Source organism: Barbus barbus, assembly GCF_936440315.1.
Source record: "Barbus barbus genome assembly, chromosome: 24".
NCBI lineage: Eukaryota > Metazoa > Chordata > Actinopteri > Cypriniformes > Cyprinidae > Barbus > Barbus barbus.
The window spans coordinates 6,940,176-7,012,264 of record NC_136752.1 but is presented as its reverse complement, the minus strand read 5'-3'; the positions used below and the strand labels follow the sequence as shown (position 1 = coordinate 7,012,264).

The 72,089-nt window shown below is 36.6% G+C and overlaps 3 protein-coding genes across 3 annotated transcripts; 2 read left to right on the top strand and 1 right to left on the bottom strand.

Moving 5' to 3' along the window:
• Positions 1–38,364: 38,364 nt before the first annotated feature.
• Positions 38,365–63,940, bottom strand: gnpat (glyceronephosphate O-acyltransferase). Its single transcript, XM_079375329.1, has 16 exons — positions 63,855–63,940; positions 62,602–62,793; positions 62,230–62,406; positions 60,543–60,672; positions 53,602–53,729; positions 50,932–51,007; positions 50,289–50,440; positions 48,289–48,419; positions 47,466–47,689; positions 45,863–46,114; positions 45,696–45,775; positions 44,566–44,706; positions 42,281–42,380; positions 41,954–42,047; positions 41,797–41,858; positions 38,365–39,775 (listed from the first exon to the last, which is right to left on the bottom strand). Exons 1-16 carry the CDS (start codon positions 63,876–63,878, stop codon positions 39,732–39,734), a joined length of 2,007 nt encoding a protein of 668 aa, XP_079231455.1. The 5' UTR covers positions 63,879–63,940; the 3' UTR covers positions 38,365–39,731.
• On the top strand, positions 53,855–55,896 carry LOC306843700 (uncharacterized protein). Its single transcript, XM_079375330.1, has 2 exons — positions 53,855–54,056; positions 54,354–55,896. The coding sequence occupies exons 1-2, from the start codon at positions 53,879–53,881 to the stop codon at positions 55,649–55,651; spliced, it is 1,476 nt and encodes a 491-aa protein (XP_079231456.1). The 5' UTR covers positions 53,855–53,878; the 3' UTR covers positions 55,652–55,896.
• Positions 63,941–64,324: 384 nt separating the features above from the next.
• Positions 64,325–71,169, top strand: fsaf1 (40S small subunit processome assembly factor 1). Its single transcript, XM_079375538.1, has 8 exons — positions 64,325–64,985; positions 65,442–65,671; positions 65,901–65,960; positions 66,865–66,960; positions 68,172–68,258; positions 68,351–68,388; positions 68,778–68,999; positions 70,737–71,169. The coding sequence occupies exons 1-7, from the start codon at positions 64,910–64,912 to the stop codon at positions 68,899–68,901; spliced, it is 711 nt and encodes a 236-aa protein (XP_079231664.1). The 5' UTR covers positions 64,325–64,909; the 3' UTR covers positions 68,902–68,999; positions 70,737–71,169.
• The last annotated feature ends 920 nt before the right edge of the window (positions 71,170–72,089 follow it).

Sequence of the window (72,089 nt, the reverse complement as noted above, 5' to 3'; positions counted from 1 at the left end):
AGTCCACATGAAATCAAAATTGACTCTTTGTTAGCACAATAGTCTTGTGGTGAACAATTAATACATTCTTCATTAAATCCACAGAAAATAATAAAAATTTGACAATTTTACTTCAATTATACTGATGTGGTGCAGTGTAACACGTCTTTGTGTTTATCATATATTTTACCTTTATTCTACACTGCTGTCTCTATTGTCATTTGAACGGCCGGATGATTACCATTCCCTCCTAAATATGCAATGGCCAGGGGCGGACTGGGGCTAAAAAGTGCCCTGGACTTTCTGGCACAGAGCAGCTCACTACAGCCGATCCACAAAAACCCCACCAGCTCATTATGCACAGAGCATTTTTTAACACCACTCTTACTAATATAAAATATAACACAATACAGAAATAAAAAATGGCATCTATTTTTTATTGAAATTCTTATATCATTAACATTAATGAATGACTGGCATACTTTACATTATAATTTGTCTTTCCTTGTGTATATGACCAATAGTAAATCATTTTTAATAAAGATACTAATAAAGAATTTTTACACTGGAATGTAGTGCAGAATGTGCACTGGTTTAATGGTGCCTTTCTATTGGTCCTTCAGAAATCATTCAAATATGCTGATTTGCTGCTCAAGAAACATTTATGATTATTATCAATGCTGAAAACAGTTGTGCTGCTCAATATTTTTGTGGAAAATATGATACATTACCATTCAGTCTAGGGTAAGATTAAAAAAATAGCCTATATAAATTAATACTTGTATTTAACAAGGTTGCATTAAATTAATTTAAGTGACAGTAAAGATATTTATACTTATCACAAATTATTTATATTTCAAATAAATGCTGAATTCTTTCCACAAAAATATTAAGCAAAAATATTTTATAGTAATATTTCATAGTATTAATATTTAGGGGTTCGTGCACGTAGTGCAGAAACCCTATTGTATTTGTTAGGATTTTTAGGGGTTCGTGCACGTAGTGCAGAAACCCTATTGTATTTGTTAAGATTTTTATTATTATTATTATTATTATTATTATTATTATTATTCTGCCTTAAAACGAATCGTGCAGCCCAAACCGTAAGGGCTAGAGAGCTGAAACTTGGTCAGAAGGTAGTAGTCTTGCTCGCTACTCAGATACAAAGAATCGGCCAAATCGGCCAAACGGGGGCGCTACAGCGCAAAAACCTAAAATTTCAGACATTTTTGGCCCACAGTCGTAAACCGTGTGTCGTAGACTCAAAAACTTTACATCGTTGCAATCCTTGGGTTAGCCCGAACAAAAGTGGAGTCCGAAATTTTTGAGCTGCGACGCTTCCTTCTTGCCCTAAAATTGACCTATATCCCAGACCTACTTTTGCGAACTAGTCCTAGGTTTTTCGCCTGATCGGAACCAAACCAGTGCAGAAATATTCTGTGGACACTGAATATCAATAATTATCAAAAAAAAGTTGCAATTTTGATTTTCGGGCGATACAGTACTCCAATTAGCGTCTATGCTAACGTTAGCCAAATGTTGTTGGAAGTATAGCTCTGGAACGGAATGAGCTATATTCACCAAACTCGGTACAAGTATGTACGAGCTCAATCTTTGGTCAAATAAAAAAAATTGCGAAGCTCTGCCACTTAGGGGCGCTATAAGACAGAAAAAACATATAAATGGTTATAACTAGGCAACCGTTGGTCCGATCGGCTTCAAAATTGGTATGCAGCGTCTTGGTCCAAAGGGGCACAAGTGTATATGAGGACATTCACGTATCTCAAAAAACATGGCCGCCATTGGCCAAAACAATTTAAGCACCAATTTGACAAGGTTAACGGAGGTCGATCGGAACGAAACTCGGTGGGCATGTTCGACTCATGGCCCTAAAGGTCTGTAAGAATTTTGAAAGAAATCGGCCACAAGTTGGCGCTAACGAGATTTTTGGCCTAGTGATCACGTGGTGTTTTACATATCCACACATAATGCATATCATATGATAGAGCTCCTCATTCTGAACAACTTTGCCTCTTGGACCAAAGATGTCAATCAAATCGTTCATTAATTATTCAGAAATATGTCTAAAACCTACTTTTGCGAACTAGTCTCTGGTTTTTCACTCAATTTCGATCAAACCAATGCAGTAATAATCTCTGGACTCTCTAGATCAATAATTATCGAAAACATGTTGAATTTTGTCCTTTGGTTAGCCATAATTGGCTAATTTCAAAAAAGAGGCGTGGCCACACATACCCAACAGCCTATAAAACCTAAACGAAAACTTGAAACTTTACGAAAGTTGGTGAAAACATGTGTCACATGACTGTGAACAAGCAAGAAAAGTTTCATCAAAATCGGACCATAGGTGGCGCTATAACAGTCAGAAAAGCCATCAAAAATACAATATTTCAACTGTACATGAAATTAACTGTAAAAAAAACATCTTAGATATTCACAAATACATAAGTCATTCATATCACATGATAGATCTCATCATTCTGAACAACTTTGTCTCTAGAATCATTTCTGTCAATCAAACTGTTATTTAACTATTCGCAATTAGGTTTAAAACCTACTTTGGTGAACTAGTCGTAGGTTTTTCACCCAATCGCAACCAAACTACTGCCGAAATGTTCTCTGTCCAGGGCTTATTAATAATTATCAAAAAAATCTTTGAAATGTCCACTCATTTTTGTAATGGGGCCCAAAAACGTTTAAAAGTCGAGGACCTATTTTACGAAAAATGCTATAACTCGTGAGCGAAATGGGATATCTTCACCAAACTTGGTACATATATATAGCAGTAGGAACTTTGGTCAAAAAACAAAAAATACCACTGATCTGCCACTTGGTGGCGCTATAAGATCGAAAAAACTGTAACTGGGTAACCATTGGTCCGATCGACTTGAAACTTGGTATGCAGTGTCTTTGTCCGACGTGGCTGAAATATCTATGAGGACATTGGCGTATCTCAAAAAACATGGCCGCCATCGGCCATTAAAATTTGAGCACTTATTAGACAAGGTTAACGGAGGTCGATCGGAACGAAACTCGGTGGACATGTTCGACTCATGGCCCTAAAGGTCTGTAAGAATTTTGAAAGAAATCGGCCACAAGTTGGCGCTAACGACATTTTTGGCCTAGTGATCACGTGGTGTTTTACATATCCACACATAATGCATATCATATGATAGAGCTCCTCATTCTGAACAACTTTGCCTCTTGGACCAAAGCTTTCAATCAAATCGTTCATTAATTATTCAGAAATATGTCTAAAACCTACTTTTGCGAACTAGTCTCTGGTTTTTTGGTCAATCTCGATGAAACCACTGCAGTAATAATCTCTGGACTGTCTAGATCAATAGTTATCGAAAAAATGTTGAATTTTGTCCTTTGGTTAGCTTTAATTGGATCATTTAAAAATGGACGCGTGGCCACACATACCTGACAGCCTATAAAACGTAAACAAAAACTTGAAACTTTACAAATGTTGGTGAAAACATGTGACACATGACCGTTAACAAGCATGAAAAGTTTCATGGAGATCGGACCATAGGTGGTGCTTTAACAGTGAAAAAGGGCTTCTGAAACAGTATTTCTAAGGGAAATGACCTCAAATTGCAATAAAATATTAATAACATTCACTTATACACTACATCTTCATATCATCTGATAGATCTCCTCATTCTGAACAACTTTACCTCTTGGACTAATGCTGTCAATAAAATCGTTCATTAATTATTTACAAATGTGTTAAAAACCTACTTTTGCTAACTAGTCTCTGTTTTTTTGCTCAATCTCGATCAAACCACAGCAGTGATGTTCTCTGGAGTCTCTAGATCAATAATTATCAAAAAAATGTTGATTATTTAAGAGAGATTGGGCAAGAAATAAAACTATTATAGTAAAAAGCTTAAAAACAGTGTTGTATGAGAAATTGGCTTTTATAACCACTAGATGGCAGCGGAAGACCACTAATGGCCTTATTAAGCTGTAAAACAGCACTGTTCAATGGTTACTGAATGATTCAAGATAAAACATTATAAAATCACTGTTATAACCTTTTAAACCTCATTGAGTCAAAGTTTACCATTTTGTTCATACAGACATATCAGCTTTTATAATTTTGCCAGATTATGATTACAGTGAAACCTGAAAATGACATCTAAACTCTTAAAAACTGAATAGGTGCAATAAGGTTTGTTACCTATCACTTATTTTAATTCTCATTCTGATATACTTTGCCTCTAGGATCAGTGCTGTCAATCAAACTGTTAAGTATTTAAGATTACTTAAAAAACATGCTTTTGTCAACTAGCCTTCAGTTTTTAACTCAAAATGAATCAAATCATTGCAGTACTGTTCTCTAGACTCCCTGGGTCAATGATTATCAATTTTTTTTTATAATTTAATAGAGATTGGGCAATAAATAAAACTATTATAGGTAAAAAGCTTAAAAACACAGTGTTGTATGAAAAATTGGCTTTTATAACCACTAGATGGCAGCGGAAGACCACTAATGGCCTTATTAAGCTGTAAAACAGCACTGTTCAATGGTTACTGAAGAATTCAAGATAAAACATTATAAAATCACTGTTATAACATTTCATTGAGTCAAAGTTTACCATTTTGTTCATACAGACATATCAGTTTTTATAATTTTGCGAGATTATGATTACAGTGGAACCTGAAAATGACATCTAAACTCTTAAAAAGCCAATAAGTGCAATAGGCTTTGTTACCTATCACTTATTTCAAATATCTGCATCTGCAACAAAATGTGTGTGCATGTATGCCCGTGTATGAGTGTTTCTGTGTGTGTGTGTATACAAGTGTGTTTGTGTGTGTGTGTGTGTGTGTGTGTGTATGTGTGTGTATGCGTGTAAGCAGGCTTTATGATTGTTATTGTGATGGTTTGACCATTTAATTTCTATGTGTGTGTGCATGTGTGTTTTTGTGTGTATGTAAATATGCTTATAGAGTATTAATAGGCTAGTTTAATAATTTTGAGATTGATATTATTTTGAAAAACATGCTTTTGTCAACTAGCTTTCAGTTTTTAACTCAAAATCAATCAAATCATTGCAGTACTGTTCTTTAGACTCTCTAGGTCAATAATTATCAAAATTTTTTGATAATTTAACAGAGACTGGGCAAAAAATAACACTATTACAGTTAAAAAGCTCAAAAACACAGTGTTGTATGAGAAATAGGCATTTATAACCACTAGATGGCAGCGTAAGACCATTAATGGGCTTATTAAACTCTTAAACAGTACTGTTCATATGTTGCTTATGGAGATGCTATAAAATCACTGTTATAACATTTTAAACCTCATTGAGTCAAAGTTTACCATTTTGTTCATACAGACATATCAGTTTTTATAATTTTGCCAGATTATGATTACAGTGGAACCTGAAAATGACATCTAAACTCTTAAAAAGTGAATATGTGCAATAATCTTTCTTACCTATCACTTATTTTAAATATCAAACAACTGTGTTTGTGTGTGTGTGTTAGCAGGCTTAATGATTATTACTGTGATAGTCTGACCATTTCATTTATGTGTGTGTGCATGTGTGTTTCTGTGTGTGTGTGAATATGCTTATAGAGCATTAATAGGCCAGTTTAATCGTTTAATTTCACTGTGTGTGCATGAGTGTTGTGTGTCTGTGAGCCTGCTCTCCATTTTGGATGTTTTTAACTGTCAGCCATACATCCAGGTTGGCCAACCTTAAAGGGCGTCAATTTCACGAACCCCGGTTAATCGCTGCTTGCAGCTATATTTATTATTATTATTATTATTATTATTATTATTATTATTCTGCCTTAAAACGAATCGTGCAGCCCAAACCGTAAGGGCTAGAGAGCTGAAACTTGGTCAGAAGGTAGTAGTCTTGCTCGCTACTCAGATACAAAGAATCGGCCAAATCGGCCAAACGGGGGCGCTACAGCGCAAAAACCTAAAATTTCAGACATTTTTGGCCCACAGTCGTAAACCGTGTGTCGTAGACTCAAAAACTTTACATCGTTGCAATCCTTGGGTTAGCCCGAACAAAAGTGGAGCCCGAAATTTTTGAGCTACGACGCTTCCTTCTTGCCCTAAAATTGACCTATATCCCAGACCTACTTTTGCGAACTAGTCCTAGGTTTTTCGCCCGATCGGAACCAAACCAGTGCAGAAATATTCTGTGGACACTGAATATCAATAATTATCAAAAAAAAGTTGAAATTTTGATTTTCGGGCGATACAGTACTCCAATTAGCGTCTATGCTAACGTTAGCCAAATGTTGTTGGAAGTATAGCTCTGGAACGGAATGAGCTATATTCACCAAACTCGGTACAAGTATGTACGAGCTCAATCTTTGGTCAAATAAAAAAAATTGCGAAGCTCTGCCACTTAGGGGCGCTATAAGACAGAAAAAACATATAAATGGTTATAACTAGGCAACCGTTGGTCCGATCGGCTTCAAAATTGGTATGCAGCATCTTGGTCCAAAGGGGCACAAGTGTATATGAGGACATTCACGTATCTCAAAAAACATGGCCGCCATTGGCCAAAACATTTCAAGCACCAATTAGACAAGGTTAACGGAGGTCGATCGGAACAAAACTCGGTGGGCATGTTCGACTCATGGCCCTAAAGGTCTGTAAGAATTTAGAAAGAAATCGGCCACAAGTTGGCGCTAACGAGATTTTTGGCTCTGTAATCACGTGGTGTTTTACATATCCACACATAATGCATATCATCTGATAGATCTCCTCATAATGAACAACATTTCCTCTTGGACCAAAGCTGTCAATCAAATCGTTCATTAAGTATTCAGAAATATGTCTAAAACCTACTTTTGCGAACTAGTCTCTGGTTTTTCACTCAATTTCGATCAAACCACTGCAGTAATAATCTCTGGACTCTCTAGATCAATAATTATCGAAAAAATGTTGAATTTTGTCCTTTGGTTAGCCATAATTGGCTCATTTCAAAAAGGAGGCGTGGCCACACATACCCAACAGCCTATAAAACCTAAACGAAAACTTGAAACTTTACGAAAGTTGGTGAAAACATGTGTCACATGACTGTGAACAAGCAAGAAAAGTTTCATCAAGATCGGACCATAGGTGGCGCTATAACAGTCAGAAAAGCTATCAAAAACACAATATTTCAACTGTACATGAAATTAACTGTAAAAAAAACATCTTAGATATTCACAAATACATAAGTCATTCATATCACATGATAGATCTCATCATTCTGAACAACTTTGTCTCTAGGAGCATTTCTGTCAATCAAACCGTTATTTAACTATTCGCAATTAGGTTTAAAACCTACTTTGGTGAACTAGTCGTAGGTTTTTCACCCAATCGCAACCAATCTACTGCCGAAATTTTCTCTGTCTAGGGCTTATTAATAATTATCAAAAAAATCTTTGAAACATCCACTCACTTTTGTAATGGGGCCCAAAAACGTTTAAAAGTCGAGGACCTATTTTACGAAAAATCCTATAACTCGTGAACGAAATGAGATATCTTCACCAAACTTGGTACATATATATAGCAGTAGGAACTTTGGTCAAACAACAAAAAATACCACTGATCTGCCACTTGGTGGCGCTATAAGATCGAAAAAACTGTAACTGGGTAACCGTTAGTCCGATCGACTTGAAACTTGGTATGCTGTGTCTTTGTCCGACGTGGCTGAAAAATCTATGAGGACATTCGCGTATCTAAAAAAACATGGCCGCCATCGGCCATTAAAATTTGAGCACTTATTAGACAAGGTTAACGGAGGTCGATCGGAACGAAACTCAGTGGCCATGTTTGACTCAAGGCCCCAAAGGTCTGTAAGAATTTTGAAAGAAATCGGCCACAAGTTGGCGCTAACGAGATTTTTGGCCTAGTGATCACGTGGTGTTTTACATATCCACAAATAATGCATATCATATGATAGATCTCCTCATTCTGAACAACTTTGCCTCTTGGACCAAAGATGTCAATCAAATCGTTCATTAATTATTCAGAAATATGTCTAAAACCTACTTTTGCGAACTAGTCTCTGGTTTTTTGGTCAATCTCAAACAAACAACTGCAGTAATAATCTCTGGACTCTCTAGATCAATAGTTATCGAAAAAATGTTGAATTTTGTCCTTTGGTTAGCTATAATTGGCTCATTTAAAAAAGGACACGTGGCCACAAAAACCCAACAGCCTATAAAATGTAAACAAAAACTTGAAACTTTACGAATGTTGGTGAAAACATGTGACACATGACCGTTAACAAGCATGAAAAGTTTCATGGAGATCGGACCATAGGTGGTGCTTTAACAGTGAAAAAGGGCTTCTGAAACAGTATTTCTAAGGGAAATGACCTCAAATTGCAATAAAATATTAATAACATTCACTTATACACTACATCTTCATATCATCTGATAGATCCCCTCATTCTGAACAACTTTGCCTCTTGGACTAATGCTGTCAATCAAATCGTTCATTAATTATTTACAAATGTGTTAGAAACCTACTTTTGCTAACTTGTCTCTGTTTTTTTGCTCAATCTCGATCAAACCACAGCAGTGATGTTCTCTGGAGTCTCTGGATCAATAATTATCAAAAAAATTTTATAATTTAAGAGAGACTGGGCCAAAAATAACACTATAATAGTTATAAAGCTTAAAAACACAGTGTTGTATGAGAAATTGGCATTTATAACCACTAGATGGCAGCGGAAGACCACTAATGGCCTTATTAAGCTGTAAAACAGCACTGTTCAATGGCTACTGAAGGATTCAAGTTAAAACATTATAAAATCACTGTTATAACATTTTAAACCTCATTGAGTCAAAGTTTACCATTTTGTTCATACAGACATATCAGCTTTTATAATTTTGCCAGATTATGATTACAGTGAAACCTAAAAATGACATCTAAACTCTTAAAAACTGAATAAGTGCAATAGGCTTTGTTACCTATCACTTATTTGAAATATCTGCATCTGCAACAAAATGTGTGTGCATGTATGTCTGTGTATGAGTGTTTCTGTGTGTGTGTGTGTGTGTGTGTGTGTGTATACAAGTGTTTTTCTGTGTGTGTGTGTGTATACAAGTGTGTTTGTGTGTGTGTGTGTGTGTGTGTGTATGTGTGTAAGCAGGCTTTATGATTGTTATTGTGATGGTTTGACCATTTCATTTCTATGTGTGTGTGCATGTGTGTTTTTGTGTGTATGTAAATATGCTTATAGAGTATTAATAGGCTAGTTTAATAATTTTGAGATTGATATTATTTTGAAAAACATGCTTTTGTCAACTAGCTTTCAGTTTTTAACTCAAAATCAATCAAATCATTGCAGTGCTGTTCTTTAGACTCTCTAGGTCAATAATTATCAAAAAAATGTGATAATTTAACAGAGACTGGGCAAAAAATAACACTATTACAGTTAAAAAGCTCAAAAACACAGTGTTGTATGAGAAATAGGCATTTATAACCACTAGATGGCAGCGTAAGACCACTAATGGGCTTATTAAACTCTTAAACAGTACTGTTCATAAGTTGCTTATGGAGATGCTATAAAATCACTGTTATAACATTTTAAACCTCATTGAGTCAAAGTTTACCATTTTGTTCATACAGACATATCAGTTTTTATAATTTTGCCAGATTATGATTACAGTGGAACCTGAAAATGACATCTAAACTCTTAAAAAGCGAATAGGTGCAATAGGCTTTGTTACCTATCACTTATTTCAAATATCTGCAACAAAATGTGTGTGCATGTATGTCCGTGTATGAGTGTTTCTGTGTGTGTTTGTATGTGTGAGTGTGTGTGTAAGCAGGCTTAATAATTATTACTGTGACCGTTTGACCATTTCATTTAAATGTGTGTGTGTGTGTGTGTGAATATGTTCATAGAGTATTAATAGGCCAGTTTAATCATTTAATTTCACTGTGTGTGCATGAGTGTTGTGTGTCTGTGAGCCTGCTCTCCATTCTGGATGTTTTTAACTGTCAGCCGTACATCCAGGTTGACCAAGACCACCTTAAAGGGTGTCAATTTCACGAACCCCGGTTAATCGCTGCTTGCAGCTATATTTAGGGGTTCGTGCACGTAGTGCAGAAACCCTATTGTATTTGTTAAGATTTTTAGGGGTTCGTGCACGTAGTGCAGAAACCCTATTGTATTTGTTAAGATTTTTATTATTATTATTATTATTATTCTGCCTTAAAACGAATCGTGCAGCCCAAACCGTAAGGGCTAGAGAGCTGAAACTTGGTCAGAAGGTAGTAGTCTTGCTCGCTACTCAGATACAAAGAATCGGCCAAATCGGCCAAACGGGGGCGCTACAGCGCAAAAACCTAAAATTTCAGACATTTTTGGCCCACAGTCGTAAACCGTGTGTCGTAGACTCAAAAACTTTACATCGTTGCAATCCTTGGGTTAGCCCGAACAAAAGTGGAGTCCGAAATTTTTGAGCTGCGACGCTTCCTTCTTGCCCTAAAATTGACCTATATCCCAGACCTACTTTTGCGAACTAGTCCTAGGTTTTTCGCCCGATCGGAACCAAACCAGTGCAGAAATATTCTGTGGACACTGAATATCAATAATTATCAAAAAAAAGTTGCAATTTTGATTTTCGGGCGATACAGTACTCCAATTAGCGTCTATGCTAACGTTAGCCAAATGTTGTTGGAAGTATAGCTCTGGAACGGAATGAGCTATATTCACCAAACTCGGTACAAGTATGTACGAGCTCAATCTTTGGTCAAATAAAAAAAATTGCGAAGCTCTGCCACTTAGGGGCGCTATAAGACAGAAAAAACATATAAATGGTTATAACTAGGCAACCGTTGGTCCGATCGGCTTCAAAATTGGTATGCAGCATCTTGGTCCAAAGGGGCACAAGTGTATATGAGGACATTCACGTATCTCAAAAAACATGGCCGCCATTGGCCAAAACATTTCAAGCACCAATTAGACAAGGTTAACGGAGGTCGATCGGAACAAAACTCGGTGGGCATGTTCGACTCATGGCCCTAAAGGTCTGTAAGAATTTTGAAAGAAATCGGCCACAAGTTGGCGCTAACGAGATTTTTGGCTCTGTAATCACGTGGTGTTTTACATATCCACACATAATGCATATCATCTGATAGATCTCCTCATAATGAACAACTTTTCCTCTTGGACCAAAGCTGTCAATCAAATCGTTCATTAATTATTCAGAAATATGTCTAAAACCTACTTTTGCGAACTAGTCTCTGGTTTTTCACTCAATTTCGATCAAACCACTGCAGTAATAATCTCTGGACTCTCTAGATCAATAGTTATCGAAAAAATGTTGAATTTTGTCCTTTGGTTAGCCATAATTGGCTAATTTCAAAAAAGAGGTGTGGCCACACATACCCAACAGCCTATAAAACCTAAACGAAAACTTGAAACTTTACGAAAGTTGGTGAAAACATGTGTCACATGACTGTGAACAAGCAAGAAAAGTTTCATCAAGATCGGACCATAGGTGGCGCTATAACAGTCAGAAAAGCCATCAAAAACACAATATTTCAACTGTACATGAAATTAACTGTAAAAAAAACATCTTAGATATTCACAAATACACAAGTCATTCATATCACATGATAGATCTCATCATTCTGAACAACTTTGTCTCTAGGAGCATTTCTGTCAATCAAACCGTTATTTAACTATTCGCAATTAGGTTTAAAACCTACTTTGGTGAACTAGTCGTAGGTTTTTCACCCAATCGCAACCAATCTACTGCCGAAATGTTCTCTGTCTAGGGCTTATTAATAATTATCAAAAAAATCTTTGAAACATCCACTCACTTTTGTAATGGGGCCCAAAAACGTTTAAAAGTCGAGGGCCTATTTTACGAAAAATCCTATAACTCGTGAACGAAATGAGATATCTTCACCAAACTTGGTACATATATATAGCAGTAGGAACTTTGGTCAAACAACAAAAAATACCACGGATCTGCCACTTGGTGGCGCTATAAGATCGAAAAAACTGTAACTGGGTAAGCGTTAGTCCGATCGACTTGAAACTTGGTATGCTGTGTCTTTGTCCGACGTGGCTGAAAAATCTATGAGGACATTCGCGTATCTAAAAAAACATGGCCGCCATCGGCCATTAAAATTTGAGCACTTATTAGACAAGGTTAACGGAGGTCGATCGGAATGAAACTCGGTGGGCATGTTTGACTCATGACTCCAAAGGTCTGTAAGAATTTTGAAAGAAATCGGCCACAAGTTAGCGCTAACGAGATTTTTGGCCTAGTGATCACGTGGTGTTTTACATATCCACAAATAATGCATATCATATGATAGATCTCCTCATTCTGAACAACTTTGCCTCTTGGACCAAAGATGTCAATCAAATCGTTCATTAATTATTCAGAAATATGTCTAAAACCTACTTTTGCGAACTAGTCTCTGGTTTTTTGGTCAATCTCGATCAAACCACTGCTGTAATAATCTCTGGACTCTCTAGATCAATAGTTATCGAAAACATGTTGAATTTTGTCCTTTGGTTAGCTATAATTGGCTCATTTAAAAAAGGACACGTGGCCACAAAAACCCAACAGCCTATAAAATGTAAACAAAAACTTTAAACTTTACGAATGTTGGTGAAAACATGTGACACATGACTGTTAACAAGCATGAAAAGTTTCATTAAGATCGGACCATAGGTGGTGCTTTAACAGTGAAAAGGGGCTTCTGAAACAGTATTTCTAAGGGAAATGACCTCAAATTGCAATAAAATATTAATAACATTCACTTATACACTACATCTTCATATCATCTGATAGATCCCCTCATTCTGAACAACTTTGCCTCTTGGACTAATGCTGTCAATCAAATCGTTCATTAATTATTTACAAATGTGTTAGAAACCTACTTTTGCTAACTTGTCTCTGTTTTTTTGCTCAATCTCGATCAAACCACAGCAGTGATGTTCTCTGGAGTCTCTGGATCAATAATTATCAAAAAATGTTTATAATTTAAGAGAGACTGGGCCAAAAATAACACTATAATAGTTATAAAGCTTAAAAACACAGTGTTGTATGAGAAATTGGCATTTATAACCACTAGATGGCAGCGGAAGACCACTAATGGCCTTATTAAGCTGTAAAACAGCACTGTTCTATGGCTACTGAAGGATTCAAGTTAAAACATTATAAAATCACTGTTATAACATTTTAAACCTCATTGAGTCAAAGTTTACCATTTTGTTCATACAGACATATCAGTTTTTATAATTTTGCCAGATTATGATTACAGTGGAACCTGAAAATGACATCTAAACTCTTAAAAAGCGAATAGGTGCAATAGGCTTTGTTACCTATCACTTATTTCAAATATCTGCAACAAAATGTGTGTGCATGTATGTCCGTGTATGAGTGTTTCTGTGTGTGTTTGTATGTGTGAGTGTGTGTGTAAGCAGGCTTAATAATTATTACTGTGACCGTTTGACCATTTCATTTAAATGTGTGTGTGTGTGTGTGTGTGAATATGTTCATAGAGTATTAATAGGCCAGTTTAATCATTTAATTTCAGTGTGTGTGCATGAGTGTTGTGTGTCTGTGAGCCTGCTCTCCATTCTGGATGTTTTTAACTGTCAGCCATACATCCAGGTTGGCCAACCTTAAAGGGTGTCAATTTCACGAACCCCGGTTAATCGCTGCTTGCAGCTATATTTATTATTATTATTATTATTATTATTATTCTGCCTTAAAACGAATCGTGCAGCCCAAACCGTAAGGGCTAGAGAGCTGAAACTTGGTCAGAAGGTAGTAGTCTTGCTCGCTACTCAGATACAAAGAATCGGCCAAATCGGCCAAACGGGGGCGCTACAGCGCAAAAACCTAAAATTTCAGACATTTTTGGCCCACAGTCGTAAACCGTGTGTCGTAGACTCAAAAACTTTACATCGTTGCAATCCTTGGGTTAGCCCGAACAAAAGTGGAGTCCGAAATTTTTGAGCTGCGACGCTTCCTTCTTGCCCTAAAATTGACCTATATCCCAGACCTACTTTTGCGAACTAGTCCTAGGTTTTTCGCCTGATCGGAACCAAACCAGTGCAGAAATATTCTGTGGACACTGAATATCAATAATTATCAAAAAAAAGTTGCAATTTTGATTTTCGGGCGATACAGTACTCCAATTAGCGTCTATGCTAACGTTAGCCAAATGTTGTTGGAAGTATAGCTCTGGAACGGAATGAGCTATATTCACCAAACTCGGTACAAGTATGTACGAGCTCAATCTTTGGTCAAATAAAAAAAATTGCGAAGCTCTGCCACTTAGGGGCGCTATAAGACAGAAAAAACATATAAATGGTTATAACTAGGCAACCGTTGGTCCGATCGGCTTCAAAATTGGTATGCAGCATCTTGGTCCAAAGGGGCACAAGTGTATATGAGGACATTCACGTATCTCAAAAAACATGGCCGCCATTGGCCAAAACATTTCAAGCACCAATTAGACAAGGTTAACGGAGGTCGATCGGAACAAAACTCGGTGGGCATGTTCGACTCATGGCCCTAAAGGTCTGTAAGAATTTTGAAAGAAATCGGCCACAAGTTGGCGCTAACGAGATTTTTGGCTCTGTAATCACGTGGTGTTTTACATATCCACACATAATGCATATCATCTGATAGATCTCCTCATAATGAACAACATTTCCTCTTGGACCAAAGCTGTCAATCAAATCGTTCATTAATTATTCAGAAATATGTCTAAAACCTACTTTTGCGAACTAGTCTCTGGTTTTTCACTCAATTTCGATCAAACCACTGCAGTAATAATCTCTGGACTCTCTAGATCAATAGTTATCGAAAAAATGTTGAATTTTGTCCTTTGGTTAGCCATAATTGGCTAATTTCAAAAAAGAGGTGTGGCCACACATACCCAACAGCCTATAAAACCTAAACGAAAACTTGAAACTTTACGAAAGTTGGTGAAAACATGTGTCACATGACTGTGAACAAGCAAGAAAAGTTTCATCAAGATCGGACCATAGGTGGCGCTATAACAGTCAGAAAAGCCATCAAAAACACAATATTTCAACTGTACATGAAATTAACTGTAAAAAAAACATCTTAGATATTCACAAATACATAAGTCATTCATATCACATGATAGATCTCATCATTCTGAACAACTTTGTCTCTAGGATCATTTCTGTCAATCAAACTGTTATTTAATTATTTGCAATTAGGTTTAAAACCTACTTTGGTGAACTAGTCGTAGGTTTTTCACCCAATCGCAACCAAACTACTGCCGAAATGTTCTCTGTCTAGGGCTTATTAATAATTATCAAAAAAATCTTTGAAACGTCCACTCATTTTTGTAATGGGGCCCAAAAACATTTAAAAGTCGAGGACCTATTTTACGAAAAATGCTATAACTCGTGAACGAAATGGGATATCTTCACCAAACTTGGTACATATATATAACAGTAGGAACGTTGGTCAAAAAACAAAAAATACCACTGATCTGCCACTTGGTGGCGCTATAAGATCGAAAAAACTGTAACTGGGTAACCGTTGGTCCGATCGACTTGAAACTTGGTACGCAGTGTCTTTGTCCGACGTGGCTGAAATATCTATGAGGACATTCGCGTATCTCAAAAAACATGGCCGCCATCGGCCATTAAAATTTGAGCACTTATTAGACAAGGTTAACGGAGGTCGATCGGAACGAAACTCGGTGGGCATGTTTGACTCATGACCCCAAAGGTCTGTAAGAATTTTGAAAGAAATCGGCCACAAGTTGGCGCTAACGAGATTTTTGGCCTAGTGATCACGTGGTGTTTTACATATCCACAAATAATGCATATCATATGATAGATCTCCTCATTCCGAACAACTTTGCCTCTTGGACCAAAGATGTCAATCAAATCGTTCATTAATTATTCAGAAATATGTCTAAAACCTACTTTTGCGAACTCTCTGGTTTTTTGGTCAATCTCGATCAAACCACTGCAGTAATAATCTCTGGACTCTCTAGATCAATAGTTATCGAACAAATGTTGAATTTTGTCCTTTGGTTAGCTATAATTGGCTCATTTAAAAAAGGACACGTGGCCACAAAAACCCAACAGCCTATAAAACTTAAACAAAAACTTGAAACTTTACGAAAGTAGGTGAAAACATGTGACACATGACCGTTAACAAGCATGAAAAGTTTCATGGAGATCGGACCATAGGTGGTGCTTTAACAGTGAAGAAGGGCTTCTGAAACAGCATTTCTAAGGGAAATGACCTCAAATTGCAATAAAATATTAATAACATTCACTTATACACTAGATCTTCATATCATCTGATAGATCTCCTCATTCTGAACAACTTTGCCTCTTGGACTAATGCTGTCAATCAAATCGTTCATTAATTATTTACAAATGTGTTAAAAACCTACTTTTGCTAACTTGTCTCTGTTTTTTTGCTCAATCTCGATCAAACCACAACAGTGATGTTCTCTGGAGTCTCTAGATCAATAATTATCACAAAATTTATAAGTTAAGAGAGACTGGGCCAAAAATAACACTATAATAGTTATAAAGCTTAAAAACACAGTGTTGTATGAAAAATTGGCTTTTATAACCACTAGATGGCAGCGTAAGACCACTAATGGCCTTATTAAGCTGTAAAACAGCACTGTTCTATGGCTACTGAAGAATTCATGATAAAACATTATAAAATCACTGTTATAACATTTTAAACCTCATTGAGTCAAAGTTTACCATTTTGTTCATACAGACATATCAGTTTTTATAATTTTGCCAGGTTTTTATTACAGTGAAACCTGAAAATGAGATCTAAACTCTTAAAAAGTGAATAAGTGCAATAGGCTTTGTTACCTATCACTTATTTTAATTCTCATTCTGATATACTTTGCCTCTAGGATCAGTGCTGTCAATCAAACTGTTAAGTATTTAAGATTACTTAAAAAACATGCTTTTGTCAACTAGCCTTCAGGTTTTAACTCAAAATTAATCAAATCATTGCAGTACTGTTCTCTAGACTCCCTGGGTCAATGATTATCAATTTTTTTTATAATTTAATAGAGATTGGGCAATAAATAAAACTATTATAGGTAAAAAGCTTAAAAACACAGTGTTGTATGAAAAATTGGCTTTTCTAACCACTAGATGGCAGCGTAAGACCACTAATGGCCTGATTAAGCTGTAAAACAGTACTGTTCAATGGTTGCTGAAGAATTCAAGATAAAACATTATAAAATCACAGTTATAACATTTTAAACCTCATTGAGTCAAAGTTTACCATTTTGTTCATACAGACATATCAGTTTTTATAATTTTGCCAGGTTATTATTACAGTGAAACCTGAAAATGACATCTAAACTCTTAAAAAGCGAATAGGTGCAATAATCTTTGTTACCTATCACTTATTTCAAATATCTGCATCTCCAACAAACTGTGTGTGCATGTATGTCCGTGTATGAGTGTTTGTGTGTGTTTGTGTATGTGTGTGTATGTGTGTGTGTGTGTGTGTGTCTGTGTGTGTAACAAGGCTTAATTATTATTACTGTGATAGTTTAAACATTTAATTTCTATGTGTGTGTGCATGTCTGTGTACAAGAGTGGTTTTGTGTGTGTGTGTGTGTGTAAGCAGGCTTAATGATTATTATTGTGATAGTTTGACCATTTCATTTAAATGTGTGTGCATGTGTGTGCATGTGTGTGTGTGTGTGTGTGTGTGTGTGTGTGTGTGTGTGTGTGTGTGTGTGAATATGCTTAAAGAGCATTAATAGGCCAGTTTAATCATTTAATTTCAATGTGTGTGCATGAGTGTTGTGTGTCTGTGAGCCTGCTCTCCATTCTGGATGTTTTTAACTGTCAGCCATACATCCAGGTTGGCCAACCTTAAAGGGTGTCAATTTCACGAACCCCGGTTAATCGCTGCTTGCAGCTATATTTAGGGGTTCGTGCACGTAGTGCAGAAACCCTATTGTATTTGTTAAGATTTTTATTATTATTATTATTATTATTCTGCCTTAAAACGAATCGTGCAGCCCAAACCGTAAGGGCTAGAGAGCTGAAACTTGGTCAGAAGGTAGTAGTCTTGCTCGCTACTCAGATACAAAGAATCGGCCAAATCGGCCAAACGGGGGCGCTACAGCGCAAAAACCTAAAATTTCAGACATTTTTGGCCCACAGTCGTAAACCGTGTGTCGTAGACTCAAAAACTTTACATCGTTGCAATCCTTGGGTTAGCCCGAACAAAAGTGGAGTCCGAAATTTTTGAGCTACGACGCTTCCTTCTTGCCCTAAAATTGACCTATATCCCAGACCTACTTTTGCGAACTAGTCCTAGGTTTTTCGCCCGATCGGAACCAAACCAGTGCAGAAATATTCTGTGGACACTGAATATCAATAATTATCAAAAAAAAGTTGAAATTTTGATTTTCGGGCGATACAGTACTCCAATTAGCGTCTATGCTAACGTTAGCCAAATGTTGTTGGAAGTATAGCTCTGGAACGGAATGAGCTATATTCACCAAACTCGGTACAAGTATGTACGAGCTCAATCTTTGGTCAAATAAAAAAAATTGCGAAGCTCTGCCACTTAGGGGCGCTATAAGACAGAAAAAACATATAAATGGTTATAACTAGGCAACCGTTGGTCCGATCGGCTTCAAAATTGGTATGCAGCATCTTGGTCCAAAGGGGCACAAGTGTATATGAGGACATTCACGTATCTCAAAAAACATGGCCGCCATTGGCCAAAACATTTCAAGCACCAATTAGACAAGGTTAACGGAGGTCGATCGGAACAAAACTCGGTGGGCATGTTCGACTCATGGCCCTAAAGGTCTGTAAGAATTTAGAAAGAAATCGGCCACAAGTTGGCGCTAACGAGATTTTTGGCTCTGTAATCACGTGGTGTTTTACATATCCACACATAATGCATATCATCTGATAGATCTCCTCATAATGAACAACTTTTCCTCTTGGACCAAAGCTGTCAATCAAATCGTTAATTAATTATTCAGAAATATGTCTAAAACCTACTTTTGCGAACTAGTCTCTGGTTTTTCACTCAATTTCGATCAAACCACTGCAGTAATAATCTCTGGACTCTCTAGATCAATAATTATCGAAAAAATGTTGAATTTTGTCCTTTGGTTAGCCATAATTGGCTCATTTCAAAAAGGAGGCGTGGCCACACATACCCAACAGCCTATAAAACCTAAACGAAAACTTGAAACTTTACGAAAGTTGGTGAAAACATGTGTCACATGACTGTGAACAAGCAAGAAAAGTTTCATCAAGATCGGACCATAGGTGGCGCTATAACAGTCAGAAAAGCTATCAAAAACACAATATTTCAACTGTACATGAAATTAACTGTAAAAAAAACATCTTAGATATTCACAAATACATAAGTCATTCATATCACATGATAGATCTCATCATTCTGAACAACTTTGTCTCTAGGAGCATTTCTGTCAATCAAACCGTTATTTAACTATTCGCAATTAGGTTTAAAACCTACTTTGGTGAACTAGTCGTAGGTTTTTCACCCAATCGCAACCAATCTACTGCCGAAATGTTCTCTGTCTAGGGCTTATTAATAATTATCAAAAAAATCTTTGAAACATCCACTCACTTTTGTAATGGGGCCCAAAAACGTTTAAAAGTCGAGGACCTATTTTACGAAAAATCCTATAACTCGTGAACGAAATGAGATATCTTCACCAAACTTGGTACATATATATAGCAATAGGAACTTTGGTCAAACAACAAGAAATACCACTGATCTGCCACTTGGTGGCGCTATAAGATCGAAAAAACTGTAAATGGGTAACCGTTAGTCCGATCGACTTGAAACTTGGTATGCTGTGTCTTTGTCCGACGTGGCTGAAAAATCTATGAGGACATTCGCGTATCTAAAAAAACATGGCCGCCATCGGCCATTAAAATTTGAGCACTTATTAGACAAGGTTAACGGAGGTCGATCGGAACGAAACTCAGTGGCCATGTTTGACTCAAGGCCCCAAAGGTCTGTAAGAATTTTGAAAGAAATCGGCCACAAGTTGGCGCTAACGAGATTTTTGGCCTAGTGATCACGTGGTGTTTTACATATCCACAAATAATGCATATCATATGATAGATCTCCTCATTCTGAACAACTTTGCCTCTTGGACCAAAGATGTCAATCAAATCGTTCATTAATTATTCAGAAATATGTCTAAAACCTACTTTTGCGAACTAGTCTCTGGTTTTTTGGTCAATCTCAAACAAACAACTGCAGTAATAATCTCTGGACTCTCTAGATCAATAGTTATCGAAAAAATGTTGAATTTTGTCCTTTGGTTAGCTATAATTGGCTCATTTAAAAAAGGACACGTGGCCACAAAAACCCAACAGCCTATAAAATGTAAACAAAAACTTGAAACTTTACGAATGTTGGTGAAAACATGTGACACATGACCGTTAACAAGCATGAAAAGTTTCATGGAGATCGGACCATAGGTGGTGCTTTAACAGTGAAAAAGGGCTTCTGAAACAGTATTTCTAAGGGAAATGACCTCAAATTGCAATAAAATATTAATAACATTCACTTATACACTACATCTTCATATCATCTGATAGATCCCCTCATTCTGAACAACTTTGCCTCTTGGACTAATGCTGTCAATCAAATCGTTCATTAATTATTTACAAATGTGTTACAAACCTACTTTTGCTAACTTGTCTCTGTTTTTTTTGCTCAATCTCGATCAAACCACAGCAGTGATGTTCTCTGGAGTCTCTGGATCAATAATTATCAAAAAAATTTTATAATTTAAGAGAGACTGGGCCAAAAATAACACTATAATAGTTATAAAGCTTAAAAACACAGTGTTGTATGAGAAATTGGCATTTATAACCACTAGATGGCAGCGGAAGACCACTAATGGCCTTATTAAGCTGTAAAACAGCACTGTTCAATGGCTACTGAAGGATTCAAGTTAAAACATTATAAAATCACTGTTATAACATTTTAAACCTCATTGAGTCAAAGTTTACCATTTTGTTCATACAGACATATCAGCTTTTATAATTTTGCCAGATTATGATTACAGTGAAACCTAAAAATGACATCTAAACTCTTAAAAACTGAATAAGTGCAATAGGCTTTGTTACCTATCACTTATTTGAAATATCTGCATCTGCAACAAAATGTGTGTGCTTGTATGTCTGTGTATGAGTGTTTCTGTGTGTGTGTGTGTGTGTGTGTGTATACAAGTGTTTTTCTGTGTGTGTGTGTGTATACAAGTGTGTTTGTGTGTAAGCAGGCTTTATGATTGTTATTGTGATGGTTTGACCATTTCATTTCTATGTGTGTGTGCATGTGTGTTTTTGTGTGTATGTAAATATGCTTATAGAGTATTAATAGGCTAGTTTAATAATTTTGAGATTGATATTATTTTGAAAAACATGCTTTTGTCAACTAGCTTTCAGTTTTTAACTCAAAATCAATCAAATCATTGCAGTGCTGTTCTTTAGACTCTCTAGGTCAATAATTATCAAAAAAATGTGATAATTTAACAGAGACTGGGCAAAAAAATAACACTATTACAGTTAAAAAGCTCAAAAACACAGTGTTGTATGAGAAATAGGCATTTATAACCACTAGATGGCAGCGTAAGACCACTAATGGGCTTATTAAACTCTTAAACAGTACTGTTCATAAGTTGCTTATGGAGATGCTATAAAATCACTGTTATAACATTTTAAACCTCATTGAGTCAAAGTTTACCATTTTGTTCATACAGACATATCAGTTTTTATAATTTTGCCAGATTATGATTACAGTGGAACCTGAAAATGACATCTAAACTCTTAAAAAGCGAATAGGTGCAATAGGCTTTGTTACCTATCACTTATTTCAAATATCTGCAACAAAATGTGTGTGCATGTATGTCCGTGTATGAGTGTTTCTGTGTGTGTTTGTATGTGTGAGTGTGTGTGTAAGCAGGCTTAATAATTATTACTGTGACCGTTTGACCATTTCATTTAAATGTGTGTGTGTGTGTGTGTGTGAATATGTTCATAGAGTATTAATAGGCCAGTTTAATCATTTAATTTCACTGTGTGTGTGCATGAGTGTTGTGTGTCTGTGAGCCTGCTCTCCATTCTGGATGTTTTTAACTGTCAGCCGTACATCCAGGTTGACCAAGACCACCTTAAAGGGTGTCAATTTCACGAACCCCGGTTAATCGCTGCTTGCAGCTATATTGGTAATTATAATTGCCCATTTTTTTTTTTTTCTGCCCTAAAACGAATCGTGCAGCCCAAACCGTAAGGCCTAGAGACTTGAAACTCGGACAGATCGTAGAGCTCAATTTGGGGAGAACGTATCAAAGTCTCAACCCAATCGGCCAAACGGGGGCGCTACAGCGCAAAAACATAAAATGTCAGACATTTTTGGGCCACAGTCGTAAACCGTGTGTCGTAGACTCAAAAAATTTACATCGTTGCAATCCTTGGGATAGCCCGAACAAAAGTGGAGTCTAAAATTTTTGAGCTACGACGCTTCCTTCTTGCCCTAAAATTGACCTATATCCCAGACCTACTTTTGCGAACTAGTCCTAGGTTTTTCGCCCGATCGGAACCAAACCAGTGCAGAAATATTCTGTGGACACTGAATATCAATAATTATCAAAAAAAAGTTGAAATTTTGATTGTCGGCTGATACAGTACTCCAATTAGCGTCTATGCTAACGTTAGCCAAATGTTGTTGGAAGTATTACTCTGGAACGGAATGAGCTATATTCACCACACTCGGTACAAGTATGTACGAGCTCAATCTTTGGTCAAATAAAAAAAATTGCGAAGCTCTGCCACTTAGGGGCGCTATAAGACAGAAAAAACATATAAATGGTTATAACTAGGCAACCGTTGGTCCGATCGGCTTCAAAATTGGTATGCAGCATCTTGGTCCAAAGGGGCACAAGTGCATATGAGGACATTCACGTATCTCAAAAAACATGGCCGCCATTGGCCAAAACAATTTAAGCACCAATTTGACAAGGTTAACGGAGGTCAATCGGAACGAGACTCGGTAGGCATGTTTGACTCAGAGCCCTAAAGGTCTGTAAGAATTTTGAAAGAAATCGGCCACTAGTTGGCGCTAACGACATTTTTTGGCTCTGTAATCACGTGGTGTTTTACATATCCACACAATATGCACATAGTTTGATAGATCTCCTCACAATGAGCAACTTTGCCTCTAAAACCATTGCTGTCAATCAAATCGTTCATTAATTATTTACAAATATCTTAAAAACCTACTTTTGCGAACTAGTCCCTGGTTTTTCACTCAATCTCGATAAAACCACTGCGGTAATAATCTCTGGACTCTCCAGACCAATAATTATCGAAAAAAAGTTTAATTTTGTCTTTTGGTTAGCTATAAATGGCTCATTTAAAAAGGAGGCATGCCCACACATACCCAAACGCCTATAAAACCTAAACGAAAACTTGAAACTTTACGAAAGTTGGTGAAAACATGTCTCATATGACTCTTAACAAACATTAAAAGTTTCATGGAGATCGGACCATAGGTGGTGCTATAACAGTGAGAAAGGGGCTTCTGAAACACAGTATTTCTAAGGGAAATGACCTCAAATTGCAATAAAATGTTAATAATATTCACCTATGCACTACATTTTCATATTATATGATAGATCTCCCCATTCTGAACAACTTTGCCTCTTGGACTAATGCTGTCAATCAAATTGTTCATTAATAATTCATACATGTGTTAAAAACCTACTTTTGCGAACTAGTCTCTGTTTTTTTGCTCAATCTCCATCAAACCACAGCAGTGATATTCTCTGGAGTCTCTAGATCTATAATTATCAAAAAATGTTGAATTTTGTCCTCTGGTTAGCTATAATGGGTCATTTAGAAAAGGGGCTTTGCCACATATCCCCAAAAACTTATGAAGCCTAAACGAAAACTCAAAATATGTTGATAACGTATGTCAGATGACTCTTAACAAGCAGTGTTTCAGTGTGTGTGCATGAGTGTTGTGTGTCTGTGAGCCTGCTCTCCATTCTGGATGTTTTTAACTGTCAGCCATACATCCACGTTGGCCAACCTTAAAGGGCGTCAATTTCACGAACCCCGGTTAATCGCTGCTTGCAGCTATATTGGTAATTATAATTGCCCATTTTTTTTTTTTTCTGCCCTAAAACGAATCGTGCAGCCCAAACCGTAAGGCCTAGAGACTTGAAACTTGGACAGATCGTAGAGCTCAATTTGGGGAGAACGTATCAAAGTCTCAGCCCAATCGGCCAAACGGGGGCACTACAGCGCAAAAACCTAAAATTTCAGACATTTTTGGCCCACAGTCGTAAACCGTGTGTCGTAGACTCAAAAACTTTACATCGTTGCAATCCTTGGGTTAGCCCGAACAAAAGTGGAGCCCAAAATTTTTGAGCTACGACGCTTCCTTCTTGCCCTAAAATTGACCTAAATCCCAGACCTACTTTTGCGAACTAGTCCTAGATTTTTCGCCCGATCGGAACCAAACCAGTGCAGAAATATTCTGTGGACACTGAATATCAATAATTATCAAAAAAAAGTTGAAATTTTGATTGTCGGCCGATACAGTACTCCAATTAGCGTCTATGCTAACGTTAGCCAAATGTTGTTGGAAGTATTACTCTGGAACGGAATGAGCTATATTCACCAAACTCGGTACAAGTATGTACGAGCTCAATCTTTGGTCAAATAAAAAAAATTGCGAAGCTTTGCCACTTAGGGGCGCTATAAGACAGAAAAAACATATAAATGGTTATAACTTGGCAACCGTTGGTCCGATCGACTTCAAAATTGGTATGCAGCGTCTTGGTCCAAAGGGGCACAAGTGTGTATGAGGACATTCACGTATCTCAAAAAACATGGCCGCCATTGGCCAAAACATTTTAAGCACCAACTTGACAAGGTTAACGGAGGTCGGTCGGAACGAAACTCGGTGGGCATGTTCGACTCATGGCCCTAAAGGTCTGTAAGAATTTAGAAAGAAATCGGCCACAAGTTGGCGCTAACGAGGTTTTTGGCTCTGTAATCACGTGGTGTTTTACATATCCACACATAATGCATATCATCTGATAGATCTCCTCATTCTGAACAACTTTGCCTCTTGGACCAAAGCTGTCAATCAAATCGTTCATTAATTATTCAGAAATATGTCTAAAACATACTTTTGCGAACTAGTCTCTGGTTTTTCACTCAATTTCGATCAAACCACTGCAGTAATAATCTCTGGACTCTCTAGATCAATAATTATCGAAAAAATGTTGAATTTTGTCCTTTGGTTAGCCATAATTGGCTAATTTCAAAAAAGAGGCGTGGCCACACATACCCAACAGCCTATAAAACCTAAACGAAAACTTGAAACTTTACGAAAGTTGGTGAAAACATGTGTCACATGACTGTGAACAAGCAAGAAAAGTTTCATCAAGATCGGACCATAGGTGGCGCTATAACAGTCAGAAAAGCCATCAAAAACACAATATTTCAACTGTACATGAAATTAACTGTAAAAAAAACATCTTAGATATTCACAAATACACAAGTCATTCATATCACATGATAGACCTCATCATTCTGAACAACTTTGTCTCTAGGAGCATTTCTGTCAATCAAACCGTTATTTAACTATTCGCAATTAGGTTTAAAACCTACTTTGGTGAACTAGTCGTAGGTTTTTCACCCAATCGCAACCAAACTACGGCCGAAATGTTCTCTGTCCAGGGCTTATTAATAATTATCAAAAAAATCTTTGAAATGTCCACTCAATTTTGTAATGGGGCCCAAAAACGTTTAAAAGTCGAGGACCTATTTTACGAAAAATGCTATAACTCGTGAGCGAAATGGGATATCTTCACCAAACTTGGTACATATATATAGCAGTAGGAACTTTGGTCAAAAAACAAAAAATACCACTGATCTGCCACTGGGTGGCGCTATAAGATCGAAAAAACTGTAACTGGGTAACCGTTAGTCCGATCGACTTGAAACTTGGTATGCAATGTCTTTGTCCGACGTGGCTGAAATATCTATGAGGACATTGGCGTATCTCAAAAAACATGGCCACCATTGGCCAAAAAACTTGAACCACCGATTAGGCACCTAGTAGACGAGGTTAACGGAGGTCGATCGGAATGAAACTCGGTGGGCATGTTCAACTCATGGCCCTGAAGGTCTGTAAGAATTTTGAAAGAAATCGGCCTCTAGGGGCCAAACATTCATTTTTTAAGCACATAAAGGAATTTATATCGCACAGTTTTTCACACATACACTAGATATGCACATCATATGATAGAGCTCCTCATTCTGAACAACTTTGCCTCTTGGACAAAAGCTGTAAATCAAATCGTTCATTAATTATTCAGAAATATGTCTAAAACCTACTTTTGCGAACTAGTCTCTGGTTTTTTGGTCAATCTCGATGAAACCACTGCAGTAATAATCTCTGAACTCTCTAGATCAATAATTATCGAAAACATGTTGAATTTTGTCCTTTGGTTAGCTATAATTGGCTCATTTAAAAAAGGACACGTGGCCACACATACCTGACAGCCTATAAAACCTAAACAAAAACTTGAAACTTTACGAATGTTGGTGAAAACATGTGACACATGACCGTTAACAAGCATGAAAAGTTTCATGGAGATCAGACCATAGGTGGTGCTTTAACAGTGAAAAGGGGCTTCTGAAACAGTATTTCTAAGGGAAATGACCTCAAATTGCAATAAAATATTAATAACATTCACTTATACACTACATCTTCATATCATCTGATAGATCTCCTCATTCTGAACAAGTTTGTCTCTTGGACTAATGCTGTCAATCAAATCGTTCATTAATTATTTACAAATGTGTTAAAAACCTACTTTTGCTAAATAGACTCAGTTTTTTTGCTCAATCTCGATCAAACCACAGCAGTGATGTTCTCTGGAGTCTCTAGATCAATAATTATCAAAAAATTTAGATAATTTAAGAGAGATTGGGCAAGAAATAAAACTATTATAGTTAAAAAGCTTAAAAACAGTGTTGTATGAAAAATTGGCTTTTATAACCACTAGATGGCAGCGGAAGACCACTAATGGCCTTATTAAGCTGTAAAACAGTACTGTTCAATGGTTACTGAAGAATTCAAGATAAAACATTATAAAATCACTGTTATAACATTTTAAACCTCATTGAGTCAAAGTTTACCATTTTGTTCATACAGACATATCAGTTTTTATAATTTTGCCAGATTATGATTACAGTGGAACCTGAAAATGACATCTAAACTCTTAAAAAGCAAATATGTGCAAATAATCTTTCTTACCTATCACTTATTTTAAATGTCAAACAACTGTGTTTGTGTGTGTGTGTAAGCAGGCTTAATGATTATTACTGTGATAGTCTGACCATTTCATTTAAATGTGTGTGTGTGTGTGCATGTGTGTTTCTGTGTGTGTGTGAATATGCTTATAGAGCATTAATAGGCCAGTTTAATCATTTAATTTCAGTGTGTGTGCATGAGTGTTGTGTGTCTGTGAGCCTGCTCTCCATTCTGGATGTTTTAACTGTCAGCCATACATCCAGGTTGGCCAACCTTAAAGGGTGTCAATTTCACGAACCCCGGTTAATCGCTGCTTGCAGCTATATTTGTTACTATTTTTGATCAAATAAATCCAGCCTTCTTTCAAAAAATAAATGAATAAATAAAAAGTCTTAATTATTTTAAATATTTGACCACCAGTGCGTGATGCATGGGAAACAGGCTAGCAAATTATATTTTTTATTAGGCTATAATTCCTAATCCCAGCACTTGACAGTTGTTACTAAATCTTCAGATTTACAATGTTCTAGAGTAAATTTGAGAATCATATTTTACAGATTTTTAAAAACATCTTCTTAGACACGTGAAATTACAAAAGAAAGCCTGGATATAGATTTACAATTACCATTACCATTACTGGCAATAGTTGCATGTACTCCGTTGGAAAAGCTGCGCAACATGGCCTCGCCCCCTTTGTTGCGTGTTCCCATGGGCAGGGTTTATGTTAATTGCAGGATTTGTGATGTCACCAACCCGGAAAGTAGCTCATTGTAGTCTCTACGAGCTGTATTTGTATTAAACACACTTTTAGACAATAGCTCCATTTCCATTGAACTTTCAGGGCCGTAACTTTACAGATATTGTTTATGCTCAAACAGTAACATTACATACTAACTAAAGTTTAAAAAGTGAAATCGCAATCAACCACCCCTTTAACAAGCACATTTATAAACCCTCTACAAATGCAACTTTTAGTGTAGTGGATGCGACAAAGCAACCGTTGCAGTTAATCTGAACTTTATGTCAATACGTCATAAATAGAATAAGGCAGCAGTTAATTTCTCATGTCGTGTTGCGCCATGTCCCGTGTAGACACGGTGTGAGATTGTTCATTTTAGCCGCATTCGGTGCGGAACTTGCTAACTAGCACATTATTAGGAAAGGTGATTTGCAAAGATTCACTCACAAAAACTTTCACTCACTTCTTCTGGAGGGGAAGCTGGATCACAAACAGTTGGTACCAATCCATCCTTCAGGAACAACTTTTGTAGCAAAACCTGCTTTGTACGGAAACTCGTTTACTAAGCAGTCTGGTGTAAAATGATTCGCGCGAATACAAATGCATTTAAGTAGATCGGGGGGTGCATTCCCTTCAAAAACCTACTGCATCTTCAGTGGTTCAGGTGTTGGGAGTAAATGACGACTGCTATGTTCATTATTACATCCAACAACAAAACACTTCAATCGCTTAGGAGACATTCTTGTCTAGACCTGTTACAGCGTCGAAACAATGGCGGACTGTTTACAGCTCACTCATGGTGGATCTATGCTGAAATGGCAGTGTTCGTTAGCAGTCATGGGAGGGGCTTGGGCAAAATTACGTCCATTTGCCAAGAATCGGTCAACGACTTGATCTGGGACAGTGCTTATAATTTGTGAGGATTAAAAAAAATATGCTGGGTGGATTTTTACCATTATAAGGTGGTTGTGTACACATACTGCCAAGACACATTTAAGTTCAAACACCATGTAAAATAAATTTTGCATCCAATGCCCCCTTTAAAGGGTACAAAAATGTTTCTTACAACGTTCTACTCATAGTCGGAGCATGTGTAAGGCTGGGGAAGGCTTAGTCTTCCCCTGGCAACAGGGACTTGGAGCAAAAATGCCACCAAATTGGACAAAAATGCCCCTGCACAAATAAATTAAATCTATAACGTCTGTTGCTAACCAAGTGAAAATAAATGGAAAGTGTCAATTGCAGCATTAAATTAAGATCTGCTCATGTTGCACCATTTTTCTTTTTAAGCGTTTTTCAGTGTTGCACATTATAACCAATCACACACGATTCTGTTGAGCTTAGGAATGCAATAGCCAATCAGAGGCATTCAAATAACAACTTTATTTGACCATTTATTTGTAATATTCAAAAGGACATTAAAATCTTCTTGTTTTGATTAGAACATAATTTAAAGATGACTAAAACATTTCTAAAGACATTCTACTAATTTAATTTTTACCCAAAATGTAACTTTATTTGAACTTTTTTTATGTTCTAAGAATGTTTTCTCTCAACATTCTGAGAACATTCATCAAGTACAAAAAGGACATTCAGAGGATTTTGATCTAAAATGGTTCTCTCATATTATGAGTATGTATATCAAATATTAATAAAGTTATAAGAAAATTCCATAAACATTGCTTTAAGAATGTTTTGTCCTTACATTTATATAACTGGTCATACTTTACTTTAGGGACCAATTCTCAATACTAATTAACTATTAACTACAACTCCCAATTTGCTGTTTATTAATATTTAGTAAAGCAGTTGATACGTTTAGATATGGGATTGATTAAGGGATCTAGAATACTGTCATGCAGAATAAGGCATTAATATGTGCTTTATAAGTACTAATAAACAGCCAAAATGCTAGTAATATGCATGCTTATAAACCACTAAATAATAGTCCTTAAAATACGGTATTACCATATAACTTAAAAAATGTTAAACGTGAAAGTTGTGAGAACATTAATTACCTAAACCTGTCTAATCTGTTCTTTTAATGGGCAAAGTCATGTACTGCTTGTTGAAAAATTTACAACCAGCACTCTAAATGTTCCTGTTGGAAAGAGTAATACACTGTACTTGTGCAAGTGTGCCACTTAAGGACCAGGAAATGACCTAGATTAATAGAAACCGTCTGCTCATTTTGTGTAATTGCTTTAAAACGACCTCTCTTATTCTCTTATAAGCCCATATCAGAATGCCTTAGTCGCTTCTGGCCCTCAGGAAGGAGAAATGGGAAGATATTGTAATTATGAAAGCCATCCTGGCAGCGCTGTGCCCTGCTGATGCTCAGGTATGTGTTTATCAATACTTTTTTAATTATACACGGCTCACCACTCACATAATGAAATGTTAAAACCTAGCGTACGTGAGTTGGTGATTCTAATTGCCTCGTACTGCTTTCAGTGAGGTTAATGTTGAACAGTAAAACACAGGAAGCGAGTTGCTGCTGAGAGTCTCATTTAAATACTGCAGCTCTAATTTCCTAATTTAATTTCCTGGGCGGTACAGCCACATTACCCATGGGGCCGAGAGGTGATGTTTCATGACTAAACCCCGATGAAATGCACCCCTTCATACAAATCATACAGGGTAAAAAAATCAATATAGTCTTGGGTTTGCAGACCTTGGTTTCTCTGTATGAAAGCATTATGCTCCAGTCCTGTTACCCAATCTGACTGAGATATCACAAGCTTCATAATGAATCAATGGGCTCTGCTTTGATTCAGTGCATCCTGCTTTTCTCATAAGATGACAAAATCTGTAGTTCTCCTAGTCTTTAGTAGTTAAAACAGGCGCATACATATGATGGAAATGGTGGGTGAGGAGTAATGGAAGTTATTTCAATACATCCTATTGATTAGGGTTCATTCTGTGGCTGTGAAATGACCTTCAAACGCACATCCTGACCCACAAACAACACTACAATATGAAGTCAGTTCGCATCAAGTTCAGGTGTCCTAACAGAGTACCCACAGGTTGAGTTCCACAGCTCATTAACTATAAATGTTCTACTAATGTTTGACAACCAAGTGTCCAAATGCAATTTTTAAAGGATTAGTTCGCCTAAAAATGACAATTCTGTCATAAAATTCTCACCCCCATGTCGTTCCAAACCCCTAAAACCTTTGTTAATCTTCAGAACACATATTAAGATATTTTTGATGAAATCCGAGAGCTTTCTGTCCCTGCATAGACAGCAACATAACTACCACGTTCAAGGCCCAGAAGCGTAGTACAGACATTTTTTAAATAGTCCATGTGGACATCAGTGGTTCAACTGTAATTTTATGAAGCTATGGCAATACTTTTTGTGCACAAAGAAAACAAAAAATGGAGTGCATTCACAAGATTACCATGACGCATGCATGTGGTGCTGCTGACGCCGGAGCCTATATGATATTTTGAAATGTAGCATTGAATACAATGAAATTAAACATTTCAAAGGCTGGAATACACTATACAACTTTTGCCAAGAGTTAAGCCCAATTTATAATCTGGAAAAGTTGATGCTAGTTGCCTAAAGTCAAGCTAGTCAGCAGATTTTGGGCAGTGGGAGCCGACCAATTTCAATAACAGTGTATGATGAGCACAGTTTCTGATTTCATTTTATTTTTTGCATTAGACTATGAGTGCATCTAGTCAGAGAACATAAAACACGTTTGATATTTTGCTCATTTATTTAAATATGTCATGCTTCTAGCAGCGAGGCCCAGGTTTCTGTGTCAGTTTAATGTGTTCGGAATGACTTGAAAGTCTGGTAGTGTGTGAACCTCAGTGTATGGTCAGTTTTTCTGTATAATGCCTGTCATGTGTATTTCAGCCTTATGTGTCTAATACTTACTGGATCTTGGATCTAAAAGTCATATTGGACTTATTGGATGGTAACCAAGGCACTCCATATAATGCACTGGTATTACCAGTATGCTGGTGTCCGAAATCCATGGATCTCCCATTACATTTGTCAATGGAGCATTGAGGTCAGGGTGATTTGTCCACAAGGAGTTCATACCTTATGCTGAGGGCAAGTGTAAAGTGTGTGAACCCAGTTTAAGTTCAGTAACCACCAGCTGTGCGGTTTATCCATGCGTTTCTCCCACAGTGGTGACTCGCACTTCAGAGGTTGTGACAAATCCAGAAAGGGATCGCTCTCAAGAGGCTTTCGCTCACAACTTCAATTAGATTGTATTGAACTTTATTAAATCATCTCCAGGCTGTCACTTCGTTGCGGTTGCCATGTGAGAATCATTATTTATTTTGCTGTCAGTAATGCACTGACGGAGATTCCCACGGCGCTGACACTCCTGAACACTCATCTGATGGAGCCGCTTCCCGGTGGAAGAGGAAACAGCACGTCCAACGAGTAGAGGGCCGGTGGGGGGTGAATTATCCCCTGAAGATTCAGTGACTGGTTGTGTCAACCGCGGGAGGCTGCTTTAACAAATCCTCTCATTTCCTGAGTATTCAAATGCAAAGCAAAAACCAATTATTTTTTTCTGTTTCAATTTTAAGCTTTGAATATGACACTGAGCGACGTAAAGGCCAAGAAATTGAAATGACGAGTTCCTATGAATCTATTCACACCTATTCAAACCATGGAGAAGTGTGGATGTCTAATGAACAGAACCGGCTTAGATGACATATTTGATTTGACACGGATGAAAACAATGTTGTGATGGATATAAATGCAGTCCGCTTAATGTCTGCACTCATTTGCCAGTCAGTCAAATGCTGCACTGAACTCTTTTCCAAGTATTTGCTGCAGAACTTTTCATAGAAGAACTATTCGATAGCAAAGTATGTGTGTAGTATGAATACAACCTTCTGTCCGCTTGTTGAGTTTCCATTTCCACGTCCAAACGGGGGTGTTCTGGGTGTAAACTCTGAAAATAGATCAATCCAAACTGAATGTTTAATGGAAAACATATTGAATATTAAATGACAGGCTGTTGATTCACTAAATGAGCTTTTCCTTACTAAAGTGTAGTGAAGCATCTCCATTGACTTCCATTTTTAATAATGCCCTCTCCTTCCTATGCTTTTTCGCTAACCTTAGAGGTTTACCTTAAAGTGGCTTTGCTAATATCCACTCACAATGTGATGTAGTACCTGAATTCAAAATATAGGTGCCCAGGACACCGTGAGACCAAAAATTGTAAACTGTACTTTTTTTTTAAAGAGGTGTTATACATGATTTACACACCTTTAGACATAAAATTTTCACTTGAAACAGCATAGAGGCCTAGACCCGAAAAAAAAAAAAATTATGTCGTGACCTAATAGGCCTAAGCCTAAAATTATATCTCCCTTATTTTAAAATTGTAAATTATACATTTAAAAAACAGGAACTCAGATTAGGGTTGAAATATTATGTAAAAAATCATAATGTTCGACTATTGCGCTTGATATTGTAATGATTATTACTGTTGATTAGTAGAATAAAGTAGAAACATTTTTGTGTTTTGGGAAACATCACGTCATATTCTACACAGAAAAATGTAGATGGTCCATGACGTTAGTGACATGACAAGTTATGCAAAATCTCCTGTTATAATCATTGAAGCTGCGAAATGAATGTCATAATTAACTTTTCTGCATTTTGTTTATGATGAGAGAATTTGCGAGCACACAGAATCCAGTCAGTGAGCGCACACACTCAACAAACCTTCGGCATTTCAGTGCTGATTAATCTAAACATGGGAAGCCAAACAACCCAAAAGTGGAACGAAACAGTGTGGTATTAATGGCAACAAACTCAACAGTGCAGGGAGGACATGTTTTCTAGCACCACCGTCAAGTCCTGGTGCAAGCAGGGTTACACCTTTACTACAGTAAAACAATGGTTTATTTCTGAATGGGAAAATTAATGGATGTCCTGGCAGAAAATTGTCAGTATACAGTATTTTACTCTTTCTTTCAGTATTATCATATGCTGCAGTTACACAAATATCCTTAAATGTCAAATTTACCTAAAATATGCCTTGAAACCATAAAACATTTTTAATTCTACACAGACAACCGTATTAAAGTTTCTGCTTCAAAGTAGCTAACACTACTGTTTATATATGAAAGATAATACGCAGATTAAATGTAAGAACTTAATAATTATCTTCATTTTTTTACGTGCTGGGAAAAGCATAGGTCTTGCATAGCCAGACCTTCAGACTGACGGCAGAAGGGAACTTTGGTCACATTGAATGGCCAAGACCTGCCAAAAAGGCCATATGACTGACAGGTAAAGCAACCAAACACATTTAGTTTTGTACTGCGTCATGTTTAGGGGCATGGAAATGTTCCCACAATAACAGGCCGTTGAGTCAAACACTTGGATGTATTTTAAAGAGTCCATTCCGCAAACTTTAAATATTTCACATACTTTTGAAAATCCACTGTTTAATTGATCCTGATCCTACTAGCATTTCTTCTTCCATCACAACATCTTTGTTTCCAGGCAGAGCATTAAAGATCCTGTATAATTTAACCAATCCGATGAGGACTTCGAAACTCCTAAAGTGTTTACTATTTTGTGTGCGATATGCATCAGACGTTCAGCCAGCGGTCTGTGGGCATGGCATTATAAGGCTAAGACTACGTCTTCCCTGCACGGTCTAGTCAGGTTGGGTTGTTTGGCTTCCCATATAAAGGCTTCTGATTGACCATTGCATTCATAAGCTCAACAGAAACGTGTGATTGGTTATAATTGTCAAAGCTCCAAAATAAAGAAAAACATGCAACATACACAGATCTAAATGTAATTTTAATCATGATAATAGGTTTAAATTGTGTAGGGGTAATTTTTTCCCCTTTATCTGAAATTTGTGGGGCATTTCTGTTCATTTTGGTGATACATCTAGAGAGAGAGAGAGCCGTGTGATAATGTTCACATTTGGCAACAATATAAGCAATAATGCAGACAAGATTTGCAAGTATGTTTCGTATGTAACATTTATTTACATGCATGCCTACAATGCATATTTCTCAGTAGGAATTGTTTACTTCTATTTGACATTTTTTACTCCTTCAGCAAGCTCTGTTATGCACAGGATTGTGATCAAATACTTTATACAGACCTAATTTAAATATATCACATATTTACAAAGCAATACATTATTTTCTCTAAGCTTAGCCATTTCCCAACATCGCACCCAGCATGTGTGTGCACCCCCACTGTCTGCATCGCTTTTTTAAATATGCGACATGTGTTATGTGTTTTAGATGCAGCCAATGTGTTTGATATCATCAGATGATGAAACACTGAAAATATGTGCAGTGACTTTGAAAAAAAATCTCCAGTGGACAAAAAGTCTGGGCTGTGACAATTAGATGTGACCCTAAGGCAGTATGACACTGAACAGACCTCACAGTTTCGGGTTTCATCAGAGATTTTCTGGAAGAGGTGGAAATGGCAAGCTCTGAGTGTGTGTCACTCAAAAAAAAAAAAAAAAAAAAAAAAAAAAAAAAAAAGTTGAACTTGGTCAAAATGAATGAGCCTTGAGAGTCAATCATATACAAGCTATGAAGTCATTCCAGCATTGTACAAAAGCCTGTTAATTGACCATAGAAATGAATTTATGGCTGTAAACAAATCTCTCCTGCAAAATTGCGATTTTAATTATAAAACTACTTTTTTTTTGTAGCAAATTCCAAATATAGCTCACTCCCAATATGGCATGCAGAACATGTTGAAGATTAGCTGCAAGGCGCAAAAATTACTACAAGTCAAGCTGTTTCCACACAAAATAAGTTTATTCAGCGTACTGAAGCATCTCCACCATTGACTTCAATTCAAAGTAATACATTTTTGAGCGGATTTTGATGGCTCCCCACGGAGAAGGGCTCTGGTTGTGTTTGCGTCAAATTAAAATGCAGTGTGTACTCAGATTAAGGTACGTTGTTTGCATTTGCTATGACATTTTACAGCCAATATTCCCAGTTCCACGTGGCAGAATAAACAGCAGGACTTTGCTGCTTAATGTTAATTTGTTGAATGAGTTCTGCTAAATGAGCCTAATCAATCAAATAAAACAATGGATATGAACAAGAAAAGTACAGGATATTTAAAGATACAATATGTGCCCCTGGACCACAAAACCAGTCTTAAGTGTCAATTTTTCAAAATTGAGATTTATACATCATGAATAAATAAGCTTTCCATTGATGTATGGTTTGTTAGGACAATATTTGGCCGAGAAACAACTATTAAAAAAAAAAAAACTGGAATATGAGGGTGCACAAAAATTAAAAAAAAAAGAGAAAATCCCCTTTAAAGTTGTCCAAATGAAGTTCTTAGCAATGCATATTACTAATCAAAAATGACATTTTGATATATTTACGGTAAGAAGTTTACAAAATATCTTAATGGAACATGATCTTTCCTTAATATCCTAATGATTTTTGGCATAAAAGAAAAATTGATCATTTTGACCCATACAATGTATTTTTGGCTATTGCTACAAATATACTGGTTTTCAGACTGGTTTTGTGCGCCACATATTCTGAACTGTAGCTACAGAATAAGTACTGGAAATGTCAAGACTGGAAGTGCTCAGTGGAAGAGATTGCTGGCATATTGATTGATATTCTGTTGACGAGATGAATTAAATGGGAAGGAAATATGAGTAAAAGGTTTTGCTTGGATGCACAAATTTGGTGGCAGGACCAAACTGGCCAAAATATACTGGCTGCTAAATGTGAGCTGGTAAAATCTCATCCAAGTCTGCCATCTAGAGGACAACACTGATAAAACAACAACATCAAGGATGAGGATGGAATAAAAGTTTGCTAAATGAAAGTAAGATTAAAAATGTGTTACTGTATTTTAAAACAAAACCATGAATTATTTGATTAACTATTATTAACTAAATGCTGGGTAAAAAGTATTTAAAACAATCAAAACGGCTGGAGAAAAACGGAAATACTGATCATATACAGTACATATTACAAAAACACACAAAATATGGTCAGCATTTGGGTTTCACTTAGCTTTAATACATATAAGTTTTTGCTTTAGTGCCATTCCTCCAAAGAATTATCAGACAGAAGCACTGTTCAATCGCAATATTATTAGAAAGATACTCAATCCATAGATAGATTTAAAAAAAAAGTGATTTGCAGTTTTATAGTTTTTTTCAAAACCATTTCAAGATTAATTCATCCAATTATGTAAAAAGCTGCTTGTCAATGTAGACATAAATATGGTTTCAGCTTTTACTTAATTCGATGAACTGTGCAAGAATCGACCCAAGCCCAGAATAGATGAACGCTATGGCTTTACTTATGGCTTGCGTTTATTAGTTGCATCATCCATTCAGTGATTACAGACAAACGATGATCAGTCCAAAATATGGGATAAAAATATACCTGAATTCCCATTCAAATCCACACAATGGGCATGTTTTAGATTTTTTTTCCCCCTAGAAAAAAAGTGCAGCACATAAATGCATCTAAACTTTGTAGTTAAGTTTTAGAAACTGAATCCGACACGGCATCAACACAATTTGAAAAGTTTAATTTAGTCTAATATTGAAATCTGGGTCAGTATGACTTCATTCTTAATTGACTAAATCTGAAAAATGGATATAATGCTTTGAAATAACATTACGAGGCGTTAACCAGAGAGAACAGAGATTCAGCAGTTTGGTGCGACATGGCACAGTATCGTCTGATCATTTTTAATAATAAAAATACTTCATATTAATTATTGAAAAATAGGGTGAAATATCCAAACAATGCAGTAATACATCAAATAAAATCCGTTGGTTCTTTATGCATTTTTTGTAGTAGAAAAGCTGTAGTTTACAACAGGCATGTAAACACTGTTATGGCAATAAAGAGTCTCATGAGAACAGCCTTTCTGTTAATCATGGAGAAGTTGACCCAAAAATTTAAATTTTACTCACCATCAGGCTATCCATGATGTAGATGAATTGGTTTTTCCAACAGATTTGGAGAAATGTTGCATAACATCACTTGCTCACCAATGGATCCTTTGCAGTGAATGGGTGCCTTCAGAATGGGAGTCCAAACAGCTGATGAAAACATCATAATAATCTACATCACTCCAGTCCATCAATTAACGTCTTGAGAAGCGAAAAGCTGCTTGTTTATAAAAAACAAATCCATCATTAATGCGTTTAACTTTGAACCGTCACTTTTGGCCAAAATACAAGTCCACTATGTCACGGGACGCTGTGAAAAGCACCATGGAAAGATGAGGTCAGGGTCCAAGTGCAGGTAAGGTGCTTTTAATAAGCAACAAAAAGGCCAACACGGCACAAAAAACAAAACATAAAAGGACTGGGATACACAAACGGCAGCACAGTGCAGGTATCCCAGACCACAGCAGACACTAGAAACAAAACACAACCACGCATTTGCAAATCACAAATTACAATTAATGAACCCAGGCAGAGTGGTGAGAGAGGGGAGACTATATAGTCCGTGGCAATGGGGAACAGCTGCGGGTGTGATGAGTGTGACAGGTGTGTGTGATGGTGTGTGTGATGTGACAGGTGTGTGTGATGGTGTGATGAGTGTGACAGGTGTGTGTGATGGTGTGTGTGATGTGGCAGGTGTAAGTGACTACATGAGATGAGTCCGGGAGGAAGGGAGATGGTGACCTCTGGTGGCGACAGGGAGAAGCGCAGGGCCCGGACTCATGACACACTAGACAAAACAATATTATGGATTATGGACTTGTATTTTAGCTGGAAGCAAAGGTTTGAAGTTAAAAACATCTTAATTATGGATGTGTTTATTACAAACATTCAGATTTTTAGTTTATAAGATATTGATTGATGGATTTGTGTGGATTATTGGGACATATTTATCAGCTGTTTGGACTCTCATTCTGACGGCACCCATTCACTGCACAGAGGGTGAGCAAGTGATGTACTGTAATGCTAAATTTCTCCAAATCTGTTCCGATGAACAAACAAACTTGTCTACATCTTTGATGACCCGAGTAATTTTTCAGAAAATTTAATTTTTGAGTAAACCGTTCCTTTCTGAGAGCAGATACAAAAAGACAATCTTTTCTTTAGCTCTGAAGGAGATAACACATTTTCGAATGACCTATTTTTGTATAAAGATCCCTAAAAACCTTCATCCGTAGCAAACGCAACAGCCATATCTAGAGAGCAAAAGAAAACAAGTCACGAAGAAAAGATAACAGGCCCAACACAAATCCAGTAAGAACAAACAGTAACAGTGTTTCAAATCAAAGCAGATAAAACGCACGCAAACGGTGGTAACAGGATGTTCAAATACAAAAAAAAAAAAAATCAAAAGTGTCACTGTCTTCATATACTTGGCAACATCAGAGCGGTTTAGAACCCGTCTGATAAAGACACGTTGAAGATCGAAATCCGATCCTAGACACGGCAACCTGCTGTCAAGTTTGTCGGAGAGGGAGAGAGATAAAAAGAGTGCTTCTAGCATAGCGTGGCCGTCCCAGATGGCAAACCCGTGACATCCCTTTAAAGCTCGATGACAGGTAACCTTTGTAGTCAGCGAAGCCATGCCACCTTGCAAAATTTGGCATTATGTTAATGAAGGCAGTTTAGTCCCTCCAGAGCCTCCCTGTGTGCGTATGCGACTACAGTCGAGCGAGGATGGGCTTCTGGGTAGGAATTTTACCTCCTGTGTGACAGAGGAAAAGAAAAGTAAACAAGTGTAGCTGTAAAATAGAACGAAGATGCAGGAGGTCGTGGCAGTACGGCACAGCGAGACAAGAACTGGGTCAAAGTAGAAAATGAGGCAAACAAACAAATTCTCTGAGAGGAAACTTTGAAAACTTTACTTCTTAAAGAGAAAATTATTGCGCTTTAAAAGCGAGCAATAAAATCTGGCCCAAACTAAATCTGCGGAATTACTATAGTTTATCGTTTATTTTTAAACTATTTTTTATTATTTCATTTTAGTGCTGTCAAACAATTCACCGCGATTAATCGCATCCAAAATAAAAGTTTTTGTTTACATAATATACGTGTGTACTGTGTATATTTATTATGTATATATAAATACACATGCACTATATTTTGAAAATATTTACATATATAATATAAATTATATAAATATAATATATACAAATGTATTTAATATATAAACATTTTTCTGAAATATATACATGCATGTATTTATATATACACACATAATAAATATACACAGCACACACATATATTATGTAAACAAAAACTTTTATTTTGGATGCGATTAATTGTTTGACAGCACTACTAGTCACTGCATTGACTAGTTTCTGTTTTATTATATATTTAGATCTTGTTGTTGCAGTCACTCGATTCAAACAATAAAGTATATGCAAACATTTAATATAACTTTCAAATTCAGCTAAAAAATACTTTTGTACATTCATAAATCTATTAATGATTCAAATAATGTTGGTTTTTTGGGACCATCTAATATTTGGAGTCTTTTGCATGTCATTTTAGTTACAAAAATATAAGGTTTTTTATACCAATTTAATGCTCTATAATGCTCTTTCGCTCCAGCAAAATTGTGCTTTTGCTAAACAATTTAGTAATTAAATCCATGTAAATCTAACATTATATTACACAATAAAACAAGGGTTGATTTACTCGGACTTTGAACAATTTACACTGAATATTGCCTATAATCTGACTCTATCTATCTATTGATCTATCTATCCTAGCGACATGCTAGCAACATGCTAGTCACTTGCTAGTCATGCTAACGACATGCTAGTAACATGCTAATCATGTTAGAAACATGCTAGCGGCATGCTAGCAAAATGGTAGTAACATGCTAATAATGCTAGAAACATGCTAGTGACATGCTAGTAACATGGTAATCGTGCTAGCAACATGCTAATCACTTGCTAATCATGCTAGCGACATGCTAGTAGCATGCTAATCATGCTAACGACATGCTAGAAACATGCTAATGACATGCCAGTTACTTGTTAATCATGCTAGCAACATGCTAGTCATGCTAGCAACATGCTAATCACTTGCTAATCTTGCTAGCAACATGCTAGTAACTTCAAACTATTTCAGACGGCAAACCATCAAACTTAAACTTTTTCAACTTTTTCAAACTTTATGGTCCGGCTTTCTCAAGCCAACTTAGACAAACTTTTTTATCTAGTTATATACTATTATAGTATAGCATTTAATTTTTTTGTTTTTTATTTGCTTTTGTCTTTTTTATTAGTTTTTTTCTACTTCTGTTTGCAGTAGATTTAATTTAGTTTTAGTAATTGCAATATTTCAACTTAAACTGTCAAGTTAGGCAACATTTCAAATGTTTAAGCTTTTCATCCAATATTTATATTTTATTTCATTTCAGCTTTATTTAAATTACCAACGCATATTTTTAATAGTTTTATTTACAACATTGGTGACACAAAAGATAAACATTTCAAACATTAGTATGCTACATTACATGGATTTTTAAGCACAGTAACACTTAACGCTTTAAAAATGCAAAATAACCGTTTTTCATTTTTAATTTGGTGTAAAAAATTATGTAATACTTTACGGATCAATAAAATAACTCCAAAAAAGATCAACTTAGAATGCACATATTATATACTGAAGAAATTAGACTAGTTTGTAAGAAGATTGCTATTTCAACACTGCCGTACTTGAACACCAGCTATTTTGATATGATGTTACTCTTACCCAGCGTATCCTCCAGTGAGTTCACTGCAATCTTGTTTACCTTCAACATCACCTGATCTCCTCTGTGAGAGAGAATTCACATCAGTTAAACAACCATAACACTTCAAAATCCCATAACACGTCTAAAGAAACGGAGACTGTATGTAGATGGACTTACACTTTGACCTTCCTCACGGCATTGAGCCTCAGAAGGGCTGCGAGAGCATTCTTCTGCAGGTCTGAGGATAAAGCTTCGTAACACTTCAGACGACCTGATGCCATGATGACAAACACACATATAACAGAAGATTGAAACTTCAAACCAAATTAAAATCAGCTTTTTGTGGTCTGAGACAATTGCAACACCTCTAGCAGATCTAATCGGAAGGACTCAGGACATGCATAATCAGATCAGCTGAGATGGATATCAATACCAGGTGTAAACAGGACCTGGTGTGGAAACAGTTTAAACTTCCACACACAAAACACTTCCATCCTGTGTTACCTGCTAATATGAGTTTCAGTGCAAAACTCCTCACTGCAGGAATAAACTCCTTCTCTATCAGGTTCTCATTAGTCTCCTCACACAGATAGTGACACACCACCTACACAAAGACACACACTAACTTAATATGACCATAGTTATTAAACCTAAGAATGTGTCCTATGTGAAAACCACTTAAAGGTGTCATCGGATGCCCATTTTCCACAACTTGATATGATTCTTTAGGGTCTTAATGAAAAGTCTGTAACAGTTTGGTTACAATTTCTCAATAGTAGTGTAAAAAAACACCTTTTTAAACTCGTCAAAAACAGCTCTTGTCAGAGCAAGCCGTTTTGTAGCATTTTCATTTAAATGTTAATGAGCTCTGCTGACTCCGCCCCTCTCTTCCGAGCCGCTCTCTGAGGGACTGTTTACTTTAGCCGCATTCATCGTGAAACTTCATCGTGAATCGGGAGACATCTTGTCTTCCCCTGCATTGGAGTCGACACAATGGCGGACAGCTCTCAGTTCTCTCGGGGTGGATCTAAGGTAAGACGCTAGTGTCAATCTACTATCGTGGGAGGGGCCTGTACAGAACTACGTCATTCTGACAGGAACCTCATAACAGCCTGATTTGAGAAAGAGGATTTAAAAATAAGGATTTAAAAAATAACCACTGGGTGGATTTTTATCATTACAGGATGGATGTGTACACACACTTCCAACACACATTTATGTTCAAACTTGTAAAGTGAATTTTGCATCCGACGACCCCTTTAAGAATTAAACAGGGTTGTACAGTTAAAGGTGCAGTAAATGATTTCTATTAAAATTTCTATTAAAAACACTATTAAAATTGAAACCAACAACTAATGTTGTAGTCAGACTACTTAAACTGAGACCAAGTTGAGAGCTGTTTGGAACTATTTTTGTTGGTGAAAGAGCAAAAACTGTTGTGTTTAAGCTGCGTTTAACTTTTATCTAAAAGGCAAGTCACTTAATATTAATTTCTTGTTTATTGATTGTTTGTATAAAATCAATATCACATTTGCAAAAAAACAGCTCTCTTGCATGGTGATATTGCTTAATTATATCAAATGTTACAATATAAAACTAGATCTTATACAAACACTTTTTATGCAATAATATCTGGCATTTTGTGAGCATTTGTATTAATTTTGGCGACATTTTTGACACAACCGCATGTTCATTTCTGACTGGGCACAACAGTAACAACATAAATCGAATTACAAACAAGTTATTGATTGCATTCGAAGCAGGAAGTTTTACATCCAATCACAGAGAGATGTTAACATATAGATCAGCCAATGCACTGGCAATTTAGTGATATTCCCCCACAGTCGTGGTCTTGACTGGCCTTCAAATAAAATCCAGAGTTCTTTTAGTCTAAGGCCGCATGTTGTCAATATGTTGACAAGACCAAGAACTTCAAAAAATTGCCTTGAGTCCTACAACCATATCAACACCCAAACTAGCAATTATGTGAATATTTGCTAGCTGTCTGTTCTACATGCCTGTGGAAAAAACAATATTGTGTTTGTGCATAGTCCTGGCTGTGTAATTAGGGGAAAACACAAAGTGGATCAGATGGATCAGACTGAGCACTACAACACCCTTGTAGCCAATTAGCAATAGGGGGCATTTAGGGGGAGCATAGAAAGTGATCAAGCGGGAGATTTGTAGAAAGACAGTACAAAGAGAGATGGTGGAGAAATTACCAAAGAAGAAAATGTTAGGAATGTAACTGGAAAAGGAAGAGCGTGTTTGTTTGAACAACAGTGTTTGTCAGAAATAGTTTACTACGCCTTTAACTATTCAGTGTATACTAAAAAAAATTGGGATTTTTTTATGTGAAGCCTCACAGAGACTGCTCACAGAGATGTTCACTGAAACTGAATTTATTTGATCAAAAATACAGTAACAATTTTAATATTGTGAAAAAAAAAAATTGAATATTTTTAAAATGTCATTTATTCCTGTGATTACAAGCTGAATTTTCAGCATCATTACTCCAGTCTTCAGTGTTAGGACACATGATCCTTCAGAAATCAGTCTAATATGCTGATTTGCTACTCAAGAAATATTTACTGTTATTAGCAATGTTTAAAACAATTATACTGCTTATTATTCTGTGGAAGTCTTGATACATTTTTTTCAGGATTTCTGTTTTGATTGAGCATCCTAGCACATAATTTAAAGAAAGAAAGAAAGAAAGAAAGAAAGATCATACTGACCCCCAAACCTTTGCACAGTAGTGTACATTTGCACACTGTTTAAGGTGTCACCTGGTATCCCTGCAGGAAGGGGTCCAGAACCGAACACAGGAAAGCGAGGGTGCTGTGACCGCTCGCTGACATCACAATCTCATGCTCCAATACCTGCAACACGCCACGCTTCATGAGCAAATAACACGCTTCTTCAAAGTCCTACAAAAAAAAACACATACAGTAAACAAAGTAACACATCATGAAATCTTTTAAAGGGTTACTGCGCCCCAAAATTAAAATTGTGTCATTAATCACTTACCCCCATGTCGTTCCAAACCCGTAAAAGCTTTGTTCGTCTTCGGAACACAATTTAAGATATTTTGGATTAAAACCGGGAAGCTTGTGACTGTCCCATTGACTGTCAAATAAAGAACACTGTCAAGGCCCAGAAAAGTATGAAAGACATCCTCAAAATAGTCCATTTGCCATCAGTGGTTCAACCGAAACGTTATGAAGTGACGAGAATACTTTTTGTACACAAAGAAAATAAAAATGACTTAAAAAATGACTTTTTTCAACAATTGGTCTCCTCTGTGTCACCGTATCGTATTTTGGAGAATATCTGCTGGACGTAAACTGCGTACGCTGTTCTGTGTCAGCCGCACCACACGGATACGTTTTCTACGTTTGTTTCCGCTTTGATTTGAATGAAAACAGCGTATCCTTGTGGTGCGGCTGACACAGAACAGTGTACTATGTTCTCCAAAATGCTATAATACTATATTCTCCAAAATGCCGCTATGCTGACGCAGAAGAGACAAATTGTTGAATAAAGTCGTAATTTTTATTTTCTTTGCGTACAAGAAGTATTCTCGTAGGTTCGTAACATTCAGATTGAACCACTGATGGCAGATGGACTATTTTGACGATGTCTTTCATACTTTTCTGGGCCTTGACAGTGTTATTTATTTGGAAGTCAATGGGACAGTCACAAGCCTCCCGGTTTTCATCCAAAATATCTTAAATTGTGTTCCGAAGACGAACAAAGCTTTTACGGGTTTGGAACGACATGGGGGTAAGTGACTAATGAAACAATTTTAATTTTGGAGTGGAGTAACCCTTTAAGGACTCGTCTAGATTTCAAATGAATCTCAAATTTTTTAGCAACAAATTTTGGTGGCAAAAACAGTTTGTGAATGTGGTCTAACCTGAACAGAGTCCCCAGGGCAAAGAATAAATTCATTGGAGAACATGTTCCTCAGGAAGTTGAAACAGTTGTAGACGTCATCTAGAACACAAATTACTTTGTGATTGGAAAAATATCCATGATCCAGAGTAAAACAAATAACATTTAGAAAACATATTTCTCTCACACCTTTTCTATTGGAGTTTGCGTTTTGCATGGCCACCGCTAACAGAGCAGGTCTCAGAAACACGTGTAAGATCTGGTTCCTGTAGGAGGCGCAAGAGAGCACAACAACCGCTCGGTGAAAGACGGCTTCCTCTGGTGTCGTCTCGACCTGCGGCGCATCTGTGACGCTCAGCTGAACGTGGCCTGCAGACACACTCAACAGGTGTCTGTGCAGAGCTAAACTACAGCTGACGACTTCACTGCAGGCCTCATGATCTACAGACAGACAGAGATAGATAGAGAGATCATATTATTGGGGATTGTTCAAATTAAGGTCAAGTAAGCTTAGATTGAGCTATTGGATTTCTCTATTGGATGAATTATTCATAGAGCGTCTTTCATTTATCTAAGCAGATTCTGCATATCCTGGAGATACGCATGATCATTTTTGCCATACTGAGAAGATTTGAAGAACATGATATATGATAATACGATACAATTTCATATGTCACTGCTAAGATTTCAAATTTAGAGATCTTCACTTACGGATACAAACACTTTACCTGAATGTTATTACATTTGATATGATTATTATTACATATAGGACTTTTGATGAACACTTTTGATTTTATACTGTTGTCAACTCTTAATTCAAGTTTATTTATGATACAATAACTAATAATCATTTATACAACTTCTAATGTTAAAAAATGAATCAGTCTATGAAGAAATTAGCATGAATCAAGAGTGATAAATGGTATAAATGTATACTAATGTTAAAAGTTTGGGTTTTTTATGACTTATTCAGGATAGAATAAAAAACAATTATATTTCAATAAATGCTGTGTTGTTGTTGTTTTGTTTTTTTTACTTTAATCATCACAGAGTCCTGAAAAAAACGTATCACGGTTTTCACAATATTAAGCAGCACAACTGCGATAATATTTAATAATATTACTGCTTACTGTATTTTTAAATCAAATAAATGCAGCATGCATAAGTGACTTCTTTCAAAAACATAAAATCTTACTGACCCCAAACTTTTGAAATATATAATGCATGACAGCTAATAGCATAAACTAGGGCTGCAAAACGATTAATCTCATTCAAAATAAAAGTTTTTGTTTATATAATATATGTGTGTGTGCTGTGTATATTTATTATGTACATATAAATACACACACATACAGTATATATTTTGAAAATATTTACATGTCTATATTTACATTCATATAATTTATATTATAAATAAATAAATATATTTAATATATAAAAATAACCTATTTTTCTGAAATATATACATGCATGTGTGTATTTATATATACATAATAAATATACACAGCACACACACATATATTATATAAACAAAAACTTTTATTTTGAATGAGATTAATCGCGTTTAATCGTTTGACAGCACTAATGTAAACATAAACTTTTATCTAAACTGCGTGTAAAAGTTTACATTCTTTAAAACGCGCCTCTCACGTGGGACGGTGCGAGACGCTGCAAAAGACGGGAGCGGACTTTTAAGGGGAAAGTAAATCCAAAAAACGACACGGGAAAATGAGGTCGGTTGGAGGTTCTGAATCCCGGTTTTGATTTTTCCTCAAACCAGATAATGTCTTACCCGGCCAGTCCAAGAACGCTCCAAACGCCAGTGCCAGGTGTCTGAGCCAGTCTGTCTGTGCTGTGAGGGAGGAGAGGTCCAGGCCGTCAGGGTTCTGTAGCAGCAGTGTGGCAATGAGAACCCAGGGCTTCAGAACCATGTTCTCCTCCTGGATGCGCACCAGACGGAACGCAGCGTCGTTCAGAAACTCATGAGTGTCTGTGCTGGGTTTCTGAGGAATGTATCTGATAAAAACAACACTCAAGTCAAGACAGTTTGTACAGCTTACAGTAAAGTTTGTACAGACAGCAGTCTGCTTCAACTCAAATCAAAATCAGCAATAAATTAGATAAATATTAATCTACTATTAATTAATAGTTAAGGCCACCAAATAGAAAATGGAACCAACAAACAATATTGTATAATGTTATTATTTTTAAAATAACTCTTTTCTGTTTGGATGCGTGAAAAATTATTTATTCCTGTGATGACAAAGTTGAATATTTTAATATTAATAATTAATTTTTGTGGAAACCATGATATTGTTTTTAGGGTTATCTGATGAATAGAAAGTTCAAATGAAAAAGTTTTTATTAAAATAGTAATCTTTTGTAACAAATTAATAAATAAACAGACATTAGAAATAAATAAACATTACAAAGATAAGAAAGCTTTGCATGCCATGGTGTAAGTGAATCAAGTTATGTGCTGCTAGCATGCTGATAGGTGAGGGGATCAACAGGAGTGCATTGTTAAGATTTTAAAAGCTTGTTGTGACAAAAATGCATGCTTTGTGGCTTTTAGAGCAACATAGTCGGAGCGTGGCTGATTGCAGCGGTCATACCTGGGCAGCAGGTTGTACTGAGAGCGGTTTATTTTTCCCTCTGCCAGACTGCGCAGAGATACAGGGTGACCAAAGTACACATGCATACTGCCATAGTCCTCACTCAAGACCCGCCGGGCCTTCAGCAGACCCTGAGAGAAAGAAACAGAGTTGAGAAATGGATGTTAAGAAAAAAAAAAGAATAATCAACTCCCTTTGGTCTGTCCTAGATGTTCCATAAAAAATGTTCCAGTAAAAAACTGAATATACATGCATAATTTTACAAACATTAAGTGAGGTTTTATGCCCGAAACGAAAATAAACATAATTCAGGAGACAGCTGCAAAATTATTTTGTACAATTTTGCTTCATGATATACAGATATACAGTGCCCTCCAAAAGTATTGGAACAGTAAAGACAAAATTGCTCTGAGAATAATGAAGCGAGGCTGTATGCTTGGGATCATTTGCAGTTCCCTTTTTTCTCCACATTTTTGCTTTCCCATCACTTAGATAAAGGTTCATCTTTGTCTCATCGGTCCATAAACACAGTTCCAAAACTCTTCTGGCTCACCTTTGTGCTTTTTTGCAAACTCTAATCTTGCCTTTCTATTTTTGGTGCTGGTCAGAGGTTTGCATCTTGCTGTGTAGCATCTGTAATTCTGTGTCAAAGTCTCCTGAGGACAGTAGATTGTCAGAGCATCACCCCAGCTTTCTGGAAGTTGTTGGTGATTTTACAGACAGGTCTTTCAGGGTTCATTTTCACAGCTTTTATGATTTGTCTGTCATCAACTACTGATGTTTTCTCAGCCGATCAGGTCGTTGTTGGTGTCGCTGGTGGTTTCCAAACTCTTGATTTCTCCATGCCCTTTGTTTTTGCTATAGCTCTAATGGACTTCCTCTTTTCTTTTAGAATCCAAATTGCTTGCTTTTCTCTCAAAGTCAGCTCCCTCATCTTCATCCTGGTTTGTGTGTGTCATCATCGAATGCAAGATTCAGAATACAGAAGTAATGGATATAACTGATACGACACATTCCCTGCTTTTAATATCTGAAGAAGTAATGCAACAGGACACAGCTGATCACTTAGAAAGACCTGTGAGGCAACTGCTCCAATACTTCACATCAGATAGGGGATGAACTTCTAAGCTGGTAACACATCTATGTGTTGAATCACACAATAATAAAATGTGACATTCTGTAGTTTTGTCTCATATTCATCTTTTAATCATATTTGTAAAAATGTCTTGACTCCACGGCCAACAGAGCAATTTTGTCTTTACTGTTCCAATACTTTTGGAGGGCACTGTACATTTTAGAGATTATTTTGAGTATTTAACAAATATTTATTTATAATTATCCACTGTCCATTACATGGATTCGTAACATGAAAAATATTATTTATTAATATTTATACAGTTCAAATATTTGGGGTCAGTAAGTTGTTGTTTTGTTTTGTTTTATTTAAGAAATCCAACAAGGATGCATTAAATTGATTAAAAGTGACCGTAAAGAGCCTTTCTTTTCACTCAAGAATCCTGAAAAAGGAAACATGTTTTTCCACAAAAATATTAAGCAGCACAACTGATAATACTGACAACTCTGATGATAATAAGAAATGTTCCGAACCAAATCAGCATATTAAAATTATTGATTTCCAAAGGATCATGTGACACTTGAAGACTAGAGTAATAATGCTGAAAATTCATCTTTGCATCACAGGAATTAAATACATTTTAAAATATACTAAAATAGAATTATTATTTCACCACATTACTGTTTTTACTGAATTTTACAACAATAAATGCAGCCTTGGTGAGCATAAGAGTCTTTCAAAAACATTTAAAAAAATCTTACTGACCCCAAACTTTGAAACAGTCATGTATGTGTTGTTGTTGATTGTTTGTTGCTTGTTTTATTGCCCAAAAGAACTGGAACAGGACACTGATTAAGATAAAAGTTTAGTTGTTATATATCTGCTGAAAATAGTGATGGAATGCATATTAGAAGGCAATGCATACTGAGGTTGATTCTTTGGGCTTCGGGACGCCGAGCAGCTCTCGGGCGTACAGAGACTCTTCCAGAATTCTCTCGTAGCTGATGCTGACAGGAACCAGGTTCACATCAAATAGCTCTCCTTTAAAAAACGGCTCCATCACAATATTCAACAACCCTGAGGAAGAGAGAAAGAAAGAGAGCGGGAGATGAAGCGGACACAAAATAAACTGTTCAAAGAGGCGGACCGTTTTGTTTCTCTCATTCATCTAAATTTGCTTTTGTTCGGTTTGACTGATTAGCTGCCAGGGTCCGCCAGGTTTCAAGCTGTCGTTTTGAACCTCTGTGCCATAAATTAGTCAGGGGCTCTATACCATACTGGGACTGAGATTCAGTTGTGAAAATCCTGTGAAATTTCATTTAGCTGGCATCCCACTTCCTATGTGCAAGCAATGCTGACCAAAAAAAATGTTTCCTGTCACCTTGAATTTATTTGTGCAGCAATAAAAAAAGGCAGAAAAGTCTGGAAAAGCCTTGACGCTGCACAATACATGCAGAAGTCAGCAAAGAGCTTTTATCAAAATTAAACACCAAAAAAAGCAGCACAGACAGCACAGTTTTTGAAATTGTATAAAAAGTGTTATAAACGTATAGTCGATGTACACTTACCCGTCTTTGGTGTGAGAGATTTGCATGTCCTGCTTCTAGTTCCTTCCAAGAAAAACTCAATTGGGGCATATCCATTCTGAATAAACAACATACAACAGGTTAATCATTTTTCAACAATGCATATTTTCAACCGTTTAAGAATGGAAGGATATACAGTAAACAGTCATTTAGCAGATGCTTGTATCCAAAAATGACTCCCAGTACCTTTATTACCTGTAAAATCCCACTGGATCAACCTGTTTGAACTCTGACCTCTGTCTTGATCAGTGTTGGGTATAATGGAAGTTACTTTCAAGTAACTATTAAAGTAACACATTTCTTTTCTATTTACAAGAAAATATCCAAGTTACTTTTTTAAATAAGTTTCACCAGTTATTTTGTTTTCCCATGTATTGACTGACAGCTCTCCTATCCCCAAGCTGAGAGAAATCGTGCAGACGTTGTGTGCACGGTGTGAACATGATGCTTACTGTGGTTCTAAACTAACATGAACATGCATTTACTCATCTCACCTGCACAAAAACAGATTCAGTATTCCTCAAAATCGATAAAAAGCTCAAAATATGATGCGAACCTGCAATAATTAAATATGTTAAATAACACAAATATCCTTTTTCTTTGTATTTATTTAATCAGACTGTATTAACAAATGTCTGCTGCTGACCTGGGATGATCCAATTCAACCATACAATAAGCAAAAATGAAAATAGATAAACATAACATGTTACAGCACAGCTGAAAGGTTTGTTTGAGCTGTGCTTTCTACTGTACAGACATGAATTTACATTTCCTTCAACCCGAGGCTTATTCATTTCACTTTTGGTGTGAAAAGGCTTTTACTTGTGCCAAAAATAGAACTTTTTTATATTAAAAACAAACAAGTAAGCCCAGCCCAGATGAAAAAAGTAACACAAAAATAACATATCACAGTACTTCACATATAAAGTAACAAAAAAAGTAACAAAAAAAATAGGGAGTAACGCAAAATTGTAATGCGTTATTTTTAAAAGTAACTTTCCCCAACATTGGTCTTGATCAAGGGCCCTTACACATAAGATATTTACCGATGATTAAAGGGATAGTTCACCCAAAAATGAAAATTCTGTTATTAATTACTCACCCTCATGTCGTTCCAACCCTGTAAGACCTTCGTTCATCTTCAGAACACACATTAAGATATTTCTGATGAAATCCGAGAGCTCTCTGACCCTCCAAGGATCAACATACAGAAACATACTACAGACATTGTTAAAATTGTCCATGTGACATCAGGGGTTCAACCGTAATTTTACAAAGCTACGAGAATAATTTTTGTGTGCAAAGAAAACAAAAATAACAACTTCATTCAACGATTCACCTTGTTTACGCACATAGGAACGCAATGCGCACGCGTCTATAACGGAGGACTGTCCCTGAAGAGAAGAAATCGTTGAATAAAGTCGTTATTTTTGTGGGGTTTTTGCGCACAAAAAGTATTCTCGTAGCTTCGTAAAATTACGGTTGAACCCCTGATGTCACATGGACTATTTTAAAGGGGTCATATAATGCGATTTCAAGTTTTCTTTTCTCTTTGGAGTGTTACAAGCTGTTTGTGCATAGATACGATCCTTACAGTTGCAAAGACTAAAGTCTCAAGAGATATTCTTTATAAAAGTTAAGACTCGTGCACTCCTTCCTAAAATGCCTCATTTAAACACGCCCCCACATCTACATCACAGTGTGGGAAGATTTGCAAAACACCGCCCAAATGTTTACACAAAGAAAGAAGGCTTAACTATTATTCTCGCTGTAGTATTGTTGCAGCCGCCGCCATGTCCTGGAGACGCTGTGCGTTTAGTTGCAAAAGAAAAACTACTTTGTTTGGCCTTCCATAAGAGGACACAACAAGAAATCAGTGGTTAAGTTGTATTTACAACACTGTTCCAGAACAGTTGTTTTTTTGTCGTTTCTCCAATCACAAATGCAGACAGTTTTATGTTTACGTGGCGTAATGCAACGCAACGCGTAAAAAAGACAGTATAAGTCATTATAATCAGTAATTATGTCCATACTGGATGCAACAAATGCCGTTTTCAATTAGTTTTATTGGTTTTGTCTCATGACGCCGGGACACGGCATCACAATACGGTAAGGGGCATAACATTTCCGTCTCACACTTGAGGTATTCAGCCAATCACAATGCACTAGATAGCTGGCCAATCAGAGCACGCCTCGTTTCTCAGAACGATGAGCTTCAGAAAGGCAGGGCATAAAGGAGAAACAATAACATACAGTATGTGGAAAATGTGTTTTTTGAACCTTAAACTGCACATTGCATTACACCAAATGCACAAAATAATGTTCTTTTTATCAACGTCATATGACCCCTTTAATGATGTTCTTACTACGTTTATGTGCCTTGACCGTGGTAGGACCCTTGCTGTCTATGGAAGGTAAGAGAGATCTCAGATTTCATCAAAAGTATCTTAATTTGTGTTCAGAAGATAAAAGAAGGTTTGGAACGAGGTGAGGGAGAGTAATTAATGACAAGAGTTTTAATTTTGGGGTGAACTAACCCTTTAAAAGCTGTGTGAAAAGCTGTAAATCCACTGCAATTTTATCTTACATGCACAGGACAGTCTAGTTTACCGACTTGCTCCTTTGTTCAGTTGTTTGGATGAAGTGTCTTACCCTCAGCATGGTCTTTACATACTCAGAGAACACAGCCCAGTAAAGTTGATCACCTCCAAACGACCGACGGATGAAAAAAGCTCCTGACATGCGCAGCATCTCACCAACAAACTTCATGCTCATAAAATCTGCAGAAACATTGCCATTAGTAAATAGCACAGTATAAGTAATGAATACAATATGAAATCAACAGGTATACATGGATATCTTGTGACGTCACACATTAAAGACGGCGCCATCTTTAGGACCGCCCAGGGACCGGAAGTAAACAGCAAATATGCCTTCTATCTGCTGTGCCGTGGGCTGTGATAACAGCAAGTCAAAAAAAACGGGACATACGTTTTATAATATTCCTAAAAACACTGACAGGAGACATAAATGGTTAGCTGCCATTAAAAGGGATCAGTGGACTCCCACAGAACACTCCAGACTGTGCAATGAACACTTTATTTCGGGTAAGTTAGCTAGCTAGCTATGTTAGCAACCCTACGATAAAATAAGATGTAAAGTTACAGGGAGGCTACACCAGGCACGTAACTGAAGTGTTCGTTCACGTTGCGTCTGCTGTAACCGTCTGCTATGATCAGTGAACTGACTACTACCGTAAGTAATAAAAAAACAACTAACGTTAGTTTTCTAAAACTTTTTTTTGCGCGTCGCGAACGGAGCTTTTCACTTACCCGGTGTAGCCTTCATGTTAGTGTCAGACACTGTTCATTAATGTATCACTATATCTCAATCTACCCCTGTAGGTCAGAAGAGCGAGAATCCATTAAACCCCGACTATGTGCCAAGTTTGTTTGCTTATCTCACACCTGAGCAACGCAAAAGAAAAATAAATAGTTACAGCAAATTTGAGCAAGTGCAAGCTGTCAAAAGAAAGAGAAGGACGCATGATGTTGGACCGGTGGCATCCTGTGACAACAGCAGCCATATGCAGATTGATGACTGTGGGTACACCTCAGCTCAGGAGGGTAACGTTAGAGGTCAGATAGCTGATCACAGCTACTGTAATTCTGCAGTCTATGCTGAGAGCAGTGTACCATGCTCCAATGAAGCCTGCCATGAAACTGTGAGGAGACTGACAGAGGAGTGTACTGCACTGAGGTCAGAGGTTTATCAGCTCAGGGAAAAGGTTAGCAAGTTATCCTTCAGCCAGGAAACCTTCAAGGACAATGATGACATGGTGCAGGACTTAACTGGCCTTCCATCCTTTGCCAAGCTGATGGTTGTCTTCACTTTTGTGTCAGAGTTCCTTAAGGTGGGACCTGGATTGAATCCCTTTCAAAGCTTTTTAATGACTCTAATGAGAATGAGACTGAATTTACCACTGCACTTCTTTTCATATATATTTCATGTGTCAAAGCCTACTGCAGGCCGAATTTTTAACAGTACGTTAAATGTCTTGCATGATAGGATGTCTGGATTCATAATGTGGCCCAGTAAGGAACAGATTCAAATTAGTTTACCCATGTGTTTCAAAAATAGTAGTTACAGAAATTGTACATCCATAATAGACTGCTTTGAAATTTTCATCGAGAGACCTAAAAACTTGAGAGCCCGAGCACAAACATACTCACAATATAAGCACCACAATACTGCCAAGTACTTGATATCAATAACTCCACAGGGAGTCATATCGTTTGTGTCTCGTGGCTGGGGAGGGCGAGCAAGTGACAGGCACATTACAGAGAACTGTGGCTACCTGGAAAATCTGTTACCTGGTGATTTGGTCCTAGCAGATCGAGGGTTCACAGTAGGAGATGCTGTGGGATTGTACAGTGCTCATCTCAAAATACCTGCCTTTACTAGAGGGAAAAAGCAACTGCATCCAAGTGAACTTGAGTATTCAAGGGGGCTAGCAGCTGTTCGAATTCATGTTGAACGAGTGATTGGTCTTGTGAGGAATAAGTACACAATTTTACAAAGCACAATACCCATTTCTCTCTGCCTGACTGCAACTCCAGGAGAGCTTACATCTCTTGACAAGATGGTCAGAGTGTGCTGTGCTCTGTGCAACATTTGCCAATCTGTTGTGCCCTCACAATAGCATGGGTGTCAGTAACATTGTTTTCCTTAGTGTCACAATGCTAAGCAATTGTGTATAAATGTAATATATATTTGGATCTTTGTATTTTATACAAGTCTGTTACTTAGTTACTTAAGAGTTTCATGTAAAATTGTTTTGTGTTTGTCTTGTTTACTTGTTTCTAAAACAAGTAGACTATCACAAATGTGTATATATTGATATTGGCTGAAATTACTTTTGAAATAAATTGTTATTCATTCAGTTACAACACTTTAGTGATGTTTATTGTACATGGTCACATTGCAGTAACAATACATGTGCAATTTATACATTTTCCATCACATTCTATTAGGCAGTGTTGTAATGTAACAAAATACTCATATATATATATATATATATATATATATATACACACACATACACAAACATAAATATATACATATATACACATTACATATATATTATACATACACACACACACTTCTAATATTTAAGACTGGTAATACTAAACTTGTTTTCTGCACTCCACACATTTCCATGTCTTAGGCACCCTGGTCAGCTTAAGGCAGGTCTTGTGAAAGTGCTTTCGCCTACAATTTGCAGATGTGCAAATGACGACATCTGTGCCTGCAGGTTGACCACAGTAGCATCCCACTTCAGGCTGTTTTGTGGCTGTGATGTATATGGGAGTAAGGCGTGGTGCTGTATACCATTTCCCCAGCAGCTCAGGGAGCACTCCAGTCTTGATGAAATTCACCACTTTGCCATAAGCATCATGGAAGAAGACAGGATCATATAGAATTCGCTGGGTGAAAACTTCCTGTGGTGTCCACACCATGAAGTCACAGTAACACACCTCTGCAATGTGCATTTGTGCCTGCACTTGATACATGTACTTGTGGAAATGTCTCAGTGCCATGACCCCATCCTCTCCTATGCCAAGACAGAATGAGGAATCCTTGCAGCTTTCAGTGAGGGAGCAGTTCCTGGTTTTGAAGGGGCATTTTATCTCTAAAACGCCATCTCCATGGCAAGTGCAGGCTACCACACCATCAGGTGATGCTCCAATCCAGGGGAGTTCTGGGTTGATGATGAACCCTGATGCCCTCACCTGGAAGTCTTCATGGTGGTCTTGCATCATAGCAACATAGCTTTCCCTTCCTCTGTCCTCATTTTGTTGACCCCATCTAACAAAGATTGGAATGTAAGCATGCAGGTTAATACAGTATGGTGCAAAATGTAAGAGCTTGTAGAATACGATGTGAGAACTTGCAGAACAAAAAAATCTGTACTTGTAACTTGAAAATTTGCACTTGTAGAAATGTTTACACACCTGTCACAGGAAAAAAAATATTGACAAATGTGTAGATTGATATGTACATAAACATGACAGCTGCAAACATGTAATGCAAAAGCCGAGGCGCACAGATTTGCCACTTTGTGATGCAAGCTCTCTTGACAGTGTTTTTGTTTTCTTTGTGTGAATTCAAATTCAGATCACGTGTGTGAATATTTTTTACAAGTGCAAATTTTAACATACAAGTTCAGATTTTTGTTCTGCAAGTTCTCACATTGTATTCTACAAGCTCTCACATTCAAATGTGAACATGTCTATCATTTACCAGGTGTTGCATTATGACAATAAAAAAAAAAAAAAAAGCATTGATTTACTGGCTTATAAACAGCGGCTTCACAAACTTGCAAGCACTATTGTACACAAGCTGTAAGCCTTAGAACAAACTAGACCAATTAATCTTGCTTTATGCATGGTTGTCTTGCACAGTAGGTCTAAGAATAGCTCTCCTATGAAACTGTTCTGTTATCGATGTACCTTGTTGCCTCAGTGGAGAACCGAGAAGCACGGGGATAGCAAATTCTTTTGATCAAGGACGCAGGTGTGCCTGCTCTGGCTGCCTCACTGAAAACTGACGCTGTGACTCTTCCTGCCCTCTGATCAAACCATACTCTAGATTTACTTTGCTCCCTGGTCTCCTCCTCAACTATCAAACACTGGGCAAAAAGTTAGTGACATGACTATTTAGAGATTAACTACCACTGAAGTGTATAGATTGACTAAAACTGATTACATTCAAGAAAATCATCCATAGGAATACTTTCAAAATGGAAAGGCTTATCATTTATTTCACCTGAACTGATACACTGAAATATTAAGAGTTGTACCAAAACAGCCTGATCATTATGGATATTACACTCCAATACAAATGAAGTAGGTCAAACTAAAAGGAGAATGTTTATAATGTTTACCTGTTGCTTCGTTAGATGTAGATCATCAAAGACCTTGGTACTCTCAATCAGCAGCAAGGAAAAGTCCATCTCCAGCCAGGTGCTTGAGTACAATGTGGAAAGAGGAGCTGGCAAGTCCAGTTGCATCACCTTTGGGATGTACCTGTGATAGAGAAACAGAAACAAGACATTTTAAGTGACAATATATAGTGTCCAGACTATTTAAAGTGACAAAAGATCAAATGTACAGTTAAATATTCTAGTCCTGTAGTAATTACTCATTATAATTAGCCCATGTTTTTGTTTTCCCCTGTCATAACTGAGATGAGTTGTAAAGTATTATGTGCAAGCCACAAAAGAGCTTTTCAGTCTCTCTGTGGAGCAGAGCATCTTACCTGTGGGAGTGGCCCTCAATGACAGAGAGGATGGCACTCTTCTTTGGTTTGGACTCCTGCAATTCACTATTATGAAGCGCCTCAAAGAATGCTTGGCAGTCTTTATCTGATGGTCTGATATCAGGACAACCAGGACCTTGATCTTCACGGCTTGAACATGGCTCTTGTTTATGAGAGAAACTGATGTTGCAGATCTCTTCATATGGGACCCCTCTGACAGAGTTCATACTTGTCTGAGCCCAAGCACAAGGCTTCTCGGTGCAAGCCTGCCCGTTTTTAATATCAGCAGCAGCCAACACCGAGTACAGAAGAGCTGCTGCATGAGAGCAGACCTCTCCTAGGCCTGCCTTACAGGTGCAATGAGCCATAAGCACTGTCCCGTCCTCTTGGACTGTGATCCAGGGATGTGTTGGGGTCACAGAAAGGTTTTGTGAATGCTTAACCTTAAGTATGAAACACAAATTGAGAATTAAAAAATTTGCAATATAGCCAGATTAACAATGAAGTTCAACATATAACATTATCTAAGACTCATAGCTATTTTCTACATTATGTTTTCGATTGGCAATTGTTAATTATTATCCTAGCATTGACCTAGCTTTGCCACCTAGCTAGCACCACGTAGCAAGTTAGTAGAGTAGCTAGTAGGGGTGTAACAATATATTGTGTCACAATATATCGCAATACAAAAATAATTGGGGAATATTAGTGGGTCCTGATAATGCTTATGTTATAAGTCTTATGTTACCAGTAAGAAGTGGCCTAAGTTACATTATTTTAAATATATCTAGCCAGTGACAGAGTGCAAGCATATTGATCTAAAATAATTCTGTATTTTCAGGTTCAGAATCATGAATATATTTATTCTGGTGTCAGACCACTGTCCAAGCCTATTCATTTACACCCACAATGTTATATCAAATTTAGCATTTAATCAACAGTATATTTTTTCTTAACCTTTTATTAAATGTCTTGGAGTGTCGCAATAATATCGTATCGTGAGTTTAGTATTCTGATATGTATCGAATCGTGAAATTAGGGTATTGTTACACCACTAGCTAGTTAAGTTAAGTAAACAAATATCTTACCTTTCCTGTAAATAAGAAAAGTTTCTTCATCTCCAGATGATAAACTCGAGGATCATTCACCCATCCTGATTTAAAATACATGTACGCTTCAGTGCTCTTGTATGCCTTGAGGGACTCCCCGCTGTATGGAGAAGGATTGTGGACGAGGTAGATGTAAATGTCGCCAAAAGACATGTTTGGCAAGTTAACAACAGATTTCAGCGGGGTCAGAAGTTGATTCGGAAGTAAATACGGATCAAAACCCAAAATATCAATTTTCTTGTAATAGCGTTGCTTTTCTTTATCAGAGAGATGAGCGATTTTAACGTTAGCACAGCCCGTTTCTGCCATTTCCCCTGGAATCATAGACGTTCGTGGCGCGGGCGCTACGGTCCTAAAGATGGCGGCCACAACAAAAAGGTGACGTCATTGATACCCATGTATAAGCTCACTTATTGATAAAATCTGAATGAAAAGAATAAAAGACATTGCTGAAAGGTTTTTAAACTCCAAATAATTTGAACACTTTTTGCCTCTATGCTTCATTTGTTACGTTTTTAATTATTTAAAATATTATACAATTTAGTACAACCACATTTTCTTTTGTATATTTTAATAAGTACAGGTCAAAATAAATAAGTTGTTTAATTTTTACATAAATGTTACACTGAATGATGATGGAACATTATTCCACCCATATTTTGACATTTTCTCACAAGCTATTTGAAAGATTAGACATTTGCTTGAATTTAAGTGCATTCTATGTATATAAAATCCCTTTTGTAAACTGAATTTGATGCAACACTGTCTTTGACCCTTACAACCAGGGTTCAAAATTACCATAATTTTACAAGAGTATATATTCTAGAATATTAAAAACGGCACTACCAAGTTTTATGTATATGAAGTAACTACCATAGAGTGCTTGTATCAAGATTTTGAATATAATACAGAAAGATTATCAATTGTTTAGACATCCAGATACTGTCTATACAAGTTCAACCCTCAAAAACTCCCTGATAAAACAAGAAAACTTGTGAGAGAACCAAAGAAAGGCTATAAAATCAGTTACGAAGTCCACTCGAGCATATTAAGGAGAATGAACTATACTTTTGGAAAGTGTGTCTATTTGTGTTAGTATAATCGCTACACTCAATACAGTTTTTAAGCTGGTACAATGCATCAGTGTGACCTGTCCACACTCACCCATTCCAGCCGCAATCACAGGCAGGGGAAGGTCGTACATGTAGAGTAAGTAGGACATCATCAGGAAGTCCATGTAACTACGGTGGCTGGGCAGGAGAACCACCGGGTGTTCCTGTACAGCCTGCTGGAGCTGAAGAGAGAGAGCATCATCAATGAAAACCAGACTCTATTTACATGCCATCTTTATTAAACCAAACGGCAGGACCATTTATAACATCAGCTCTCAACCAGAGGGTCTCCGGATGACTTAAAAGCATTTAAATTAATAAATGATTAATTATATATTAGAATAATCAATGCACTGCTGGGCTGAAGAATACTTTTTGAAGTTCTTGCAACATTTGAAATCATGACATTTCAATGAATTGTGGTTGACTGATTTAATGGCTTTCATAATTACACCAGAAATACAAGAAATACACATGTTTGAAATAATCATTTTATTCTTATAATTTTAGAAATATATTTTTAGATTTTTATTTGATAAAAAATGTGACCCTGGACCACAAAACCAGTCTTAAGTCGCTGGGGTATATTTGTAGAAGTAGCCAAAAATACACTGCATGGGTCAAAATTATAGATTTTTCTTTTATGCCAAAAATCATTAGGATATTAAGTAAAGATCATGTTCCATGAAGATATTTAGTAAATTTCCTACCGTAAATATATAAAAAAATTATTTTTGCTTAGTAATATGCATTGCTAAGAACTTCATTTGGACAACTTTAAAGGCGATTTTCAATATTTATTAGATTCAAGATTTTCAAAAAGTTGTATCTCGGCCAAATACTGACTGATCCTAACAAACCATACATCAATGGAAGGCATATTTATTCTCAATTTCAGAAAATTGAGTCTTATGACTGATTTTGTGGTCGAGGGTCACAAATAGTAAAAACAGTAATATTGTAAAATCTTATTACAATTATATATTAAAAATGCCATTTATATTCCCAGCACAAGTGTAAGCTAAATGTTCAGCATCATTACTCCAATTTGCTGCTCAATTATTATCAGTTATGCTCAATTATTAATAAAACAGTTGTGCTGCTTTGTGGAAACTGTGATACATTTTTCTCAAGATTCTTTGTTGAATAGAAAGTCCAAAAGAACAGCATTTATTTGAAATAGAAAAATGTTGTAACATCATTAATGTCACTTTTGATCAATTTAATGCATTCTTGCTGAATAAAATGACTATTATTTTTAAAATCATGCTTACCCCACACTTTTATCACAAAAATATTAAGTAGCAAGCAAAACTTCATCTTAGAATGATTTCTGAAGGATCATGTGACACTGAAGACTGGAGTAATGATGCTGAAAATTCAGCTTTGCATCACAGGAATAAGTTACATTATTTTTAAATATATTCAAATTGAATATTTCACAGTATCACTGTTATACTGTATTTGTAATGAAATAAACACAGCCTTAGTGAGCAAAAGAAACGTCTCTAATTATTCACTATTTCTCAGCAGTAGAATATTTATGATAATAAATAAGCACTTTTAAAATAATGGCATACCAATGACAAGCGCCACAATGGATCTGAGCGCAATCCTGTAATTAGGACACATGTTTTAGTAACATTAGACGACCCTAGTAATCGGCTCCTAGTGTAGATGCCAGGTGTTTTAGCAGGATTTCCACACGTGTATTTTGGGGACAGTGAAGAGACACTCACTCTCTGGATGCCCTCCTCATTGGCACACACGCTGCGGAAGAGTCTCTTGAAGGCTTTGCTGAGCGTAAAGGCAAAGAAGCGTACGGTGCTGAGCTGCAGACAGTGAGCCATCTCATCCAGAATCAGAGACGCTTCCTCCGCAACACACTCAGTGCTGTCTCCTGAATCTGATGAAACCTACACACACACAACTCAGTCAGTAGCCATTAAAACAGCCAGGGTTTGATCTGTATTCCTAGATACAGACATCTGAATGGACAGCACAACAAGACCGTATTTCATCTGAACATACAATTCCACCAAAAAGCATAGGAAGTTATTGAATGAAACTGTGGCATTGAGGAGAAAGGTGGTGATCTGTTGTTTCTGCACCTGTTTAATGACATACTGCAGGTGGTCCGACTGCAGAACGATGCTTTTTAGCATGCTGGCCTTGCAGGGCACGAGTCCCTTATAGAGTGTGGGAGTGTAACATCTCAGTGCGTATCTCAGATCACTGGAACGTCTTCTCTCTTCCAGAACGTCTCCAAAATCATCCCGCTTCTTCAGCACTGGATGCCTAGGCTGCATGAAAACAGAAAACATGTTTTTCAAAAAATAAGACAATTTACATGACATGATCTTCTGTTGTTTTTTTTAAACTGTAATACATTACAATTACAGTACATAAAAAAATTTAATAAAAAAACTGAAGAATAAAAATTGCGCATTGGCACACTATTACAGATATATTCACATTAGTGCCGTCAAACGATTAATCGCGATTAATCACATGCAAAATAAAAGTTTTTGTTTACATAATATATGTGTGTACTGTGTATATTTATTATGTAGATATAAAGACACACGCATATGTATTTACGTGTATATATTTATATTCATCTAAATTATATCATATATAAATATATTTAATATATAAACGTAAAAATTTTCTGAAATATATACATGCGTGTGTGTTTATTTATATGTACATAATAAATATACACAGTACACACACATATATTATGTAAACAAAAACTTTTATTTATGCGATTAATCGTTTGACAGCAATAATTCACATATGACTTACTGAATTAATTGCTTTGAATTAATATATGTGTGTTCAAATTAACAAATATAAATTGTACATATGAATAACACTTTGTATAATATTTTTTATGAAATGCTAACATTTTAACTAATGCTAAATAAGATAACTTTGATTTGTGGCCACTACATAATTACTATTAATTCATTTGTGTTTTTAAAATAGTTTAGCCTTTACTGTTAAATTAAATAATGAGGGTGTGTCCAGTTATTTGTAAACAATGCAAAGAAAATAAACTAAACAGCTAATAGCTAAAAATGTATGTTGCTTAAACACAGACATACTTTTAATTATTACTGCTATAATAAAATACAATGCTGCCAGACAGTATGGTTTTCTATTGGTATATGGCTCTAAAACCATGTTAAATCATTTTTAAAACAAATGGCATGTGAGAGATCATATTATTTGGTTCATGAATCGCTCGTGTGCACTGGACATGCAATATTAGAGGAAGCTCTGTGAGAGATTGACACTGCCAGTGTTGCAAGCATGTGCTACTTTGACAGAAAGCATGCAAAAATATTGCAACACTCACCGAGTGCAGTGCTCGAGACGCCATGTCGATTCCGCATGAGTGAGATCGATCAGATGAGCTCTGGGTGAGAAAGTTTGCATCAAGGTTGGCCGTTCAGTCCAGTACTCACTCCTGACAGAAATACAACATGCGGGAGGAATGAAAAATGAGTATGAAACAGCAGATGCCGGGTGGGCGGGGCTTGGAGGTACGGCTGGACAAAGTAATAATTTTATTTATCATTAATATTACAATTTTAGGTGCTCCAAGCTATGTCTTTAATGCCGCTCACTAAATTAAATACCTGTCTCGGCTTCTGTGACAGCTCAGCAAAAACGAATTGAGGGGGCGTTCCTAAGTCTAGCCAATCAGAAACGCCGCCTCCCTGTCAATCATTCTGTGAGTTTGAGTTTGCTGGTCGCGGGTTGGTTGACAGTAATTAGGGGGCGGGCTTCATGTGATTGAAAGTATGGTCACTGACAAAAAAAATCAGGTTAGAGTATGAAACAGCTCATAACGGCTCGCCGTATATGTATATTTTTAATTTAACGTGTGGGTTTGTTGTTTTTTTGTTTGTTTTCTGGTGTCATGAAACCAAAAACCACCGCCTCCGCGTCACGTTGATGAACACGTGGTACATGTTACTTTTCTCAGCGCTGCACGGGTGGACCAATCACTGACCTTTGTTGTGTTCACTTAATGTCTTTATTTAAACATTCTGCGCTATTTTTCTTTATTTTTATTTCAGGTAGCACAATTTAAAAGTTATATATTTAAAGGTGTATGACTTTTACCATACATCTAGTAAGAAAAAAACGCCGTGAGGTTTGAATGTGGTTCGATGGAGGGTTGGAGCTCTGGGCTTCCAGGCGCCGTCCAGAGGAAAGAAGCATTTTTACAGTTTCCTCCTCCTCCTGTCCTGTGCTGTCACATGGGCGGTGTCAACATTTCAGATTAGGCTACGTCCGGGGCGACGAGCGTATTGACGGCAAGTGAGAAAGGACCTTTCGCGTTTGTGATGCACACACGTGAAACACACGAACATTGCTGTTAAAACGTGTTTTATTTATTAAAATATGAGCGTGACAAGAGATGAACACGGTGACGATCGTCTTTTCCTCGATCAAGTTCTGAACAAGCTGTATGATTTTGGTGAGAGTGACGTTTTTAATAACAACTACGGTAGCTATTAGCTAGCAGATGGTGATTAACAGCATTTTTTATTTTTTTTATTTGACAGACTCTATAAGTAGAGCATAAAACCACCGAAAAGTGTATGATGCAGTAAATTCACCGTGTTGTAATGCAGGGCTCTGTTTACAATGAGACAAACAATACTAGCGTACTAAATATTGTGCACTACATACTGTTTCCAAAACTAAAGCAGTAATTAGTATGCAACGATAAACTTTTTTTTTTTTTTCTTCTATAATCCATTCTTTGTTACATTTGCTGTTTAATTCAGGAAGTGGCAGTTTAACAAATAAATAAGGTTGCAGCTGTTAATATTTAAAATTTAGCATGCTGCACAAATATAAACCTACAAAATAAATATGCAGTTTTATGGAATTACTGATTTTAATATTTGATGTAATTTTTCACGTTTAGGTGATGGAAAAAACAAAAGATTGGAAAAGTCACGGAAAAGAAAGAACTCTGCTAAAGATGACTTGAACGATACTGAGGAAAATACAGAAACAGCCTGTCGTGACACAGACTCAGAGCAGCTCATGACAAGCATGCTATCTGGGGCTAAACCATCCAACGTGGAGGTTGTTACATTTATTGATCCTTTGAAGAAGAACAAATTATCAAAGGCTGTTAAACCAGGGCAGAAGGTAAAAAGAGCATGCAGCCTCAGACGTCCATTATCTACAAAAAAAAACATTTATTTATTTTTTGGTTTCTTGATATGAATACGCAATAGCCAAAAATACATTGTATGGGTAAAATTATCGATAAAGATCATGTGATTAAATGGAAATGTGAATATGTGCATGAAAGAATGAGATAAAAACAGCTGCATTCAACTCTCATCTGACTATATCCATGTTTGTTTATCCTCAGGTTTCTGATGTCAAAGAAAAGACGAAAAACAGCTCAGATGAAAAACTAGCAATAGAAAAGGTGAGATTATTGCTCCTTTTCAAAACCTTATGAGCTGTCTACATAGACAGCATTTTATAAGTCGGCACAAAATAAAAATTCACCCTATTTTCTAAACGCATTATCTAAATCCATGCATTTTTTTAATTGACCTTGTAATTTTTTATCAAAATGTCAAATTGGATCTTCCAGAGAAATGACAGATTTCTCTCTGGTGACGTATACGGACTTCTCCATTCATTTAGTCAACTGAAACGTCACCTCTTTCTTACAATCGACTGCAAAACGCATTCAATTCTGTCTCCATCCAATAATCAGATGCCGTATTGAACTAAAGTCCCCATCCTGTGTCTCTTTAAATAATCCATTTCACTTAAATCCTTGTCACAACATGAAAAAAAAAGATCTGTAGCTACTTCAGTTTCACTTGAAGGCATCACGGATGGCTGTACCAAAAGATAGTTAACTTAATTATGCTGCTCAAGGCTTGAATACACTGCATGGCCAGATTTTTGCCTCAGTTTGCGATCTCAAATCCTTGAGTCCCTTTGGCATTTTGGGGAAGTCAGTGAAAAAAATAAATCCAAGATGGTGGACAAAATGAAAAAAATATTGATTATAAATGAATAAAAACTCATTGAATACTGAAAAGCAGGGGTTCCCAGCTCTGGCCCTCAAGATCCATTTTCTTGCAGAGTTTAGCTCCAACCCTGATCAAACTCACCTGCCTTTAACATTTTATCATATAGACATTCTGTCATACCTCCGAATAACAAGCCCATCTCTGGCTCTAATAATCTTGAAGACTTTGAGCTGTTTTTGATTAGGGCTGGAACTAAACTCTGCAGGAAAGTGGACCATGAAGGCCAGAGTTGAGAACCTGTCAATGTCACATTAACTTGCATGACATGTGTGTCCCCCACAGGCTCGGTTTGAGGTTCACAAGTTTGGGCTGTCGGGGTATCAGAAGCAGCAGCAGAGGGTCTTTGAGCAGGACAGAGCCATCATGCTGGGAGCCAGAGTGAGTTCAGCACACATCCACTAATCACATGCAACCCTGCTGGGCCTCAAACATACTCAAAGAAACCCTTCTGCTTTGTGTTCAGAAACTCTCCGAATGCAATATATAATGCAGTACAAGTATTCAGCATTACCGCAGGGGAATCTAATCTTGCAGAGAAAGTTGGTTGAACTATTGACAAGTTTACATTTAATCATACTTTTATTCAAAAGGGACAGACATTTGAAGGTAACTCTGTTGCTCCCTTGACCCTACGCTTGCAATGCGTTCGCGGCAGGGTAATTATTTTAAACCTAAAACCATAATAAAAAAAAAAGCTGAAAACATTTTGTCAGCGGCTTTTTGCACGGAGTGTAAATAGCATATTTTCTTAGCAAAAGGTGCTATTTGTAAATAAGTGTAAATCGCAATGGATTTTATTTGCACTGTTAAAATAGCAAGATTTTCTATTTATACTACTTTTTGCTAATAGTAGCTATTATCTGCACCTCAGTATTGTAGTACATTATAAAACGGTATGCAGTAATAACGTGTTGAGTGTAAATTATCATTTTAATTAAAATTATTAAATGGATTACACCTTATTGGTACAATAAAGTCCTCATTACACCTACCCTAACTCTAACCAATACTTTTTCAACTTTTTGATAATTTCCTTCATTTTTATTGAAAATAAATGCCTTTCCCATGCGATATGAGATTTGAAAAGGGAGAAAAACAGTTCGGCAAAAGGCGGGTTCGAACTTGGGTCGATCGCGTAAAAAAAGCACTTGCCTTACCATCTACGCCACGGAAACTGATGTTAATGAGCGTCTTTTTTCAGTGTTGACTAGTCCAATCACACGTTGGTAGGCAGAGTTAGTGTAATTAGCCTCTGCCAACAAGCCGGGCTATTTGCACTTAGTGTGAATAGACACTACGAAACACTTTTATTACTTAAAATATAAAAATGACAAAACTATGACAAAATTACTAAAATAGAATTATAACAAAATATAAAAGTAAAATTTAACTCAAAATATTAACAAAAATTAATAATAGTATATCAGTGTATAATCAATTTATCAATACTAGTTTGCTTTTGGGTTTGCGTACCTGTGTAGAGTATGTTTCTGGCCCTTTTATTTCGTCGTCATAATATATATATATTTTTTTTTGTACAAATTTTTTTAACAATACTCAAATGAATAAATCTTGTTTTTTCTCTGTAGCCCCCTGATAAGCAGTATGTTAACTACAAAGTGTATCAACAAATGATAAAAGAACGTAAGATGAAAGCCAAAGAGGAAGTAAAATCTGTAAGTACAACCAATTGTTACATGACTACTTGACTACTTCTGTAGCATGTGCAACCTTTTCACTAACCTTTCCTCTCTGGGTGATTTGTCAGGAACCACAGAAGAAAAGAAAGAAAGAAGGGAAATCAAGGTTTGTGTCTATGTTTTGAACTCAATGGCGTTAAAAAGTCCATCTTCTGATGTTCTCCAGGAGTTTTTGTCATTTAGATGATATGGGTTGTAATTAGTGCTTGATTGTATTAGTACAGTCTTAAGGTGTGGTCAAATTTTAGGGCAAATAAAAAGATTATTATTATTTCAATTATGTAGCAATGCATGAAGCACAACTCGCACAGAAGTCACTTTTAAACCAGCAGTTTTCTATTGGTTAATTCAGCAAATCTGTGTGACCATCTGGCATGAACACGAGCAAAACTGTAAATTTTGGCTGTAAAATTTCACAGAGCACCTTCAGAGTCAAGATATCAGGTCTTTGTTTTTGTAGTGTTGCTAATTTTTGTTGTCTTTTTGACTTCCCAGGACTGAGAAAAGTAAATCGTCGTCTAGCGGAGAGCTTGGTGGACAAGTTGGACGCTTCAAAAACGGAATGCTGATGTTGAGCTCCAGAGACATTCAGAAATTAAAAGTCAAAGTGAAAAAGTAACTGAGTTTCTGAATCTTCAGAAAAAATGCAAGAACATTGAAATATGGAAAATCACATTTTGACTGGGCTGAAATTGAAATGCGCCATACTTTACCTCAGTCTTTTTTAGGGATGTGCACGAGTACTCGATTAATCGATTACTCGAACGCATCAGCGACGATCGAGCATGAAAACGATGATCGATTGGCTCTAAAAATGCATTAAAAAAATTTTGTAACTACTTTCATTCTTTCTGATTGGTTATGCTGGTATTTGGGCGGTAGTCTGATATTTGATTGGTTATGGCTGCGAGAAGTTGCGGTCTAGAGACAAGACCGGCACACAGAGCGAATATGGCTTCTAAAGCGCGCAGCGATGTCTGGCAACACTTTGAAAAACTTAACGAAAAAACAGTCAAGTGTAAGATGTGCAGCGCCACACTCGTCTACAACTCCACAACAAGTTCGATGCGTTACCTTGCACATAAACGCAAAAAAGCAGATGATGCCGATGCCACTACCAGCAGTCAGACGAGCATAAGAGATTTCACCATCAGACAGAAATGCGACACAGGCAGGGCAGAGAAGATGACGCAGCTAATAGAAATGACAGCAGAAGACTTGCTGCCTATTAGTTTTGTTGAAGGTGAAGATTTTAAACGTTTAATGAATTACGTTGAGCCCCACTATACTGTCCCATCACGCAAAACGGTCACTGCAGCGCGGGTGGCTATAACCACGGACTCGTGGACCTCGCTAACCACTGAATCGTATATGACACTAACCTGTCATTACATAAATGAATGGAAAATTCACACAAGGTTTTGAGGAAAGACAACTTCTGTGCCTGCTGAGCGCGTTTTTTCCACCGCCGGTCTAATTGTAAATAGACTCCGCACTCGGCTTTCATCTGAGCAAGTAGACCGACTGGTCTTTTTGAATAAAAATATGTAGTCCTTATGTTAAGTTTTATTAGCCATGCATGGTAAAATATTCAGGCTGTTTTTGTTTTAAGTTTAAGCAGCATAGTTAAATTATGCCGGCTTTATTTTATTTCCCTTTACCAACTGATCATTTTGAAAGAAATGTTATGTTACCTAATCTTTAAGTTTTATAGCTGTGGTAAAAAGATAAAAACTTTTTTGATCCACAGCTGTTGTGATGCTGCTGAAGTAAAATATTGTTTTGTTAAAAATAACAGTTGAATAAAATAACTGAAAAGCAGTATCATGTGTGTTTTATTTGTTTTATAAAACATAGAAAAAGGTAGGTTCTCTTTTTAAAAACTGATCCAAAATATTTATACAAATAATAAGACACACACAGGGATGGGGATAATACTGTAAAATAACTTTGTTTTTTTTTTGTTTTTTTTGCTGTTGCAAAGTTGCTGTTGTTTTAAAGCGCCTGTAACGGGAGAAGCGCATCCACTACTTTCTGGTTGGCACGTAGTTCAAGCTCACATGTATTTTGTGTAGATAAATACAATTTGTAATATAACATTTACATATTGTGTATCTAGGCTATGTGATTAATTTTATATACAATGCGTCATGTAGAAAAAGCGCTTCAGCTTCACCTCACGCTGTTATTTCTTTTAAATGTTTACTGTATTAACCACTATTGATGGTGATTTTTAATAATCTGTGTTAATTTAATTATTTTCTGAATCCTGTCATAGTTTTATTAACAACGTTTTTAACAGGGCTTTAATTAAAATATCAATTTCAATTCAATGTCGCTATGACGCACACGCCCCGCCCCTTGCTTAAGCTCCACCCCCGATTAATCGAGTACTCGTTTCTCAAACCTGTGGATTACTCGAAATGAAATATGACCAGAAATGCCCATCCCTAGTCTTTTTACATCTAGAACATTTGCGATGCCCTTATTGATTATTTTTAGGTTTCTTCACTTTGGTGTATAACTCATCCCTCACTGTTTGTGCTACAGACATAAAATACACCTCAAATTATGCAGTTTACTGAAGTACACTTCTCATAATTTGGCATTTTTTGGGACGTGAGCCTTTTCTAAAATACCCAAATATTAGAGAAACTACCCAAACTCTTAGATCTCCTAAGTAATTACACTAGCATGGGATTTGGCACACCTAATTTCTTCAGAAAGTGTAAAAGTGTAGTTTTATTTACCATAAATCATGTTAAAACACTGCTTTTTAGAGTTTAATGAGGTTGTGAACTTGGTACAATTGAAGTGGTGTGAAAAGAAACAATCATAGACGAGATACTCTGAATAAAGATGCTTGGATCACAGTTTTATTGTTTATTAAAAGGGAAAGACACTGGTTTTCTTCTACACTAAGTAGTAAGAAAAGAATGTCATATACAATGTATTTGATATATAAACCACAAAGACATACAAAATATCACATTAGTGAGAGGAAATGAGAGCTCAAGATCACATACAGAATAAAAGCACGAAAACGCACGCACCCACACATTAGAAGGATGATGATGATGATGATGATGATGGCACACAGCACCAAGGCTGTGTTCATTTGTGTGTGTCTTGTGTCAGCAGATCAATGGAAAGACTTACGAGAAACAGCTTGTCTTTCCTTTCCAAACTCTTCACAATGAGATAATCTGAGGACCGGACAGAATGTTCATCCACATAGTTAGTATGCTGTTTATAGAAAAATAAATCCTTAAACGCTTGGTACAGTGGCAGATTTTCTGTTACTGGGACCGTTTAACTTTTTCTGTACAACAAACACCTCAAGACCATTTTCTTTTTTTTGCACTTTCAAGAGAATAATTTGTTCAGTAAGTCCTTGTTTCTGAAAAATGTATGCGCCAAGGATTATGATTTTCCCTTTGTTTATTATGGGTCCTTAAAAAGACTTAAAAAAAAACACTGAACCTATGATTAATAGAAGTTATACCATGGTCTGTCTGAATACTGGATTCTGATTGGCTGGCAAGTATGCATTAAAACCATTTAATGCACAGGTTTAATGACAAACTTGTCAACTCTTCCACGTGACTTTTATTAATAAAATAGCCTAGATACTAGATCACTACATTATATTCCTCAGCAACAAAGTGGTAAAATCACTGTTTTTGAAGTAACTAAACAGCTTCATTGTTTGTAGAGAGACAAACGACTTTCTCTCAATCAATCGGTCGATAATTCAAATAAATACTATAATTCATTCAAATACATGTGATCTTACCACACTATTTC

Excerpts from the sequence above, each read along its gene's own strand:
- fsaf1 (XM_079375538.1), top strand. The coding sequence starts at position 64,910 with ATGAGCGTGACAAGAGATGAACACGGTGACGATCGTCTTTTCCTCGAT. Across the intron at positions 66,961-68,171 it reads CCATCATGCTGGGAGCCAGA|CCCCCTGATAAGCAGTATGT; the intron begins GTGAGTTCAGCA and ends TTTTCTCTGTAG. Across the intron at positions 68,259-68,350 it reads CCAAAGAGGAAGTAAAATCT|GAACCACAGAAGAAAAGAAA; the intron begins GTAAGTACAACC and ends GTGATTTGTCAG.
- LOC306843700 (XM_079375330.1), top strand. The coding sequence starts at position 53,879 with ATGCCTTCTATCTGCTGTGCCGTGGGCTGTGATAACAGCAAGTCAAAA. Across the intron at positions 54,057-54,353 it reads CAATGAACACTTTATTTCGG|GTCAGAAGAGCGAGAATCCA; the intron begins GTAAGTTAGCTA and ends CTACCCCTGTAG.
- gnpat (XM_079375329.1), bottom strand. The coding sequence starts at position 63,878 with ATGGCGTCTCGAGCACTGCACTCG. Across the intron at positions 47,690-48,288 it reads CAGTACAACCTGCTGCCCAG|ATACATTCCTCAGAAACCCA; the intron begins GTATGACCGCTG and ends TGTTTTTATCAG. Across the intron at positions 41,859-41,953 it reads GCCGTGAGGAAGGTCAAAGT|AGGAGATCAGGTGATGTTGA; the intron begins GTAAGTCCATCT and ends TCTCTCTCACAG.